The following is a 72089-nucleotide window of genomic DNA, read 5'->3' on the forward strand; positions in this document are numbered from 1 at the left end:
TCTGCAACTGGATCCTCAGTTTCCTGACCCACAGGCCAGTGAAGATTGGGGACAATATTTCATGGTCACTAACACTCAATGCTGCTGCATCAAATACCAGACTAATGCCATTTACAAGTTCGCTGAGGATGCCACCATAGGTTAAATCTCAGCTAGTGATGAAGCAGACTAGACAAGGGGAAGACCTGGAGAATAGTGCAGAGAGAACAATCTAGCTCTCAATGCTGGCAAAACAAAGGAACTCATTGCTGTTAATGTGTAGGGGGCATGAGTAACATCCTGCAGAACGTCAGAAGTGGAACAAGGAGAGAGTGACCATCAACAAGCATTCTTGGACTCGTAGATAAATACTCTTGCCAACTTTTTAATAGGTGTACCAGAGAGCATTCTGTCTGGATGTATCACTACCTGGTATGGCAACTGTCCATTCAATATTGGAGACGGTTACAGAGAGTGGTGAACTCGGCCCAGACAGACAATCACAAAAGGCCAGCCTCCCATCTACAGAATCCATCTACCAGGCCCACTGTCAAGGAAAGGCCGCCAACATTCTCAACGATCCATCCCACCCTGGCAATGCTTTTCTACAGCCTCTACCATCAGGGAGAAGGTACAGGGAGAATGAACACATGCACCAGCCAGTTTCACACCAGTTTCTACCCTACTATTAGAATAGTGAATGGACTCAGATTCTTAACATTCACCTGTACCTGTTTTTGTTATTGTTGCTTTTTACCTATTTACTAAATATGCAACTCTGATCTGCTAGCATTGCTCACAAGACAAAGCTTGTCACTGTGCCTTGGTACATGTGACAAATTCAATTCAAATTATGGGTGCAGAATAAATTCATTCCGAACTGCATAACCCTCTGCAGTCACTCCACTCATTCTCTATACCCAACTGGAAGCTACTACTTTGTTACTCTAGTTCTTAAGTCCCTCAGTTAGTCACCTTCCAGGTTAGGTGCACAAACTGGCCTCTGCCACAAATATTAGGCACTGGACTACTGACAGCTGTCAAGATCAAAATTCCTAAAATCTGCCTCCCTTACCTCAAAAGATTTTTTTTTAAGTTAAAAAACTCTAACCAAACTTTGTTCAACTAGTTTAATACAAGCAAAAAGTGGGGTACTGGAAAAGCACAGATCAGGCAGCAGAATCGATGTTTCACACAGAACCCCATCATCAGAAATGTAGGGGTGGTAGAAAAATTTGATTTTGCCCACATGCCTGAAGGGCTTATTTCCAAAACTTCAACTCTCCTGCTCCTCAGCTGCTGCCTGATCTGTGCTTTTCTAGTACCACACTGATCTCCAGTCCTCAGTTTCTCCTGGTTTAGTGGAGCTCTGCCAAACTGAAAATGGCATTAAACTCAAAATCAGCCACCATCTGAGAGCAAACCGGATGGCTCAAGTGGCCTGTACTTGTTCCTGGTTTGTAAATTGACTGATTCCTGTGAAGTACCTTGAGAAATAAGTGGTCCAAACAGATGCAAGCTGTTGTACACACAGTCATATGGCACAAAGAGCCTTTGATCTAACCAGTCCATGCTGAACATAATCCCCAAGTAAACTAGCCCTACCTGCCAGCTCCTAGCCCATATTCCTCTAAACCTTTCCTATTCATATACTTAACCAGCACGGTGGCTTAGTGATTAGCACTGCTGCCTCACAGCACCAGGGTCCCAGATTGGATTCCAACCTCTGGCAACTGTCTGTCTGTTGAGTTTGCACATTCTCAATGTCTGCTTGGATTTCCTCCCACAGTCCAAAGATGTGCAGGTTAGGTGAACTGGCTATGCTAAATTGCCCAGTGTCCAGGCATGCATACATAGGTGCATTAGTCAGAGGTAAATGCAGAGGGGGGGGGGGGGGGGGGGAGAAAATGAGGCTGGCTGGGTTGAGGGTGGGTGTGGACTGGAGTGCTAGAGATGTATAGCACAAAGATCATTCAGCCCTTGTCCATGCCATCTGGATATCTCAATCCACTCTAATCCTACCTGCCAGCACCCAGCTCATATCCCTCCAAACCCTTATTCATATACCCCTCCAGAGGCCTGTTAAAATGTTGTAATTGTACCAACCTCCACTTCCTCTGGCAGTTCATTCCACACATTCACCACTCTGCATGAAAAAGTTGCCCCTCAGGTCTTTAGATCTTTCCCCTCACTAGCCCTGTGCCCTCTAGTTCTGGACTCCCCATTCCAGAGAAAGACTTGTCTATTCACCCTCTCCATGCCTCATGATTTTGTAAATCTAAAGTCACCTGACATTCCAGGGAAAAACAGCCCTAATCAACTTCTCCCTAACTCAAATCTTCCAACCCTGGCAACATCCTTTTAAATGTTTTCTGAACCCTTTCAAGGGTCAGAACATCCTTCCTTTAGGAAAGAGACCAGAATTGCAGACCAATATTGCAAAAGTGGCCTAACCCATGTTCCATACAGTTGCAACATAACCTCCCAACTCTTGTATTCAATCCTCTGACAATAAAAGCATACCAAATGCCTTCACTATCCTATCTACCTGCGACTCCACTTTCAAGGAGCTATGAAACTGCACTCCAAGGTCTTTGTTCAGCAACACTCCCAGGACCATACCATTAAGTGTACAAGTCCTGCTGAGATTTGCTTTCCAAAATTGCAGCACCTCACATTTATCTAAATTAAGTGCCATCTGCCACTTCTCAGCCCATTGGCCCATTTGATCAAAATTCCAATTGTAATCGGAGGTAACCCTCTTTGCTGTCCACTACACCTCCAATTTTGGAGTCATCTGCAAACCTAATAACTATACCTCATATGCTCATCTGAAAAACCCTCCACCACCCTGTCTACCTTTGAGTAATTTCTGTACCCAAATGGCTAGTTCTCTGTATTCCAAGAGATCTAACCTTGCTCACCAGTCTCCCATGGGGAACCTTGTCAAACACCTTACTGATGTCCATATAGATCATGTCCACCATCCTGCCCTCAATCCTGAGTTTTTTTTTGAAGTAAAAACCAAGTTTGAGACATGATTTCCCATGTACAAAGCCATGTTGACTATCCATAATCAGGCCTTGCCTTTCCAAATATATGTACATCCTGTCCCTCAGGACTCCCTCCAACAACCTGCCCACCACTGATGTCAGGCTCACTGGTCTATAGTTCCCTGGTTTGTGCTTACCACCTTTAAATATGGCACCACATTAGCCAACCTCCAGTCTTCTGGCACCTCACTTGACTATTGATGATACAAATATCTCAGCAGGAAGCCCAGCAATCACTTCCTAGCCTCTCAGGAGTTCTAGGGTACCTGATCAGGTCCTGGGGGATTATCACTCGAGTTTCAGGCCGTCCAGCATTTCCTCCTCTAATGGAGATTTTTCAAGATGTCATCTACTTCTAGATTCCATCTCTTCCATGCCCTTTTTCACAGTAAATACTGGTGTAAAGTACTTTATTTCCTGCAGCTCCACACAAGGGTACCTTACTTCTTTGAGGGGCTATTTGCTCTCTAGTTACCCTTTTGTCCTTAACGTAGCCTGGTCTTTTGTCATTGTTTACTACAATTTTCTCACCCAATTTGGATCAGAATAAAGGATGAAACCAAGCAAGGAATGGCTTATAACCATTCAGCCTAAACTTTTAGTATGGAGTGTGCCAGGAATTGTGTAGTCAAACTCAATGCCCAGCTTATCAAAGAATATAAGTGCATAAAAACACTAGCATATCCATTGCTGACAACTGCAAAACTAAATGCATCTCCCAGAACAATTAAAACCACAAAAATCACGAAACAAAAGCCATTTGTTAGGTATTCTCTAGCTATCATTTATAGCTGGCCAACAGCCACCCCCACCACACTGCCAGTTATTAGTTAGACTAAATAGAATACAAGTGGATCTGTTAGAAGATTGGTCAAGTTAATTACTTCAGCTGAAGTCAGAAGCTACTCAGATATTGCAGTCTCATTACCCATCTTACTGGCTTATTAACAGTGCATTCTTACCAAGCTGTTGTCACTGATAATTACCTAAAAAGGCATTTGTAGTGAATGAGAAGCATAAAATATTTATAACTTTCTCCCAAACTTGTCTTGCATAGAAAGTGAACATTGCAGATGCTGGAGATCAGAGTCAGAGTGTAGTACTGGAAAAGCACACAGGCAGCAGCCAAGGGTCGGAGTCAATGTTTCAAGTGTAAGCCCTTCATCCTTCCCCATGAAGAGCTTATGCCCAAAACGTTGTCAACTCCTGCTCAAAATGCTTCCTGACTGCTTTTCCAACACCACACTTGACTAAGTCTGATGAAATTAATTTGTTAAAACCAAAAATCACATGACAGGTTTATTTGAAACCAGTACTTCCTCAGGCAGAGAGAGAGAATATATACTTTAATTTATGATAAAGGATCATATAAAAGATCAAGGGAGATAGAATTTGTAAGTTGTTTGAAGTACATTTCCTCTAGCTGCCTGAAGTGCAGAGACTCCAAAACCTTACTGCTCCAAATAAACTGGTTGGATGATAACCTGGTGTCATGTGATTTGTGACTTTGGCAACTCCAGTCCACTGACATTTCCACATCTTTATTAAAACCAACATTGCAAAAATGTATCTTAAAATTGGATTCCCAAAAAGATTTAGGTTAAAACCAAATTAAACTACCCCATTATCACTGCCCAGTGTCCACATACTCCAAATGCTTCTATAAGTGGCTTCAACTAATAGCAGGCTAACATTTCTGCACATCTAGTAACATGGAGACAATGAATTACTCAGCATAGTGGTGTCATGAGACATATGTAAACTTTATTTATCCCTCTGGTGACATGGCGAGGGCAGCAGGGGGGGGTTATGTGGGAAGTCCAATGCACATCCATTTCTTTTAGCTAACTCAATAGGTTAGTACAACTGTACAAAGTAATATTCACAATACCATTGCTGTTGAAGATTTTCCAGCACAATTTCCCTTTAAATACATGTCACCACTATAACCAACATTCTGGACTGAATCCAATTAGTTCCATTACAAGATGGCCTGCAACTAACTGCCTTTTCAATAAATTTGCCAGAGGTATGAAATATTTCAAGAGATTCAGAAACTTCAACCAAAGTGCTGACTGACATGGGTTTACATTCTATTAAACCTAATATTCATGATTAGCAACAAAAGCTCCTTACCATAAATTTTACATTAGGCACAATATTTTAAACAAGTGGCACACACCCTTTCTTTGCATGGAGGCCTGAACTGATGCAGAACAGAGTGCTCCACCCACAGAAGATAGAACGCTTTCACATGAAGTGACTAGTGAATTCAGTTCTGCACCAACTAGGAACGCAAAAAATCCTGCATTCACCTTCCAACTTCACCTTTAGCATTACATATTGGCAAAACATGCAGATACTGGCAAAGTAAACTTCCAAGTTTAATCTCCCTGGGATTATCTGAACACTGCCATCAGTACCATTACTCATCTCATTGAGGGCAAGCTTTACACAGGTTGGGGAGAGGAGTGTGGGGGCAAAAAAAACCATCCACATTGCACTAAGCTGCCAGCTTGAAAACAAAAGATGGCAACCAACCTATTGGAAATATTCATGACTAGATTCAATAAACTAGTTAATACTTGTCTTAATCTTTAAGTCAGTGCCTCAACAGTTTGTAGTTCCTAAATACGGTTTTTAAAAAAGCTACATTGAAGTTGAAATGTAAGAGTGTAATAAATAAAATAACAGAAGTCCTTTATAAAATCTTCATGCTGCAGAGGAAGTGTTTGGCTGTAATCCTGTGCTCTATGACGGTCGTACATTTTTCATGAAGATTCAGGGGTAGCAATGGTGAAGTTGACGTGATGTGGATTCTACATGTTGAAGCCATAAGCAGGCTGAGCATAGCCAGCTGGATAACCATAAGCATAGCCAGGCTGAGGAGGGACTGCAGTGGAACCTGCTGTCAACATTAACTGCTGACCTAGAAAATCACAAGGCAAAACAAAGTTAAACAGATAATACATTAGATCTGGTCACTGGTGAGCCCTTTTACAAATTTAAAATATTCAAGCTCAGCAAATCAATATCTATACAGACTTCAATATACAGGAATTTCTAAAATCAGTTTGAATACTGAGCTAACACAGCAATCCTCAAATCCTGTTCAGTATTGTTTCTCTTCAGCCCAGATCTATTGATCAAGGAGTTACAGGAAACCTGATCTTACATACCCACCTTTGCAAAACAAGGCAACTCACTGCCATTTCTCTTTTGGCCCAAAGCACAAACCTAAATTTAGGAACTAGAATCACTGCTCAGACCACAATTGTGGATCTACCAAAAGTGGTAAGGAGGTCTGGAAGGGGAAAAAGAATCAAAAGTAATACAGATTCATTTATGGACAAGGTTCACTATTCATAGAGTTAGGAGCTCAGATAGCTGAGCTTGGAAGTGAAGATGCAGGAATACAGATTGTGAATATAGATTAAACTTAGTTGAATGTGCTGCAGAGTGCAAATAGTGTTAAGTTGAAGGCAGATACTGTACCCTTAAAGCTGGCAAGCACCTGTCATATCACTGCTGGAAAATTGAAAGATTAACATTTTGGCTGTAACCTTGATACCAATTGTTTTCTCAGCAGCTTGAATTTAAATGGTTAAATTATGCCCCAAGATACTAAAACCAATTGAATTTGAAATTTTACTGTTTTGATAACATTGAACCAGTGAGATGATCAATGTTTAGGGTATAAAAAGCAGGCATTTTGGAGTTAGCCAAAAAGAGCACCATCTGCCATTTGAAAGACCACTAATCACCACTCACAAAAGTATCATATGAAACATCTTTGCAGCAAAAGACCAGAGACAACCCAGGGGAGGTCTACAAGCAGGAAGATAAACACTGGGGATGACAGCTGCTGTTTGGTTTTGAAAATACAGCTGGTATAAATTTAATAGGGGCTTATTGGATCAGTATACGGTTATGGAATGGGGTAGATAACAAATCTTCAAAGAGAAAGGAGGCTTAGTTATAAATAGTTGTTGATTAGCATTCCTTTTAGAGTTGAAAATTGCTTTTCTTTAAAAAGTGGCATTTGGGTAGTTGTCACTCATACTGGAATAGATTTTGGACAGGTGGGCTTTTGTGCCCTTGGTTTAATTAGCGGAAGTGTTTACTGCCATGTTGTAACACTAGTAACAAGCACAAAAAGAGTGTTTAAATCAGAATACAAATTGACTGAGTTAACAGCAGCAGCAGGTTTTGGACATCTCATGGAAACAATTTTGGTAACTGAAAAGCTGCCTTCTCGATCAGGAGAAACCTATCAGATCATGGCCTATTTATTGTTCAAAAGGTCAGTGCAAAACATGAAATTACTACCTTGCTGTGCACTGCCAGTTTATCTCCTAGATAAAGTTTTTTTGGCTTTGGACAAGACTTAAGTCTAGTTATGGTCCAATGTGAAGTAGAATAAAAGAACTATTTAAAAAAGCTAGAACAAGTATAAAAAGGAGTCAATCAACAAGACTGCAGTTACACATGGGAGAGAGTGAGGACTACAGATGCTAGAGATCAGAGTCAAGTATGTGGTGCTGGAAAAGCAGAGCAGGTCAGGCAGCATCCAGGGAGGACAAAATTCAACATTTTGGGCATAAGCCCTTCAGAATAATGTTCAAGGAAGGGCTGCTGCCCAAAATGGCACATCCCCTGCTCAGATGCTGTGCTTTTCTAACAACTGTAGTTGGATGTAGGCCAGGTCAGAGCTTTGGGTACATCAACTGGAAGAGAACAAATCTGGCTCACTTTACAAGTAACCCAGAATTATTGGGCAGATTCTAAATTCAGGGATATCGGAACTAGAATAGAATTGTTATGCATTACAGCTTAACTAATCAAACCTACCAAATACTAGAGGAGCTGGTTCAGCCACTTGGTCTTCATCTTTTCTCAAGCTATCTGAAGCATCAAGTTTATCAACCTAAGGGTAAGAAAAATTAAAAGCAAATCGATATCAAGTTCACCAAAAGACTACAAAATGCTATTTACTACAAACAAAGTTACTACCCTCCAAACATTTACAAAGAAATACCATTGTTCTGTACACAACCAGAATACTTACCTAGCTACTTTAGTATCTGCATCAAGAACCACAAAATTCTATTACTGGAGAACATTGCAGAGTTAAAATCTACACAACACATTTAACATTTGCACTGTACAAGTAAAAAATACCAAGTCATTAAATGCTCAAATAATGCATATTAACCTGAATGCAGAAATTCAAAGTGTTAATGCATATTCAGAAACAAGAGTGCAGAGGCTTTAAGTGAATTGCTGAACACAGACTTCCTTTAGGAGCACCTTGCGGCAGGATATTTTTACATAAAATAGCAGACCACATCAGCTCCAAAGAGGGCACTAAGTCTATAAGCATGAAATCTGAATATAGGCTCATTTCTACTCCAGTTCTGGGCTTACATTCAAAAGCTAGAGTTCCTTCTGACAGTGATGCTACAAATCAATCCTCTGCCTGGGAACATAGATGTTTGTTTAGGGCAGCTTTTGCTACCTGCTGGGGCCAGGCCAGAGGAGGGGAACGGTCTTCAAAATACTAGTTGTTATTTTAAGGAACACCCACAGCACAACTAGATAGTGAGCTCTAGGCTAGAATTGGCATAGAGTTTTAAAAATCAGGTTGATGTGCAACTTGAAGGGAGCTTACTGCTAGGCATTCTAAAAAAAAAGAGGGGTAGAGGTTAGGAAGGTGTTCTGAAAAAGGAGACTAGTGCACCTTGCAGATGATACTTGTTTATTCCCTTCACTACTACAATGTGAATGTTTGCCAATAAAGCAGGCTTCGCCCTAATGACACCAAAACATCAGAACAAAAATATTAAGAACTTCAGATGCTGTAAATCAAAAAGCCAAATTCTGCTGGAAAAACTCAGCAAATCTAGCAACATCTGTGAACAGAAATCAGAGTTGATGTTCCAGGTCTGGTTCTGGGGAAGGGTCACCAGACCCAAAAGGTTAACAGATTTCTCTTCAGATACTGCCAGACCTGCTGAGCTTTTCTAGCAGCTTCAGTTTGTGGTCAAAAATGGTACTCATTTTTCTTTGAAAAAGTCAGACCTGCTGAGTTTCCTCCATCAGCGTTTGATTTCTAGCATCCTCAGTGGTCTCATCTTTTGTTGCAGCTGCACTCATCTAGGCAAGTATTCCATCACAGTGATGGATGCCTTTTTGGATGTGGCCAGGCTTTGGAGAGTCTGGTAGAAGAGTTCCTTTCTGCAAAATTCTTGGCGACCTACTCTTTGTAGGTATATGACAGGTCCAGTTCAATTTCTGTCAGTAGTAACTAACTAGGATACGGATAGTTGGAAATTCAGTGATGGTAGTACCATTTGGGGACAGGTGAATACCAATGTAACATGCATTTACTTGCCACTTAACAGCCCAATTCTAGACATCCAGGTCATGCTGGATATGGATAGGTCAATCTGGAGAACTGAAGATGTTACATTACAGAACTGTAATGGGCAAATACTAATCAAGGGGGCAACTGAAGGACCGAAACAGGACCTGTTAAAAAGTCATATGGAACAGTTGGAGCTCAGTCTTCAGATTCAAAAAAGGACCATTCCAAAACAAACTCCTGCAGCAATGTCAGCTTCCACCAGCTCCCAGTAGCCCATATCCCACTATTAAAACCCAATCGTCTGACTGCATGAAAAAGCATGCATTATGGAAAATATGCAGAGGAGAGCACACATGGTTATCCAACAGAACAGTTCCACAAACAATCCTGATTAGGACAGGTTTCCACACAGAGCACATGTATCAGGTACAGTGTTAATGCAGCAAGTTACCTTGCATGCAGTAATGTACATTGCAGCTTGGCCTAGAAGCCTATTTAAATCAGCTGTCTATTGCATCAAATGCAAGTTAACCTTACCGATATTGCTTTGGATTTAACCAGTTGATCAGTTGGCTTGAAAAAAGTTCAGTGTTGGGATGGGGAAGAAATGGGGTAGAGAAAATAAGGCTGCATCACTAAAAGTTAAAAAAGGAAACAAACATTCCAAAAAGAGTCATTGGTCAAGGTTTTCCACCTCAAGAGCTGCGATGCACCAGTTCAGAGATATTAGTGAGCCATGCTGGATAGCAGGGGAACATTTTAAATTCAGCCTCAATAGGTTTTGTGGGGCAAGCTTAAAAAAGTATATCCAAGAAGGAGAAATGTTGGCAATTTTGAATTTGTTGCTCAGGCTGTAGGTTTGCTCACTGAGCTATTAGGTTTGTCCTCAGATGTTGTCACCATGCTAGGTAACAGTGAGTGCTTGTTTTTTGTCCCACTTGCTATGTGCCTTGGTCTGTTGTAGTGGGTGAAATCACTTCCAACTCTGAGGGGTTGGTAAATGGGGCCCCTAGGCATCATGGGAGCTCTAATGAATTTAAAGGACCGTACAAAACATACAGTCAGCAGAACAATGTCATACAAAATACCCTGCAAGGACTGCACCAACATTACTTTGGATGGACAGGCAGGAAACTAGCCACCAAAAGACATGACCAACCATCACTAGTACCCATACACAGTTGGAGAACATCCATCCATCCTGGGACAGGCTAAAAACAAAGGCACACTGGTATTCCTAGAAGCCTGGCATTCAAACCAGAACTCTAACATTAATTTGGACCCCATTTACCAGAAGTGATATCACCCACCATAACAGACCAAGACACAAGCAAGAGTGGGAAAGAACACCAGCACTTGAGGCTCATTGATGTGCTTATGGTGATAAAACAGAACAAAATCTACCAGGCTGAGAAAGGATGTCTTTAGGTAACACATTAAAGACAGGTTCAAATTACTGTAGACCAAAATTCATTATTCAAAGTTCAAAAAGTGATCTTGTAAGCAAGGTGGAAACACTGGCAGGGTTTTAATTAAGAGCTTGTTTCACAAGTCCACAAGGAGTTGCAAAGCACATCTTGGAATAGAAGTACTGAAAAAAGATTAAGGACATATTTAACATGTTTTACAAGAGTGACCTCAAAAGTAGCAAAATCAAAAAACCTTGCAGTTAGACAAGTGGTTAATTGAGGCTTTGAAACAACTAGTCGTAGGAGATAATTAGTTAAGGGTTAGTCAATTTCTATACTATAGAATTAGAAGGCACTCAATCATGGCCAGGTTAAGCATATCCCTCCGCATTAAGCGAGAACACTAAAGCCTCATTTGAGAAAGCCTAATAAGAGCAAGAGCAGATTGTCACCTTTTCCATTAGTTCATCAACCTGCAAGAAAATTCAGATGTCAAACTCCAAAGCAAAAAAGTAGGTCAAGCACAGGAAAAGAAAAATCATACAAACTTTTGCAGTTTTCATAGGGCAATTCCACAAGGTGTTTCAATTTCATAGATCAGAAATACCTTCACTAAGTCTCAACTGGCTTTGTTTCTTTCTAACTACTGCACACATTTATGACTGATATCGGTAAGTCACTGTTCCAAACATCAATTTAGAATGGATGGCATGAAACATTAGTGATCAGTGATGTCAAGTCCAAAGAATGGATGAATACTGACTCTAGAAAAAAAGTTATTGAAATATCTCCTGAAACACTTGCCAAATCTAAAGACTTTACCAGTGTTTGGTTAATATTTGAGAGTCATACAGCACAAACAAACCCTCAAGACAACTCATCCACACTGACTAGATATTTTAAACAGATTACATCCAATTTGCCAGCATTTGGCCATCCCTCAACCCTTCCTATTCATATACTCATCCAGATGCCTTTAAAAGGTTTAGTTGTGCCAGCCTCCTCATTCCATATATGCACACCTGTGTTAGCACACTGCCCCTCCGGTCCCTTTTAAATCTTTTCCCTTAGCTTAAACCAATGCTCTAGTTTTGGACTTTCCTCTCCTTTCCCTTCTTCCCCACCCAGGAAGAGGAGACCTGGCTATTTACTGTATCCATGCCCCTCACGGATCTTTAAGCTTCTACACAGTCACACTTCAATCTACACCTCCAGGGGAAATCCCCAGCCTAACCAGCCGCTTCCTATAGCTCAAACCCTCCAACCTGGCAACATCCTTAGACTTTTCTAAACCCTTTCAAGTTTAGAATCTCAAAGCAGGAAGACCAGAACGGGACACAGTATTCTAAGTGGTCTCACCAATGTCCTGTGATGTTGTGGTTGTACAGCTTCTATGCTCCATGCACTGACCAAAAGTCTCAAAATGTCTGCCTGGAACTCCACTCAAGGAACGATGCATCTACTGAAACCACTCATCTAAAAAATGGACCATTTGCCACTCCTCAGCCCAGGTGCACACCTGATAAGACTGGAAGGGACCCAACTTGCCTATTGGACTGGTTCTGTAGGTAAGCTTAGCCCAGAGAGCAGAACTGAGTTATACAGCATGGAAACAGACCCTTCAGTCCACACATCTGCAGACATCCAAAACCTGACCCTAGCCCCATTTGCCAACATTTGGGGCATTTCCCTGTAATCAGTTGGAAAATTGTCATACCAGAGGACAAATGGAAACTTCCTGCTCTTATTGGATTGAATAAAAACTTGTGTGGAATCTAAACCTTTGAATTGTTGCTCATCAGAATTGGAGGTGCCAATTTGGTAATGAACTGAGCTTCCAATTCAGAACTGCTAAATTGCCCTCAATCTGCAGTCATAAGGCAAGAGAAACTGCCATGATATTGCTTCATTCCTCCCTCTCTGAAGTCAAGTCTAACTTCATGTGAAATGTTTTGGACCAACCTTGGGCAGTCTTAGCTGCCCAAGTGTGAATTCCACCCCATGTCATTTCTCTTAAGACACTCAAAAGATCAAACTTAGTTACTTGTCCTAATATTGTGATTTCAACTAGAGGGGGACTTCAAACAGGTCACTAAGATGATCTGAAAGCAAGTTACTGCACCAGATCTGGAGAGTCAACAGGAGTAATACTTAAGCCAGCATTTGCACTCAAGACACCAAGTGAACAAGATTCAGGTTTAATGTCCACACATCAAGCACTGCTCTACTTTAACCCCATTTCCCAGCACTTGGTCCATACCCTTGCAGGCTATGGAGCTTCCAAAAAAAAAAACGTGGTTCCTGCCTGCAACTCAGACAGATAAGTTTGAGCTAGTCATCATCCTTAAAATATTTCCTCATCCCTTTGAAACTTAAATACCCCTACTAATTGATCCCTCCAAATGCAGGTAGTGAGGGGACACACCAAAAAAAAACACTATTGCTATTAACCCTCTACCTTCTGCTCCAAGCAACACTCTGGTCAAATGTAGCTTTACTTCATTGCCTAGGCTGAAGTCTTTTCATTGTGGTTTAATGCATTTTCTATTCAGCTCTTGTCATAACCTCCCAGCTTTTACACTCAAGCCTGGTCATCTGAAAATTTTCTACACGAATGCTGTGGAAGAAATGTTTTGACAAGACAAACAGCACATAAAATCAGGAGTGGTGCAAAGACTGCTCAAAAAGACAACTTTTAAAAGTTCACTTACTTTGCTGAGATATTCCCTCATAACTTGAATAAAATATGGCATTGCAAAGTCCATGATGTTGTGTCTCCATGACAGCTCAAGAACCACATCTGGCCGTAACAAATCATAGCATGTGAATAAGCAGGACGCAAAACACTCTTGCTTGCCCTCTTCCAGGAACCATTGCAGAAGTTTCTCAGAAAGCTCAGTGTCCTTGGATTCAGCTGTATATTGCATTGCATCCTACAAAACAGTCACTCAAAACTTACCACTGCACGAAACATTTAAAGTTTTAGTCAATGCAAGATTCAAAACATTGCTCCATACAATTCTACAGAAACTTACCTTGTACAAACAGTCTTTTTTGCAGAGTTCCACACTTTGTTTCCAGCGATTGTTACCTTTGTAGAGATAAGCAGCAATACGCCTAAACTCAATTAGCTCATGCTTTTCCAGGCGCTGAGCAAGGATAATGTTGTCAAAGTTATCATATGCGTCAATAGATGTACGCAAACCCTGTGACAAGAAAAACCCAAGGTAATCTTACTCAAACACTGGCCGATTGCCCTTCAGATGGAGGTCAAAGCTCAAAAAGTCCAAGTTAAACTGTTTACAGATGCTTTCATGGCAAAATCTCACTAGATTTTTGTTAGAGGGAAAATGGGTGTTCCTGGCTCGATGAGCATTAACACCAATCCCCAATTATCCTGGAGTGGTAGTTGAGGTACATTGACAGCAGTTCCTGTCAAGGAATGTTTTTGACAGATCATTTCCAAGTTCCTTCCAGAAGACTGCAACTTGGGGTTTTGATCAAGTAGATGCAGCAGCGCCCACTCAAAAGGAAGAGAGTAATTAGAACAGAGGGATTAAGTGTTGTTAAAGAAAGCTTTTCACCAAGACATCCAATATTCCAAAAAAGTTACAATGCTGGCTGTTTAAAGTAGGTTCAAGATTGTCAGTTATGAAAGTAAGCCAACCCTCAAACCATTAGAAAAATAAATCTTGTCAGTTAGTGGAATATTCATATTCCAAGATAATTAATACATAATTGACCATGTGAAACCAAATTAACTGCAGGCACAAATATGCCATGGAAGGGATAGTCAACAATCCCAAGACACTGAATAGGCAGCTTTGATTTCGTGTGGGATATTCCAAGTAGGATGGGAAGGAACGAGCCAGGGCAAGACTGCTGAGCAAGTGATTCAATAAGAACTTGGGAATTCACTGGAGTGGTCAGTTGCCCTTAAGCAGCTACTCAAGAGCTTGCCAAGAGTTTAAAATTATTAAATATTGCACGGTACCTGATAATCCTCCTCTTCAGTAAGCAGGTTGTTCAGAGCTTCATTCACAGCTTTATTATTGTGATTTTGAACAGAGCGTAAATATGGTTTTATTAGAGGCAATTGGTTCACCTGCAAGCAGAACACAAAATGGTCATGGCAGCATTAAACTTATCCACTGAAGTTACTCATGAAATGCATGATCAGTGTCAGTTACTGATTTTGTTGTGATTCAGTCATGGCTCACCTTACTGAAGAAAGTGACTGCCCTGGTATGGTCTAAACGTGGTGATAGCACCATTAACAGATCATTGATCAACAGTGGTTTGTAATCCAAGTAGAACTGCAGGGCCTTGTAATACAACTCTACATTAGCAACCTATTTAAAATAAAAATTGGAGAATTAACAACTTTCCAAGTCACCTGAACTTAGTCTTAAGAGGAAGATCAATTCCCAAGATTGGTTATTTCAAAACCTGAGTGAAACTGTTCCACATTAGGAAGTTTTAACCAGGCAGTCAACAGCCATTGATAAAACTAAGACTATTCAGAACAGCAATCTTTAGACCATTACATCACTGGGATGAAAGTATGTGTTATTAGCAATGTAATGCTATACCTTTGCGATTATATCTTTATACTGCCCTTCCTTCCAAGCATCTGTTGGGTGACTCATCATAGTTATGACTGCATTGTCATACTCTTCATATTTATCATAAAGGAAGACCAGCTCAGCCCAAAGGTGCGCCTGCTCTGCTGCACGAAGGACCTAGATAGCAAAGGGAAAAGTAGTATGAACAAAGTGTTACTCAAGTAAGATCGGTTAATCTACATAACCAAAAGGACTCCAGTTATTAAAAATGTTCAAAACAAGAGTATTACAATTCTACACCCAGGTTGACACTAAAGAGATGCAGGCCAACATGACTGCTTCTGATAGCTACCCGGTTTAGTTCCATTCACCAGCTTGGTTTTAACGTAGCTCTATAAAATTCAGTTTATATTTTTTAAAAAAGTAACTCCAATGCCCTGAAAACAGGGGAATCCAGATAAACATCTGCGTAAAAGGTTACCTCACTTCTACCTTTGCTTCTTTTGACACCTTAAAATCTATTATCTGGTGAAGAACCTCACCCATGGAAGATATTCAACATTTTCTTCCATCAACATATTAAAAAAAAAGTGTTGAAGTGACAGTTAATTGATGCACACAAAGCAGTGTATTTATAACTTAAAAGGCATCAGGAAAGCAGAGTGAAAATTTGTATTCCAATTCCATTTCACCAGGGTTGGTGTCTCAGCCAAGAACAAGGTTGCAAAATAAAAAACCTAAAAACAAAAAAAAAAACAAAAAAAACAGAATCTCAGCAGGTATGGCAGTATCTATGGGTTGGAACTAAACATCAGTCCATCGACCTTTCTTCAGATCCTAGACTCTACAGCATGCACCCACAGTAGTTAGTTTGGACGATGCATCAGTTTTTAGTGGAAGACGACAAATACCTTCGGAATATTGACCCTGGACCAGAAAAGTTCTAAGTGTTCTCTCATCTTTTGTGGTTTGAATTTGGAGTATAGTATTGCCAGCTCTGTGAACATTCCCATGTGAGCCCGTTCCAAGCCCAATGCTGCTTCCAAGAGAGAGATCAGTTCCTCAAAATACCCTCGATCCTAGTTAAAAACAAAGTAATGCATAACACACCGATTAAGTAATTAGAGACAAGTATAGTAGCCCTACCAAGGAATCAGGTTTTAACTGGAAAGAGACTTAATGGGTGAAGATTTCAATGGCTCATTTTTTAGTTATGACATATGGAAAACTAGTTTCCAAAGTGGTTCTGATAAAGATCAAAAGTAAATCTGACATTTGGTTAAACTAATAGGAAATAGCACTATTCTTTCATACCTGCTCCAGATTGTACAATATAAGTGAACAAACCAAACAGGAGCTTGGTCGCCAAATCTGGTGAATAAGTTTACTTTTATTGCAATCATTTGAGGAGAAAGTGAGGGCTGCAGATCAGAGCTGAAAATGTGTTGCTGGAAAAGCGCAGGTCAGGCAGCATCCAAGGAACAGGAGAATCGACGTTTCGGGCATAAGCCCTTCTTCAGGAACGTCGATTCTCCTGTTCCTTGGATGCTGCCTGACCTGCTGCGCTTTTCCAGCAACACATTTTCAGCAGTTGCAATCATTTGCTCAGTCAATAGCAGGATAAGTGCCTACTTCATCTGCTGTCACATTACAATGACCAGCCTGACAGACAGCAATGTGGCATTCATCCAGGTCCACCCACCATGCTCTCCCCACACCATGTAAAAGCCACTGGGGAAGAGTGTACTTTGCCCAGATGAGTTTAGAATTCCTGTTGTTAATTTTGATTGGTAGCAGCAGAGTGCAAGTCAATGATTTAACTTCTGGCTACTTCAAAATTGAATCTAAACGGAGGAAAATCTACTGTACTTCTGCCTTTGTAGATAATATCTACAGCACAAATTTAACTTCAGTTTTGATAACTTACAAACTGAGGCACTAACGTGTTCATTGATACCAGAATTTAAAAAAGTTTGTCAGGATTGGTGGGTCTGAGATTATAGGGAGTCTCTGAATAGGCTAGGGTTTCCCCCTGCACGACTGGAGGATAGGAGGTTGAGGGATGATCTAAAGTTTATAAAATCATGCAAAATGAATGGTGTATGGAAATGGACTGCCAGAGGAAGTAGTGGAGGCTGCTATAATTACAACATTCAAAAAAGGCATTTGGATGGGTACACGAATAGGAATGACTGAGGGATATGGGCCAAATGCTGGCCAATAATGATATCTGATTGGCATGTTGTTTGTGCTATACAACTATGAATTGCTGCAACTCCTAGTAAACCATCTCACAGCAGCTGAGGAATTATAGAGCTGTTGTAGAACAATTACCTGGTAGTAACTGATCAACTCCTCAAGTTCATCTGCATGGATGACAATGTGTAGGCCACATATCTGGGCTAGACGGAATTCTTGGCCATCAACACAGGCAAAACAAACCTAAAGATGGATGAATAGGAGAGCAATTTAAAGATTATTCAAAATCACATGATTAATTGAACAGTGCCCAGATTAGAGTTGCTGTGCAGAGTCTGGGTGAAACTTTAATAGCTTTAGTACAAGCTTCAAAAGTTCATCCTTATTGTTCATTTGCAATCTTTAGGTAGCTAGGGAAGCCATGTTTAAAAAACATGTTTTGAATACAAATGGCTCTAGCAAGGCCAGGATTTTTAGGTACCCATAAATTCATCTTCAAAACCAGCTCGAGTAATACAAACAACTGTTATTGGCTGCATTTCATACCTCTTTCCAAGTTCTGGTGCTGTTAGCTTTGCGAGCACTGTCCACAGCAGCTTGGTACTCGCCTAGATGTACCAGAGTGGAAGCCAAGCGAGCGAAGTTGGACACATTGTTGTAAAGTAATTTTGCTGCATCATACATGCCATCATCATAACAGCGATCACCAACCTATGTTGGAGGTAAATATATTAGCTTCATACATTAGCATACTGTTGGGCTGAATGGCCTATGCTGTACCCAGAGTTAGAACACTCAACGGTTCTTAGAGCTCCGATTCACAGCACAATATTACAATTCTGCACATTAAATTTAGTGTCAGTAGTCCAATTGCTCCATAAACTAAAAAAAAAAACTTTTCAGGTGCCCAGCAATGTCCCTTTCCAACAAAAGGAAATCACAGTGCATTTTCACCACCCTAGTGGTCAGCAAGTTAACTAGACTTTAATTCACTGAAGTTGAACATTTTCTGAAAATTAGTCTGGCCATTATCAGCCATTTCATATGGCTCAGACTGCACAAACTTATCTGGGTCCCACAGCACTTGGACCATGGGCCATTTGAAAAATTGGCTTTTTCCACATTTGCTCTCCATTTAATGGAACACATTACATATGGAATTCTAAATGCATGTGTAATCTGCTTTAATGAGTTGCAGCTTTTAAGGACTTGCATGCAAATTAAATGCTTTGCCTTGTAAAACTGAGCTATCTAAACTGCATCATAAAGTTGACAAAAAGACAACTGAAACCAAGATTGTTGAACAGACTTAATTCAATAGTGTAGTCATTTAAATGCAGAGTCTAAGTGCAGTCTTATAAAAGAATGTCTTCTGGTATTACTTGTTGAATGTGGGCATTGTTGGGTCCATTAACAAATTCCTCCAGTTCAGACAAACGGTTGGTCTTTGCCAGAGCAAATATCAACTCAGTCTCCACATATGACTCTTTGGCTTTCTTCCTAGCCATTTGCAGAAATTTCACCAGGTCTTCCCAGTTATCTGAAAGATCAGAAATGGGGATTAAATAATCACTGCTAAAGAAGAATTGACCACATCAACTAAGAAACATTTACAACACTTGGCATCAATACCTTTTTATATAAAAAAGGATAGTTTAGTATCTTGAACAAAAAACCCAGTACAGCAGCATCAGGTAATGCAGATTAAGAATCAACTTGATATAACATTTTGCTGGCACTCATTTTAGAAAGGGGAGGAGCACAAGTTCAGCTCTAAGTGAAAGAAACTCAAATTCAAAGAATATTTTATAGTTAGTACTTTCATATTCCATTCCTCAGTTGGTTCTTGATCCAGGTTAGGCAGTTGTCACAATAGCTATTTCCCATGGAGTAGGGATCTAGGCAGCAAGGAAATGGATTCTCAACCATTGAAAGGCTTGCTGTAGGTTTGGGATGGAATCAGATGCACCCATAGAGTACATCAATCAATCTTCAGGAAGGGGGAAAATGCCACTCCCTTAAATGGGACAAGATATTTCAGGTCTGGTCTAGAGATCCAGGGAGCTGTTGAGACTGTTAAATCCTGGATCACTCACCAATACAAATCTTCCAAATGCCCTTCAGCCCAAACCAGAAATCCCTCCTTATGTGCTGGAAGTCTAGTTTTAAATAGCAAGCTCAAAACCAGAACAAAAAAAAGTGACTGAAAGATGGTCTAACACCACAACATGTAAAACAAACCTGGAATTCCTTCCCTAACAGGAAGGTGGGTCTATCAACAGCACAGCCTGCAGTGCTTTAAGAGGCTCCAGCTCACCATCTTCAAGGGCAACTAAAGGACAGACAGGCAATAAACTCTGGCCAATGACACCCATGTCCCATGGGAAGACCAAAAACCCCACAGGACAAGTTTTCTGAATTGCACAATTAAAAAAGGACCATCCAAAGTAGAAACGATACCTGACAAAGATATCAGCTGCATGACAAGGCTTTAAGAATAGAGAGCTAACAAAAAAATGTGGCATTTTGTTTAAATCAGTGCAAATCAAAACAATTTACCTTTAATAGAAGGAACAACTTGCCTTTACAATTCCAGTTAATATAGTTACACTATTAAAGTGCTGCACAGAAGCAGACAGAAGTAGATACCTTCAAAATCAGCCTCTTGCCTAGATGGGTTATGACACCCAAGGCAGGTGAGACTAACTTCAGCCTTTGACTCAGACAGGGACACTACCACTGCACCACAGCCTTCCAACAAGTGTATATCTAGTTAAACTGAGGGAATAGTGGGACAGATTAGACAACACTCCTTTTGAAATGGGTAAGTGAATTTGAATTAGCATTGTCACATGTATGCATTAGAGTACAGTGAAAAGTTGATAAGATGACATTATGTGGCAACTTGGGTACAATCCTTTGTAGGAGAATAGATAAAGTTACATTACAGCTATACACATAGTATAACCATACATCAAAACAAGTTAAAATGCAGACTCTTTCCAAGGGCCCTCTGCAGACAACCAGTGCTGGGATCTCCAGTCAGATTGCTGGCTACTACCACACACCACCTTGGATAGGTGCCCCAGCTTTAAGCCACCAACTGGAAGTCAAAGGCCAAGTGGGGAAAAAAAGTGACAGACAGACTGGATGGAGCAGGAGTATCCTACTTTGCTATCTTATCAATGGAGTGGAAGTAAGATGTTTTGGAGAAGTAATTCTCCAACCTTGGAGTTGGATACCAAAAAAATGCATGACTGCCAACTTTGGAGACTTGACCAGAGTTAGTAGATCAATTCAAGAGCAAAGGGGTTAAAATTAAATTGTTTTCCGATGAAAGCTTGAGAGAGAAACTGGATTAAGAGATTTGACTTTAAAAATCCAACTGTCAACAGGAGCCACACATACAAACCAATAATAAAAAAAAGGACCTTGACTCAAGTTTCATGAAAGTTTAGATATATTGGTAGGTTAAGGAAGTGGGCAGGAAGTTAGCAGATGGAATGTGTTAGGAATATGTTAGGGCAACGTGAAGTTGTTCAGTTTGAAGAGAGAAGTGAAGTGTTTAAAATGGAGAAAGCCACAGAAAGGTCAGGGGGGTTTGGGAGTACTTGCACACACTAGCAGCAGGTGCAGGTGATCAGGAAGGCTAATACTGGCCCATACTTTCAAGGGGGCTGGAATAAAACAGGGAAGACGTACTGCAACTGCACAAGGTGCTGGTGGGATGACAGCATTTTTGATCTCCTTAAAAATTCTCATTAGAGAAATCAAAAGTTTGAGGATGTTTGCTGGCAATGAAATGATCTTAGAGTAAGGCTAAGGAGGTAGTGAGCTTTACACTGGATTTAGAATGGAGGTGGTGATCTTATTGAAACCTGTTGAAGTGACAAGATAAAGCCAGTGAATCTGCATTCTTGTTTCTGATCAACTACAGCAGCTGTGAGGATAGTGCCACTGGGCAAATGGGACTAGAGGATGGCAGGTTGTGTCAAATGCCGCTGACGGGATGAAACAATACACACTACCAAGGTCTCAGGATATGTTTAAAAATTTTACCTTAATACTGAGGTTGAGGAATTCATAAAAAAGTTAAATGTTGACATAGTCAGGAACTAACGATAAGCATGGGAGAATAAAAAAGGGACCAAGGTGAAGGAACAGGTCACAGACATAGGAGCCAGACATGGGAATCCAGGTCAGGTGATCAAGTTTATGGAAACAGGTCATCTGACAGGCTGAGGATTAAAAATGGGAAACGGGAGGGGGAAACAGAAGCAGATTAGTGATTGCAAAGTTGATTTGGGACAAAAATGCTTCCTGAATGTGCATTAACTTCATTCTGGTTGATTCATTGACCATTACTCACTGTTTTTGTTGGCTGCTTTCACAACCTCCATATAGGCAGAAGGATCATCAGCCTTGATGTAGGAATCGATGGCTTCTTTAACCAAATCCTTCTGTAATTGTGCTCTTGCCAGCTGACTCCATACTGCTGGCTCATTACAACGTTCTGCAAATTCATAAGCACGATCGAGATTGCCAATGTGGTCAATCAGAACCTAAAAAAGGTCAATGAAAAGCTTTATTAAAAAAGCAAAAAAAAACCAGAAGGTTTTCAAATCTGTTTGACCACCAACTACAAAATTCAGTTAAAGCCATCGTACTTAACTGGCTAGTCCAATGCTGGAGACAGAACACTTAGCAATACAAACTACTAATCCACTGCTCATTTTACATACTTGGGCACATCTACTTATTCAGATGCAAGTGTCTTAATCCTTCAGTAGAGAGGAAAATATTCTTGCCTGCACAGCAGAAGTGTTCACGTCAAACTTTCGAAAGATTGCAAATGCTTCTTCAAAAAGCTCATTACTGATGGCAATGTTCGCAATATCAGGAGCATCGTAGTTGTCGAGACGATTAATGTACTCCATAACACGGGTGCGATCTGCTTTAATAGCAGTAAGAATCAAGAGGTTCTGTAGATTCCTGTGAAAGAAATTTCATCAAAAGCACAAGCCTTAGGATTAATTCTATAAACCTCATGGTCAGTGCAGTTAAAGTGACAAATCCCTTTGAAATAACAGTAAGGTAGTTACTATAGTTGGATTTCTGTGCCTGAACATTTTTTTTTAAAAACAAAGAATCCTGACAGCTAACAGCAAGTTGACAATTAATTCTATTCCTATCACCATTCAGATGGCAAATTTTAATTTGGCATTGTAATCCTTTCATGAGCTGGTTCCCACTATAAAAATTAAAGGTATTGGGAAGGTAGTGAAAAGTCACTAGTTTTGTTAAATATAGCCAGGCATTTATTTCTAAAAACAGGTTATTCATAGATTTACAGTGAACAGAAATAGTCAAACATTTCTCACCTATGTTCACTAAAGACATTGTTATCCAAGACTATCTTCTCAAGCAATTCAATCAGCTCATTGGGGAGGTCAGCAGTCATAAAGGCTTTCACAGTGACAGATACTTCTTCTGGATCCTGGGTTTCAGACAGGGCTGTTTGGACAACCTGAAAAGCAATTACTTTCACTTTACAAAGTGGTTCATGAGGCTCAAGAACAAGCTGTTGTAAAGTGAAGAGTCAGCTAAGCTCAGAATGTATTAGCTGGTTAAGGGAGATATTCAGTAAGATGAAAAGAAGAAATGAAATAATTCATAAAAATCAACAGATGTTACATCTTTATTGTTGTTTGCCAAATTGCTAAAGAGCAAATATTTAAGTTACACAACTTCATTGCAGTCCTGTTATAATTAATTTCCAGAAGTTCCATGATAGTGAACTAGATTAGCCCAACTTTGAAGACCTTGATCTCCTCAAGTGTCATTCTGCTTAGAATGACACTACTGATCTGCAGCCAGTTTTAATAAGTTATGAGAAGTTGTCTTCTGGGATTGGAGAGAAATTTAATTTGAAAACTGACATCTTATCTGTATACTCACCTGAAAAAAAAGCACTATTATACCCCATGGACCCAAGTTATGCTATTTGGAACATTTGAGTTTTAGTTTCAAAAACTCCTTAAAATTTTCCACCTTTTAACCATTCCAGTTGAAGTTCATTTAGCAAGCTGTCTACTCTGCTTAGGAAGGGAGTAAAGCAATAGCTAGATCTCTACTTTTCCATTCACAACAAAAATAGTGGCACTGAGATGTTTCAACTCTGGGTTCAAGTCCTACTTGATCCAGAGGTGAGGCTTCACATGTCAGTTTAAAGTTATGCAGTGCGTGAGGATTTGAAATAGTACCAGTCTGACTGGAAGTACATTTAATCAGGCAGAATATTTCCCTTAAGCTTTCATAATTAGAGAATGTAGAGCATACCTGGTCAATCAGCTGGCGTCTAAAAGGATTATTTTCTTCAAGAACATTGGCCCAAAGCTGTGGATCTTTTCTACGTACAAGATAACGAGCCTCACTCTTGAATAGAGAGTTCTCATTGCAAACCTAAGCATGAGATTAAAATCATACAAGTCAGCTGTATGCATCACTCCTTAACTTTAAATTGCCAACAATTCAGAAAGCTCTTGCATTAAAAAAAGTTTGTATTGGCAGACAACTGGCTTATCAAATTGCTCCTTTAAAAAGTTCTATAAAACAGGGATTTTCTAATCATTAGATTAGAAAGAGGATAAATAGAATTGATCAAGTATATTTTACCCCTCAGCTGCCAGAGCTGACAGATAAGGATGAGAAGTTCAAATATCAATGTTTGTTCATTCCCTCTATTGAAAAACCAAGCATAAAAGGGCTGCATTAGCTGTTAGCATGGAGAAATCCACGTGTCTGAGCTTGATTAGATTACTTAGTGTGGAAACAGGCCCTTCGGCCCAACAAGTCCACACCGACTCGCCAAAGCGCAACCCACCCATGCCCCTACATTTACCCCTTTTAACGTAACACTACGGGCAATTTAGCATGGCCAATTCACCTGACCTGCACATCTTTGGACTGTGGGAGGAAACCGGAGCACCCGGAGGAAACCCACGCAGACACGGGGAGAATGTGCAAACTCCACACAGTCAGTCGCCTGAGTCGGGAATTGAACCCAGGTCTCTGACGCTGTGAGGCAGCAGTGCTAACCACTGTGCCACCGTGCCACCCAATTGCAAATCTAATTCCAGGTTGCAACCTCAAAGCCCAGAGTTTGGACAGCCAAACTCAGGCTAATTTTTAGTTCAGAGGAGTGAGAAGCGCTTTTTCAAAAGCAGTCAGATTTACAGTGCAAAAGAAATTTTAAAAAGCCCCACACAATGTCTGCACTAGTCAAGCACTCCTACCTCATCTTCCAGAACTTGGCCAGCATTTAAATGCTGCAGCACTTTGCTAACCAAATGCTTAAAACTGGAGATAGCTCATTACTAAATCACCTTTTCAGGCAAAGTTCCAGATACCCAATACCCAAAGTGAAAGATTCTTCCTCAAAATTCCCTCTAAACCTCCAGCCCCTTACCTTAACTAAGGTTGCCTGATTAACACCAAGGGTTAATATTTCTCCCATTTGCTTTGTCTATGCCCCTCAATTGTATTCACCTCAAAAAAAAGCCCCCATTCAGCACTCTGCTCAAAAATGAACACCATCCCATATTCTGATCCATCTCCTTTGCACCCACAAGATCACATCCTGAGCTGTGGCTGTAACCAAACTTCTTGCACAAAAAAGACCAATGAATTTATGAGTAATAGGCCAGCTTTTACCCAGACAGTACCCATCTTAAAATGTTGTGCCAAGACACTAACCTTGATGAGATCCAAATCACACTGGCCTCGCTCATAAGCCACACAAGCCAAATGCGGATCCCTCTTTTCACAGTACTTGCCAACCACTGAGCTATCATAGAAGGGGTTCTCACGCAGAAAACGCTCAGGATTGTTATTGCTATCGATATAAATTTTAGCTAAAGCATTGTGAGTAGCAGGCTCTTCACAGCCTTCATGAATTCTAGCCTCCAGCCAGGGAAGCAGCAATTTCAATCTGCAGACAAATAAAATACAAAAAAAAACAGCCTTAGAAGCAGCAGCAACTGGTAAATTCAAATCAAGGGCAAGTACGTCAAACTGGGGAATGACTTGGAGGTGCTGCTGTTGGACTGGGGCATCCAAAAGTTAAGCTCAGAGGTTACAGTTCAACAGATTTATATGGAAGCACTAGCTTCCAAAGTGCTGCTCCATCATGTGATGAACCACCTGAAGGAGCAGTGCTCAAAAAGCTAGTGCTTCAAAATAAACCTGTTGGATGAACTTTGTGTTGAGATTTAAAATTGGAGCATTCATCGCTTTAAAGGTGGCTATGTGACTTCCTGAAATATACTTGAAATCTTCACCACTCTAATCCAGAAGGATCTCTGGATTCCTGGTTTCAGAAGTTTATAAATAGGGGAGGAGGTAGCTAAAGCGAATCCAGTGGTCAGCTGCAGCTCTTTAGCTCAGATGGAGGTTCAACAACTCAAATCCAAACAATTTAGGCAGACACTCCCAGATCAGTATACACAGTCCAGAGGTCTGTCCAAAAACAGTTCAAAGTGTAGCTAAATACATTTAACAACAGGGAACATTGACCATTGCTATCACCTGGATCAGGGTAGATTGAGTGTTTAGTATTAAATTACAGAAGTCTGGCAATTCAAGGTGCTACAGTTTACATTTCAAAATAAGCCAGTTCTCACTGATCTGCTTAGTGTCTGATGTTCTTTCATTCTGCCTGATTTTAATATTCCCTTCCTGCTAATCTGTTGCAGTATAGTACAGACTAAACTTCAATATATGGAAGTCATCTACAGCTGTAGAGTGCTCCATAATGACAAATTCCCATTAAAATGGTACAGTTAAATGCTGCAAACAATTGACAATGCACAAGATAGGGTTCAAAACGTCTGCTGTAACAGATCTAGCAATTTAGCTGGACTCTTCAGTAATCAGAAGATGCTTCTGAATAATTCTGGGGCAGAAGACTGGGATGAAAAAATACCCTGATCCTGCAGGTGACAAAAAAAATAGTACCATAAAACTAGCAGCAGCAACTTCATTCACTTACCTCAAAACACAAGGAAAAGTCAGTTACTAACCGGTTTCTTTTCTCTACTTCGCTCACAAGCTCGTCAGTTGAGAACTGTCCACGGACTACAGTGATAAGATTTTTGATAACTTCTTCAGAGCAATCCACATCCAGTAGTCCACCTACCACTACTGGAAGCCTGCTGGGATTCACCTGCACACAATGAGACACCACATATTGGCAACAGTTCTGTTTATCCAACCAGCATAAGGAAAACTGAAGTGCATGAACTTGGTTCTTGCATGAAGTCACTTGCTTGAGAATTATTGGTTTGGCTACCTCTTTAGCCACTTTTTCCAGGCAACGCATTTCCATAGCTTTCCATGTACAGAAAAAAAAATTCACCCTCAAATGCCAAACTGCTTCTCAGGATTTTGTAGCAAAATATCACTAATATAGGACGATGTTTGGCCCATTGCATCAAGCCAGCTGTTCAGCCCTACATTTGTTCTTCCTGCTATTCTTGGATTTATCCTGTTACCCTTCAATACTCTGGAATCACAGCAACAAGCCAAATACAATTAAGGGCAAATGGTATAAATTACAAGAGGAGTGCCAAGTGTAATGACCTAGAATTGTGCACAACAGTGCAATCTCCTTACCCAAGGAGGTAGTTGCTGTACAAAAAACCCACCAGCTGACTCCTGGGATGAGTGATTGATGCAACTGAGTAGACCAGGCATAAATCCCAAGAGCCTAGATGAAAAGAATCTCATTCAGGAGTTAACAGCACACATGCCAGGAAAACAACTGTGGCTGGAGGAGGTTCTAGAATTAGGGTAAGCACTCAAATCTCAGACTAAAATGTCTTCATTCCAAGATTGCTAGTTTTGAATTGGCTATCCCAAAGTATGTGGGCTCAGCCAGAGTATATTCACTGCTGTGTGCCATATTTTTGGCAACAAGGGATCCAGGATATTTTAAAAAGTTGTATGAGTTGAGTTCGACAGTTATCTTATTCAATGGTGGAACAGGTATGAAGGGCTGAGCACCTATTGGATGATTATGAAACTTAATCTGTGAGCACTTTTGCAAAGCAGTGATCATAGTTATAAGAACAGCTTAATGATTATTTCACTGACCTTCTGGACATAGATTTCAATGTATTTCTGCAGGTTGTTGCGATACAGGTACAGAACAAGGTCATGGACAAAGTCAAATCGGTCACACACAATGATTAAGGGAAGTTGGTCTGTCAGTTTGGCTTCCTGAAAAACAAAACATCATTACTACCCAGCACAAGAAAGGCTTCAGGTTGCAGTGGCCCAACTTCCGGTCAACTAAAGAGTCTGTCACTTTCAAGCACCACAGACTATGCAAGGATGGCAGATTGTCTCCAAAAAAGTTAATGATGGATTTTAAAATGCTAGCTGACTGATTGTCACAATGAAAGCTTCTTTAAAGATTTTGCATTATAGCCCCTAATTTACCTCTACACCAAAATCTGGTTCCATTCGAGACCATTCCATTCTAAGCACCATGGCAGGAAAGTAGACTCTTCATCCAACTAATCCACATCAACTAAACTAATCCCACATGCCTGAAGTCTTGCCTATTCATGTAGTTATCCAAATGTCTTAACATTGTAGCTGTACTTGTACCACCACTTCCCGAGTTCATTCCACATGAACCACAAGGTTACCCCTCATGCCCTTTTTAAAATAAAAAAAAATCTCCCCTCACCTTAAATATGCCCCATAGTTTTGAACTCCCCACCCGGGGGAGGGGGAAGAAAGAAAGAAAGACCCTTGCTATTCACCTTATCTAGGCTTCATGATTGCCAACTTCTATAAAAAAGGTCACCCCTCAACCATCTACACTCGGAGGAAGTCCCAGTCTCTCAAAATTCCCAGCAACATCCTGAAATCTTTGAACCCTCTCCAGTTTGCATTACCACTTTGAAAATGGACAATAGCCTGTGCTACTAAAAATGGCAGATAATTCAACACCTGCAATATTACAGGAAATTTCAGTTACAAAATGGTTGAACTGCACAAATCAAAGTAGCAACAGAAAGTGGATTGTCTATCCACCTTCATCTGTGAAGCTGCATCCTATAAGCAGACTTCCATTAGTTGAATTAATCCTGTCTGCTCAAAGTTCAATGTTAATTCTGCAAGTACAGATGAACAGTGAAGCATTTAAAGCATTTTCAGCATATTAGATAGGCATTGATCATTTACCCATGACAAACAAATCTCATTACATAAGAGAATTGCACATTCAATAACTTAGCTATCAACTGCTCAGGTTTCATTAACTGGACTTTACAAGTAATTTATCTTGAATAAGGCTTACCTTTTCATTATAATTATAGGACAGCTGAAAGACAGGGGGAAAGCAAAGTACTTGGATAGTAAACTAAAACAAAATGCTCTGGCAAGGCCAAGTGTTTTAGATTGATGATCCATCAGAATTGCTAATTTCCACTACTGACAGCACTTTAAAAGACAGACTTGCAGTTATAACCACCTTTGACTGTTTGAGGTTATTAGGTTCCCAGGTGAAGTTTTGTAAAGGAATGGAACCATAACCCTCAACATACACAGGATTGAAGCTCAGGGTTGCTTTTCATGTGGAAGAGAAATCTTGAGTGTTGAGACCTTGAGAATTCTCAATCTTGGAGCAATGGATGCTCAATGGAATGTAATAATAATTCTTAAAGTTTGAATATTGGAAACTTTTCCCCTACCCATAAAACATCTTGAAGGGCAGAACAGGCTGGAGTGGCCATTGAAACATAATTGGGAACACAGCCACTTCTGTAATTATAGACAAGTAGTAGATGGGGTCGTTAGCAAACTTTGGCAAACAGAAATATCATTTTAAAGCCAGATTGTTTAGTATTCCCCAAATCTAAATAGATATAAGATCTGCACTGGAACAGGTTGCGTATGGTCACTGAAGAATATTACCCCCAGCAACACAGCAGCCCTTCAGTGCTTATTGGAAGGGCACTTTAAGGCTGCAAGCCAAAAACTATATTTTCCAGAGGCAAGAATGACCAAAAGTGGGCAGTGTGCTGCCAAGAATGCAATGAAGCTGGGCCAAAGGCACCACATTTTATAAAAAGTACCTTCAGGAAATTCTTCACACGTTCTGAATCATAGCAGTTGCTCTCACGGCATATACGCTCAACTTCTTTAATTTGTCCAGTTTTACATGCTGCCTGAATATACTTGAAGTGAACATCAGGCTCCTGACTGAAATTCACAATGGATCCAAGGAAATAAAATAACCCTAAATTTGAAGGAAAGAACAGGAGGTGCAGATCAAAACTCAATTTGCTCCAAGCAAATATTTCAGAAATAGAATGCTACAAATATAGATGAACTGACAATGCAATCAATGCCAGAAACTGCCAGTCATTAGCATGAAGATTGCTGCAAGACAAATTGTCAAAAGAAAAAATAATCTGCTATACAAGTTAGAACCATTAGCATTATTTTATAATGAGTTTAAAGATGTCTAAATAAAATGTCAAAAAGCCATTAATAGAATTACCCTCATCTCTACACATGCTTGATTTAATCTCAAGAGACAGTTGTTTAAGAGTCAGAAGGTCTATTTTCTACATTCCTAAAACACAGGTAGACTACCTAATTTCACATTGACTTACCTCGTGGAGAGAAAGTTACTCCTTGCATGATTCTGCATTAGAACCTCAATTGCCTCAAGCATGTTAGAAGCCTTCACTATTCCTATCTTTGAATGCAGTTTATCAGCTGCTTTTTAAGCTGAATGAGTCATTGTATAGTTTGTGATCATTAAAAACATGCTTAGCAGAAAAATGAAAGCCAGTAAGTTTTGAACATTGATATATTTGGACTTGTGCAGGCGATAAATCAGACCAAATCAAAACATCTCCTGGATAGAGTCTCCTGCAATTACACTCAGGGGACAATATTGGTTTTAAAAGTAGTGGATATATCTACAGAGACCAGCTTCGGTATTCACAAAACCAAAAAAATACAGAAAACGAAAAACAATTAGAATAAGGGCAGATAGTGCATTCATCCTTTTTTTTTTCTAAGAAAGGTTAGGAAAGGAAACAAGTAGAGATTAAAAAAATTCTTAAAAAGATAAAAGTTTCAGAATGTAATTGCATAGATGGGATCTGCAGTCTCAAGTTTACTAATGGTTTAAACAAACAGCATTAAATCTGCACTAGGCTTTGTCCTGTAAAGTTAAAGCAACAACATCACTATAATTTGAGAAAGGGGCAAGAGGTTTAGCTCAAGTCAGTGAGTTACTCACAATAAGACATGGATACAAAACAGCTTCCTTGGAATTCAGGTGGTGCAAGAGACTAGAGTCATAAAACAGCTTACCCTCATAACTCTTAAAGGATTCAAAAAGTTCCACCAATGACTGAGTGCCAAGCTGCTCATGGTACTTGGATGCTACTTGCACACAAAGCTGCAGATTCTGGCGGATGTTAGCTGACAACATGGCACGCAAGCACTCAAGGGAATCTTCTACAGAGAGTGCACCAAAGAAGTTCACCAGCCACTAGAGGTAGGGAGAAATGAAAAACATTTTAAGCCCTAGTTTCCAAAAGCATAGCAATCATGTTTAGCTCAGAACTTACAAGACATTGTGAACAGCTCATTATCTTTGCAGATTTGAAATGTTTACAATAAAATCCAGAGGAATAAAAGTCAGTAGTGAGTATTACGGTCTGGGGCAGCATCCTGAAGTGCCATGGAACACTAACCTGGAATTCTGCATAACAGCCAAAGTTAGCCTAAAAAAAAATTCTACACAATTCTGGAGAATAGATATAGCAGGCACAAGAGTTTATTGACATTTAAGTTCCCAGCCTTGAAAGTATAATTTGAAGGAGCTGTTCAAATTCTAGGAGATTGTGACTTTCCTGGCTTAGTCAATTCTCTCAAGTGTGTAGTCAGGTGAATATAATGCTATCCTGAAATCAAAAACTTAGCAACTGTAAGTCTCTAGAGCACCACAAGCTGCTCTTCAGGTGGCAGTGACCATACGAACACCTAATCTAAGTTGAAAACTGAAGTAATGCAGAGTTAGGATTACTTTTTCCTGCCAAAGAACTTTGCTTTTCAGACTATGTCCAAGGCCAAACTCCTTTTCTAGGATTCAACATGCTATTTGCATGTGGTCTTGCTGCCCCTGACGGAGGAAGGCTTTAGTAGTTCAGGTGTATATTTCGTTGCTTCAGGAAGCCACTACTCGTGAGACCACCAATTCAAGAAAAAAGTTTCCATCCTGATGTCTTACATTTATGCAAGACAGATTTTTTTTTTTTAAATAAACTAGTCTCAAGTTACTAAAGCCATTCATTCACATGTTTTTTTTAAAAAAAGGTTACTTTCAAACCAACATTGAAAATGCCTAAGATTAACAACTTAGGCTTATATTAAAGCTGCATTTCACACAAATTCCACTTAGACTTGAATTCAGTATGTTCTAAACTCATACCTCAGGGTTCAAAAGGTGAGTGTGTACAACAGCACGTTTGATATCATACAAATCTGTATAGTGCTCCAAAGCCCTTTGCAACAAGCCAGCTTTTTCACATAGCTGGGCAATATGGGCACGATCATAGTGAGTGAACATCTGGTTTCCTAGGATTGCATCAGCCACCTAAGAAAGTAAAGTCCCATTAGTAAGGATGTTAGGTATGCACATAACTCGAACTGCAGTGATCAGCTGCTACAATTGGCTACATTGGAATGTAGCAATCTGGAGGTCATATGCTGAGTCTCTAGAATATGAAGATAAAGCAGATCTACAGAAAGATACTGAATGGACAGGAAATTGCTCAAAATGCCTTTGATTTTTGACTGTTAGCCAACATGCAAGCTAATGTTCAACTAGCAAGGACATTAAACAGTTACAATGTTATAAACCATTGCGATGGAATTGCCTTAAAATATATCTAATGATTATTAGAATTATGTCTGGTTTGTAGAATGTTAAGTCACTTGAAATTTTGACCAGCTTAGGCAAGTCAGAGTCCCAGAACAAAAAAAAAGTCAGCAAGTCCATCTGACAGGGATTAAATAAAGTTAAAACCAACATTTAAAATGGGAAACCTAACCCCAGAGGAAATACTTCTCTTGCCTTAATCTATAAGATTATCTGTTCTGATTCCAATTGTTTGAGGCAATGATTGAACAAAAAAAAAAAATTCAGTTGTGTGGGTGAAAGTGTGTCTCATTAAAGTGATTTTTTTTTTGCTACTCCAAAAACCTCCAGATTGATGAAGGCAGAGTAGTAGATGTGATCTATATGGACTTCAGTAAGGCGTTTGACAAGGTTCCTCATTGTAGACTACTTAGCAATGTTTAGACCCACGTCGAATAGTGAGGACTAGCTATTTGAAATCAGAACCTGCTCAAAAACAGTACAAGACAGAAGGTGACCGGGGCTGCTTTTCAGACTGGAGACCCGCGACCAGTGTGCCACAGTGTGGAGTCCACTGCTTTTCATCATTTAAATATGTGGTTTGGATTTCACTGCAGGAGGTATGGTTAATAAGTTTGCAACATTGGAAGTATAGTGGACAGCCAAGATGGTAACCTCCGGGGAGTTAAAAAAAAAAAAGGGCACCTGGAAGGGCAACTTTTTCCATAGAGTGATGGATACATAGAATGAACTGTTGGGAGGCAGCTGGTACAATTACCCACTTAAAAATAGGCATCTGGATGAGTATAGGAATGGTTGAGGGGTATATAGGCCAAAGTGGGCATAGATTAGTTTAAGATGTCTGGTCAGCATGGACCAGTTGGACTAAAAAGGGTCTTTCCCATGCTGCATTACTAGGTAAATTCAAAGAGCCTTGCTCATTCCAAGGCCCATTATACTTGTCCCAAGAACTCCAGCCTAAATGTCCACACTGTATTGCAGTAATGTTACTTTGGCTTTATACAAGGTTGTAAGTGTAATGTTTACTTTTTGTGTAAAAATATAGTACTTAAGGCTATTCCAGACACTAGGAGAGTTTGAGGGCTAACTAAATTTGCCAGATTTAGTATTTCATTTGTGGGTTAGGACTGAAGAAATCAGAAGAGGGGTCAATATTTATATTAAAGGCACTTTTTACAATCCAATGAGTATTCAAATGTCATGAGACTTTTAGGCATTTAAAATATCTTCAGACAAAAAAATTCAAATGTTGCTACTTTACTTGACACAGTGAAGGCCAGAGATTAGTTCTTAAACCAAAGAACAACCCAAAACATCCTAGTATTCATGGCTAGTAAAGTACATTTCCCACCTGCGGTGCATGGATCAGATTCATTTCAAGAAGGCGTGTTTGTAAGTGACCCTCAGAAGGCCTGTTATTCTTCAACGCATCTAATAGGAAAGATGTACACTGCTGGATCAGGTTATTTTCCATAAATACATCCACAATCTGGAAGGAAGGGAAAATTAGCATCAACTGTCAGGAACTTGCACAGCTCTTTAAAAAAGGTTTGTTTTTGATTTTAATCTGTTATGGACAAACTGACTTCTGATCCATTCAGCTGATCCTAGGGAAGCGGTTAGCGCTGGGTAAGATTTTTGACTAGAACGATCAAGCAATTTCAATTGGAAAGGCATGGGTGGATAAAAATCTGGGGTTGTTCTGTGAAGCTCCACAGAGAACACATCTGACAATTAATGGCCAGATTAAGTTATGCACCTTTATGTAGTTTCAGGATTGAATATCTACATGCAATATTGAAACAACAAAAGTCATGAAAAACTGATACAAAATTTTAGAAATCACTGAAGGCCACAGGAGAAAATCCATGTTACTCCAGAAAGCAAAAAAAAAAATTTAAAAGTCATCTAGATTTTATCCCACTTTACAGGATAACTAGAGAATCCACATTTATGCCACAATGAGCATTCATTCACCATAATACAAAATGGGAGTGAAATCAGTTACTCACTTTATTTACCAGCTTACACTAGAACTCTACAGTTCCACTAAAGCACAATGCTTTATAGAATACTATTTTCAGGCATGGGGCTTGAAATTAGCCCTCTAAAATTATGCTGATATGGAGTTTACAAAAGCAACTGTCAAACTAGCACATGTGTCAGAACTACTGCTTGTTAAAAACAAAGGTCACAGCTGAGTGGAGTAGGTTTTTAAGCCACACTAGACCAGAAACAATAGTTCCAATTTTCCACATCAGCCACACTTCATTAATCCAATAGACAGATTCCTAAAAACTAATTTCAACCCATGATAGGAGATGGCTAACAATCCAAGTCTGGACTCATGAACACTTGGTTCAGTTAACAAGCCAGCTGAAGACCCACCAGCAGATCCTTCCTTAAACTTCAGCTGCAAATTAAAAAGCTTAGAAATGTTCAAACTGACCTGATTAATATTAGCTAGGGGTTCTTCATCCTGGACAAGCATCTGTGCAAACTGAAGTCCTTGGTCAGGGCTCACTCGCATAACATTTCTCAGCAGGAAGACCCAGTCTGGAGTGTAACCAACCTGTTAAACATTTGTATAAGAAGTTGGACTTGGGGTAAACATTTGGGAAGTCAAGAAAAAAAAAGCATAACACAATCTGGTGCATTTCAGACAAAGTTATTTAGTACATTGAATACATGTGGAAGTGCTGAAGATTTCTGTTCAAGTTTTACCCAAAACATTCAACAGGTATTTTAAAGTCAATAGAAGGATGTAGGACAAATTACCTTTTTCGCATACAGAACAATTTTCTGGAATTGTCCAGTTTCTGCAAAACACTGTATAACTTTATTTGGCACATTGGCACGGAGATAGACACTTAAAGCTAGTGTGGGATCAGCTGTCTTCACCAAGTCTCCCAGTTCCTCAGAACACTCCAACTACATTAAAAAGCAAACATTAAAAGAACAGGTCAACAATAAATGCAGATTCATGAAACATACTCCACCACAAGTGCTTGAAGTTACAAGTTTGTAACTTGTATTCTAGCTCCAAATAATCAGTGCCCATTCTCAGGAGGAATTAAAGAGCTGTTGTTACCTTATCTTCCTTCAGCCATTTTTCCAGCAGTTGCTTGCGGCCTTGTTGCAAGACAGGACGGCAGAGTTCCAGTGATTCATACTTGTTCAATTGTCCCTGATCAAGGAGTATCCCAAAATACTGCAGAAGAGGTGAAGCTTGCCCTGGCTGGGCCGGGACTGTCTGGAATTTTCTAATTGTGTCTGGAGTCCGTAGAATACCCTACATGAACACAGTAATTGAAAGGTGAAAAGCTTTAATAGTCACAGGTACCAATTTATGTCACAGCATATAGAATAAGCTGATCTACTCATTGCATGTTTCAGGATTGCATTGCTTACTGAGGATAATAGAGGTTCCTCTGTACTGACACTTTCCTAACAGTGCTAAGAACTCATTTCAACCCTCTTTTTTTTGAATGGTCTAAGCTTAAGGTGCCTATATCTTTATTATTTTCACCAGAACACCTTGATTAACCAGTTGACTTGGTAAAAACAGTGACTGCAGATGCTGGAAACCAGATTTTGGATTAGTGGTGCTGGAAGAGCAGTTCAGGCAGTATTCGAGGAGCAGCAAAACAAAAAAAAAAAGACGTTTCGGCCAAAAGCCCTTCATCAGGAATAAAGGCAGAGAGCCTGAAGCATGGAGAGATAAGCTAGAGGGTGGGGGTGGGGAGAAAGTAGCATGGAGTACAATAGGTGAGTGGGGATGAAGGTGATAGGTCAGGGAGGAGATTGGAGTAGATAGGTTGAAAAGAAGATAGGCAGGAAGGTCAAATCACAGAGACAGTGCTGAGCTGGAAGTTTGGAACTAGGGTGAGGTGGGGGGGGAAAGAGGGGAAATGAGGAAACTGGAAGTCCACATTGATGCCCTAGGGTTGAAGTGTTCCGAGGCAGAAGATGAGGCGTTCTTCCTCCAGGCGTCTGGTGGTGAGGGAGCGGCGGTGAAGAGGCCCAGGACCTCCATGTCCTCAGAGTGGGAGGGAGAGTTGAAAAGTTGGGCCAAGGGCGGTGTGGTTGATTGGTGCGGAGATGTTCCCTAAAGCGCTCTGCTAGGAGGCGCCCAGTCGCCCAAATGTAGAGGAGACTGCATCGGGAGCAACGGATGCAATAAATGATATTAGTGGATGTGCAGGTAAAGCTTTGGATGTGAAAGGCTCCTTTAGGGCCTTGGATGGAGGTGAGGGAGGTGGTGTGGGTGCAGGTTTTGCAGTTCCTGCAGTGGCAGGGGAAGGTTGTCAACTTCCACCTGTGGTATAATCTATTTGGCAATCTTGCCTTTTTGTTTTGAATATAAGATAAAGCTTTGGCAACATTTTCTCATTCCATTCGTGTTGGAGTGCTAAGATCACAAGTTATGCAATGTACCAAGTTTTCATAGAATCCCTACAATGTGGAAACAGGCCATTTGGCCCAACAGGTCCACACCAGCCCTCCAAATAGTAGCCTACCCAGACCCATCCCCCTATATTTACCCTGACTAATGCACTAGCCTACAAATTCTGAACACTATGGACAATTTAGCATGGCTAATTCACTTAACCTGCACATCTTTGGACAGTGGGAGGAAACCCATGCAAGCAAATGTCTGTCAGGAGTTTTCCAGCCTCTGGTGACTGCATTGAACCTGGGTCCCTGACAGAGGCAGCAGTGTTAATCACTGAACCGTTGTGCCACACTAATCAAGGTTTTGAATGCCTGTAAGTATATTCAACATTCTAGAGTGCACAAGATTTCACCAAATTGTCTAATAGTAGGTTATTGCACCCACTGACCCAGCAGTAGAGTTGGCCTTTTCACATCTGAATAGATTTAGTTAGAATGAAGTCCACTGCCTGCAGCAAGAGCACATTAGTGGTTATAGGAGGAAAAAAAGGTGAGGACTGCAAATACTGGAGATCAGAGCTGAAAATGTGTTGCTGGAAAAGTGCAGCAGGTCAGGCAGCATCCAAGGAGCAGGAGAATCGACGTTTCAGGCATAGGCCCTTCTTCAGGAACTATGCCCAAAGTGTCGATTCTCTTGCTCCTCGGATGCTGCCTGACCTGCTGTGCTTTTCCAGCAACACATTAGTGGTTATAGGTTTACAAACAAGACAGTACAGCTGTTAAAATGTTGCAGTTAGGAATAAGGAAGACCTGGACTAGATACATGTTTAGGATTTTCAAAACTTTAAGAACAAGAGGCTGTTAGGCTGGCAAGCATTGATGAGACAGTGCAGCACCATGCACAAGAGAACAAAGTTTGAACAGTACAAAAATGGAGACAAAAACAGGTCCTTATGATTATAGCACTCCAACACTAATGGAATGAGAATGTTGCCAAAGCTTTATTTTATATTCAAAACAAAAATGCAAGATTACACCACAGGAGGAAGTTGACAAGTCAACTGGTTAGTCAAGGCATTATGGTGAAAGTAATAAAGGATATTATCGGCACCTTAAGCTTAGACCATTCAAAAGAAGTAGAGGGTTGAAATGTGTTCATTACAATGTTAGGAAAGGGTCAGTAGAGGAACCTCAATTATCTGAGGGACACAGTTGGGGAATATTTCACTCTGTTAATGGAATGCCAGATAAGAGTGAGCCAAACATCAGGACCTCTTGTTTGGATAATCAGAATTAGTTAACTGAATGCCAGAAAGAGGTTGTTCTTGTGGCAGAATGAGAATGCACATACCTTTGGTGCTGATGCAGCAACTTTAGCAGCTTCAGCATAATTTCCTTGTGCGAATAAAGTGTTAAACTTTCGTGCAAAGAGCTCCTCAGCACCAGCAAGGTTGCTTCTCACAGCCATTCGGAGAGCAAGGTCTGGGTTTTGGAGCACATTAGTTGCATAGTTTACAATATTCTCTTCTTCCACACAAACAGATAATACCTGGAGGCAAACAAAAGTGGTCAATTAAGGAACATTCAATATACCAAGAGCTCTACACAAGCGAAAGTTGACAGTGAATGCAAGCAAATTGTAAGAGTTAACAATGTAATCTACTCCCAATTAAGTCACATCCAAGAAATTACAACAACTTGATTGTATACAGGACAATGAAATAGTTAAGGAGTCTACAATTTGTTAGTTACATCCTGAGGCTAAGAAAGGTATCTACACAAAAAAGCCCCATTGTTAAAAACATTCTTTGCTAAAAGTGAATTACATTCTCACTCATGCTGACCATACTAAGCAAAAAAGCCTACTTGGAAGTGGCTTTTGTAATGCCAGGCACCCTGATGAAGAAACTTTAATGTGCTCTAGAGTCATTGCTACATTACGGTTTGCAATTCAGGACCATAACAAGTACTTGCCCTCACTGCTGGTATAGGAAGCACTATACAAAACAAACTTCAGTTTGCTTACTACCACAGAAATTGCTAACAGCCTTGGATAACATACTTGGCCTTTTTTATTGACTCCAATGATGCCAGATGTAGGTTCATGGGGAGCAGTCACAAAAATGGTCTCAGCACTAATACGGTTCATGTAGATACAAGCACCAGATTCCAAGTCATACAAGTGGATGTAGCCATATTTGGTAATGAGATATATAACCCCATATTTTGTTCCAATCTGGAAAAGAAAAATATTGGAATGACAACAAATTTCCATTACATTTCAGTATTTCCATCTTGGATGCCAGCAGAGTACAAAGATGAGGAATGAAAGAAAAATCAACACTGGATCATGCACACAGGTTGGAGGCATAGAATCAGATTCCCTATAGTGTAGGGACAGGTCATTTGGCCCAGAGTCCACAGTAACCCTCTAAAGAGGATCTTACCCAGATCCACCCCACCCCTATAATCCCTGTACCCCCATGACCAACCCACCCAAGCTGCACATCTTTGGACTGTGGGACAAACTGGAACACTGAGGGAACACTGAGGAAACCCAGACACAGAGCACTGGGAGATGTTAAACTGGTAGTGAGATCCATCAAATCAAAATGGAGCTATAGCGCTAGACCCTGCAATACATTTGCCATTCAGCTGATTTGATACTTCAGTTTTATGTACTTGCTATAGCCAGTTAGCCCACTCAATTCAAAATTCTATAGTCTAAACTACTGAAACTATATATAGAGTAGTAAGTGGTTCTCCAAAATTCACACTTGCAGTTTAACTGCACCACCTAGGTGACTCAAGTCAGCTGAAAGCAAAGTATTTTTAAAATTTGGTAAAGAAACCAACTGAGTGTGCACTGTCTGGTTATAAACTCAACTGGAGACATCCAGCCTCAATGCAGAGACCAGAATGGGGCCACTGACTTCGAAAGATAATCCTGCCTTTAAGTTGTTAGTCTTGCAGTTTAAAGGAAAATATACACTTGCTAGTAAGAAGTGCCAGAACATATGGGAACAGGGTCAAGAGGACCTTCAAGCCGTCAATGTTGGCAGGAGACAAAAATATTCCTTCAAGTGACAATAGCCATTACCAAAACAGGCTCAGCTTGTAATTAGCAACTCATTGGTAAAGCATTCTTCATGAAGCCTCAAGATAGCTACAAATATTGCACCAAGTTGTGATCATGACAAACCTAGGCTATCAAAATATATTCTGTTGAAAAATATAGTTTTCAATAGAATGCTCATTACAAGACAATTACACTTTGCTAAGTAGCATGCAACAGCACTGTGGTTTATTGTAAAGTGTTTAGAATGAAGCTGGCACTTACTTGCATTGCTACTGGAAAGTCAGTTTGGGCCTCCGGAGGGAAAAACACATCCACTGCTCTCTTTGTAAAAGGCTGGTTTCCAGCAGCTGGCTGACCTACTTCTATTATATGTAACTGCAAGAGAGAGTTTACAAGTCAGTTTCAAAAAGCCAGCAATAGACAAGCCACAAAATACAGACAGTGAAGCTGTCAATTACCAAATTTTTAGGTGGATTATCTGGGATGCAATGTGATGCATGTCACTGCCTATGATGCAAAGTGCAATTTGCTAGTTATCAGATCACCGCTTTCTCTTTATAGTACCTTGAAGTGTTCAGTACTACTTGTGGATATGGGCTGTCAAATTTAACTTACATTTGCAGGATGGTGGGAAATAGATTAAAATACACCACAAAAAGGAGTCTCCATCTAGCAGTAGGAAGTGTTTAACCAAAACAATGTAATTTACCTTTCCTCCTGCTTGACTACGAACTGCAAAGCAAAAGAGCGTTGACTGTGTGGGATTCTCTTCCAATTTGAAGTCAGCAAAAGCTGCAGCATGTCCCTCAATCGGTTGGGACACCTTCCTGTCCACAGAGTACAGCTGCATCGCACCAACCACCCTGTTTTGCTAAATGAGGAAAAGCAAAGTTGTAGGAAATGCAGTCAGTTCAGCTGTGACCAGTGCTAGGTGATTCAGGTGGTCTGAAGTGGACAGCACTGTACTATACAGGGTTACAATCCACATTTGATTAGCAAACAATTTAATTCCTTAAAAAGGATTCCAATTGCAGACCCAAATAGCATTCAGCAAGAAAACCATGAGCACTTTAGTGTGGTGGCCCTGGTAGTATTTGCTGTGTTTCAGATTCCTAATTGAGCCGTATATTTTGCAGCAAGAACTAATTTATGCTTGGCTGAGCATGACAGCTTGTTTACTGGTTACAAGGGATTTACTGCAAAGATGAGCCAAGACCAAAAAAAACATTTTGCCAAAGAACTGCCAAATTGACAGACTTGAATCTCTGGTGGCTAAAATGTGAAATTCCTTTCCTAATTGGATTATGGGTCTATTTACAGATGACTGACTGCAGTGGATCATGGTGGCAATGCACCAAATTGACCAATAAGTGACAGACAGCCAGAGACACCAACATCCTACAAATGAAAACAAGTCTGCATGGAAGATAGGAAAGGCCATATTAGCTGTGCACTTCAAGCTGGAGGGACATGCACTGCTTTGGCAGGTTACCTGGGAATTGGACTCCATTTCAGTCACCTAGAGGAGGGTAAAGCCGATTTCTAAACATTCAACTCATTGAGGATTCACCATTATCCTCAACTATGATCTTGCTTGGAGACTCCTGAATTAAGTTGTTCAAGAATCCCTGAAGGTCACTAAATTGACATTATGAATCATTAGCCACACTGCAGTGACAGTTAAACTGGACATAGAAAGTTGTACTAATTCAATTAGAGGTTAGAGAATTGTCCAGCAGTCCAAATGTTGACCACAAAGGGGGCAGATCAAACCTTGTTTGGGAATAAGTTTACACCAAAATAGTTTTACAAGGCAAGTCAGCATTATCCTGACAACCTTCAAACATCCTAACCAACAATTTAAAAAATTCATGTGGCATCCATGTCTCTTCTCAAACACACTAAAGCAAGATCTTGCTTTCAATTGCTTTACAGCAAATGTAAAAGTAGCATTAAAAGCTTAAATGCCAAAAATATTAAGTCAGTGGCATAATTTCTATTAGTTTCAATGTGCTGGGTCCCTGATGGAAGACAGTAGCAGCTCATGGGACAATTATGCATACACACCTTTAGGTTAGCAGAGGACTGCTCTGAAAAATGCTCTAGCCAAAATGTAATCTTTAGGTCTCTGATTACTGCAAACACATTACAGCACAATAAGACCAAGGGTTGTATAACCTTCCAGTGATTTTTTATGGCACCTAACAGGAAGGCTGGCTGAACCAAAAAAAACTCGAGGTTTGACAGCATCTGTGGACAGAAATGAGAGTGTGTTGCTGGAAAAGCACAGGTCAGGGTCAAACTACATTTTGGGCTGGAGCCCTTCAGGAATGTGCTGATGAAAATGTAGGTTTTTTTCCTGCTCCTTGGATGCTGCCTGACCAGCTGTGCTTTTCCAGCAGGATTTGAGCTCCAGCATCTGCAGACTTAACTCTGCTTTCTCTCCACAGGAGAGAAGAGTCCAGTGACTTGTAAAGAAATAAGACTGCACAACACCAGTATTTAGCCCAAGTTTTCTTAAAAGAAAGACACTTGAAGTTATAAACATCTGAAAGCAAGTTACAATGCAGTTTGACAACTGAATGTCCTATTTTAGATACTGGAAAGCACAATTGTTAAGTTATAGATCAGCATTTCCATTTCATTTGCCATTGTTTTTTAAAAAAAAACTTTAGAACTGCTGTTCAACAAATAGATAAAATGTGGGTGGGTGGGGAAAACAGGAGTCAGAAGCAGTGTTCTGACACCAGACTGGATCAAGAGTTCTGTTTCTTGATTCTTTCAATTCCCATAATGGCAGGGATTTGTGGATACACTGATTCTCAGTCTCTGGTTCAGGATTCTACCTCAGCACCTCTAAAAAGGAGATTTTCCACTTTTCCCGAGAGGATTTTATAGCAAGAATGATTAAGGCAGGCAAGGAAGTGTGGCTAGAGGAATTCTTCTTATTTGCCTATACAAGGACAAGCTGAATGCCAGGAGCCAATAATGAAGTACTCGAGCCAAGAACAGGTCCAGACTGAAAACTAAAATAGCAGTCTGAGCAAAGTTGCCCTGAACAATGATGTTACTATTGCCTAGAATGCTCCCTCACTTAAATTCACAAACTTTCAGTAATGGGTTTTTAGAAACTAAAATATTGTTTAAAGCAGCATCCTTTCCAGAACACCTGGGAGGAAACCCACAGAGGGAGATGTGTCAATGCCACAGACAGCTGCCCAAGGCTGGAACTGAACCCAGGTCCCTGGTGCTGAGGAAGCAGTGCTGATAACAGAGCCACAATTACCACATTTCACAACAAGAGATAACATTTTAGTGATCCAAGTGAAGTGACGAGCATAATCCAGGACACAATTGCTCCTCAAAATGCAGGAGGTCACAAGACAAGCTGACAATCTAATGTCCCTCCAGAAAGGTGGGACTAGAATGCAGTATTCTCCAGTACTGTGCTGGATGCAACAGCCTAGATTTTGCACTTAAATCCCATTTTGACATGAATGCAATGTTCTCACCAGATGTCAAGTGCATTAGCTTAGCTACTACTTAAGGTGTCAGTGGAAATTCTTTAGACTAGCAGCGAGAGAGCGTGCAAAAAAAATTGTTAAGGCATATAGCTTGAGGAAAAAGATGATCTACCTGCGCAGAAATTCCAATTAGAAGCAACCACTTCTGCTGAAGGTCTGTCCTGTAGTTAATGATTTGACAGCCAGCCAAGCTGGCATGCCTATCAAACATCTTCTGTGGCTGAGAGTCACCTTCCATGCTCCAATGGAATACTGCAGTCTCAGTTACTAGGGCAACAGTGTTTAAAGAAATCCATTTCCAGAATGTGACTTCTTCAACCATATTATGAGCTTTCACTTTGCTCTTCATTTCAATGTTAAATATTTGTAGGGTTTTGCCAGCTAGTACAAACAAAAAAAGTTAACATTAGAACATCAAAGCAGCATTTGACTATATCAGCATGTAGAATTCTAGTAATGCACCATATAGAAATCAAATTTAACAAATACCAAATATCTGTAGTTGAGGTCCTTGAAGGTTTACAAGAATACATAAACATCTTTAGTGCAGTTATAAAAGCATCAATCCAAGCACTATTCCTTGGCCATAGTTAAGTCTTTGTTAGTAATTGGATTTTTCAAAATTGCATACATGTTGATAGTACACATTTCCACTAATCACAAGCAAGTTCACTCCAAAGCTATTCCTAAAATGTAAACTGAGTCTAATCATGACCTTTATCTTCACTAGTCAGTGAATACAACTGAAGATCAGCTACACAAACTGTCTACGATGAGGGAAGATTAAAGTGTTTACAAATAGATTTTGACCAATAATCTTGATTACTAAAAAATGGCAAGGGTGTCAGTTACAAAGCAACTAGATAGAGGAAAGAATTTTTGATGCACTACAAAAAAAAAAAAGGGCTGGGGACCTTTCAATCCGCCCACAAAACAGCATGAAAGTTTGGTCTAAAAATTGCAAAATACCAGCCAATCTCTAGTGTACACAACATGATTACCCCTGACGTGTTTAAGATTGTATAGCTGTTAGTCTAATCTAAGCATTGGTCACCCTAATTTGGCATTGAGGAAGTATTGCTGCAACAATGGCATTTTGCAATAAAATGGATTCACTTTGAACCAGGCCAATAGTGTTGCAATAAGATCACCATATGCAGATTTGCTGAAGCAACCCCTTGTTCTTGACCTTAGGAACTAGTTGCTTTGGAGCAACTATTAATACAACAGACTCCTAATATAACTGCAATAGGGTTAAGGTTAGGTCTCCTTGACTTGGGAATCAGTGGGCATGAGACATGAGCAATGAGTGGCCAAGGGAAGGGAGGCCACATCCCAAAAGTGTGCATATAGAACATTACAGTACAGGCCCGGCCCTTGATTTTGTGCTAACTTGTGAAATTAATCTGATGCCTATCTAGCCTACACTGTTCTATTATGTCCAATGCCCATTTAAATGGACTTTACATCAATGAGTCTACTGTTGCAGGCAGGCTGTTCCACACCCCTACTCTGAATAACGAAACTAAGCATTTTCTGCAACATGGAGTTTTTCCAGCCAGCTGCAATTTTGAATCATTCAGCTATCAGAATGCACATAGAATCACCAATTCAAACATTGCATGCTAACAAATCCTACACAACATCTGAATTACAGTACAGTAAATGCTCTCCATTCAGCCAAACTCCATTTCTGGATACCACCAAGTGAGCCACTCAACAGAAATGCAAGCTTATTTGCCAAGGCTCATCTTCACAACGGTAGACTAGAGCAGAAAGCACACAGCACAAAACATGCAGAGATTAGTGGATCATTCTCAGACAGCAAACCACAGTCTGCAATACATTTAATGTCAGACACATTTGCAGCACCTAGTTAATATTTCAAAAACTTCATTTATCACTAGTTATCCCACTGACTATTCAAGAAATCTAAAGTGATGTGTCATTTGTGCTGGCTTGGCTGGAGCAGCTTGCGAAGGAAAGTTGTAATGCTGCAGATGTTAACCATTTATACTGCAGGACAAGTTCTACAGCACCTACAAGAGCTCAGTATTTCTCTTACTTCAGTCACTGTCATGGTATTTGGCTGATTTTCAATTACATTGATCACCATGCAATTCAGACATATGAGCAAGTGACTAAATAGAATACAACAATTTATGAATGTTAAAGTGTTGTGGTCAAACACAACATTGCAATCTTTGCAGCAGAGTCACAATTCATGTTAGCATTTCTATAAACCAAAAAGTGCTAAGTTCAATTGGAATTGAAGTTCCTTGATTAGGAAAGGAAATAGAGCCTTATTTTCAAAAGTGAAATCAAATTCTTCATTAGGTACAGGAAACTGGACAACCTATTATTTTGACTTTTTGCTGATGTCTACAGTAACTCTGGCTTTTAGAAAAAAACTAAGACCATTAGCAACTGTATCCCTTTGCTCTGAAAATCTGACCAAGCCTTAGTGTCTATAAGATTTCAGATTACCAATTTGTTGACAGCGGTCTGTGAAGTGACTTCAAATCTTTTCTATCTAGCCCCTTTAATACGAGGATGAAATTGGATAAATTCTACTGTATTATGAAGTTTGCAAAATGTACTTATGGAAGCAATTCTGCAGATGTTTAACAGAATGGTGATTCTTTTATTACATGGAAAACTAAATTTGAGTATTTAGTGTAACTATTGCAACAATGTCATGTGTCTGGTACACAAATCAAATCAATCAATCACTTTGGTGCTATTAAAATCAGTGTTTACTTGAGGGGTTCAGATATTTTTGTCACTCAAATTTACCAAATCCATTACTCCAACATTAGGAGAGTCACCATACATTTTATTGGCACTGTAGCAAAATCAGAACTACTGTTCTTAGATTACTATGAATGGGGAAGTGTTACTGGCATAAACAGGAAAGTATTTTCACCAGCTGACTCCAACACCTGCATATTAAGCAGTCTATTTACATTTAAATGAGTAATGCTGTTGCTTCTTTAACAAGGTTATGTTTTCCTTGTCTTTGTCCCCCAGGAGATCAAAAAGACAGGTTCTGAAATGTCTGGGGTTGATTTATTTGAATCTTAAGGTTTAAAAAAAACACTTGTACAATGAAAGGGGTGTAGCCAGTTTTTCCAACTCAGCTTTGCTGAGTTTTGGGTTTGGTTTTAGCGAAGCTGTTGGACCAAACAAAGCAGGTTCATATGAATTCTCTGACTTCACTCCTGCAAGACCCTGTGATTTTTACCTTTGTTGCCAAGGGATGTTTATGGGGATTGTTGCAAGTATTTGGAACAGCATCATAAAGTTAAAATTGGTTGGATTTTCAGATAGATTATTCTGCATTCTGTTCTCTTGTGTTTCTTTCAGAAATCTTGTAAATAAGTTCTGCTTTGTTTAAAAACAAAGTGGCTGGGCCAGCTGCATCCCTCCTGGAATAGCCACTTTACCCCCACTTAAAATTAGTAAAGTGGAGTCTGGGCTACTTTCAAGAAAGTGTTTTGAGGGGGTCTGGCCTGGTCTATAACAAATGGGGGTTGATTTAGAAACTTTGACCACTTACATTTATGCATTGTATTATGAATTAACTCACCTTCAAAGGGAAATACAAGTCCAGCCGATTAAAGTCTGCTTACAATACAGTAGCTTTTGAGTATTACCTTTTATTTCTAAACTGACCACTTTGTTCAACCACAACTTTGACAAAGCTAGCAGTAATTTGAACATCCAAATGTTTAAACATTGAGATAATCAAATACTTTGTGTGAGCAGCATTCAGTAAAAGTTTAAAATCTAGGTGAAACTGGAAGATTGATCACATCTTAGAATTAACTAAGATCCTTAATTTTCAGGAATATGGTGCATGATCAACATCTCCATCTTGATGGTTGAATTAATGCCATCTCATTCACAGAGAAAAGCAATGCTAAGACTGGTCCATGTGCAGCATGGGGGCTCAGTGGTTAGCACTGCTGCCTCACAGCACCAGGGTCCCATATTTGATTCCAGCCTTGGGTGACTGCAAACTCCCCACACATTCAGTGTCTGCATGAGTTTCCCCAGTGCTCCGGTTTCCTTCTGCAGTCCAAAGATGTGCAGATCAGGTGGATGGGTCATGGGGAATTGCCCAGTGTTAGGTGCATTAATCAGAGGGAAATTAGGTCTGGGTGGGTTACTCTTCAGAGGATTGGTGGGACTTGTTGGGCCAAAGGGCCTGTTTCCACACTGTAGGGAATCTAATTGGCCCCCATACCCATAAAGATCAACTCCTTTCACCATTGACTTGGAGGAGTCAGTACATACCATAAACAAGAAACGCCTCACAAATTCAAATGTTTGCTGTGACTATCAAGAGGACAACAGCAGCAGATACATGGGAACACCACTACTTGTCAGCACCCTTGAGCTACTCATTATCCTGATTTGGAAATATTATCACTGAATCAAAACCCTAGAACTCCTTAATGGAATAATAGAAGTACCTACACACCAAGTGGACTGAAGCAATTCAAGGTAGTAGCTCAATACCTTTAGAAACAATTAAGTAGGTAATAAATGCTGGCTCAGCAAGTGACACCAACTTCCCATGACTGACTAATGTGCACTCCATATTTTGTGAAATTCCCAGCCAGTCTAATTAGACTTGCTATTTCAAGCTATTACAGGCAAAACTTGAGATTTGCATTCCCCCATTTAACTGGAAATTGATGTTATTCACAGCAACAAATGGATACATTAAATGAATGTTGTGGTTTGCTTTTAAATGAAAAGACCCATTTACTACTGAGACAAAGCTACCACAAAACACATAACTCACCATCTGAATCGAGACAAGAATGCAGGAAGGAAAATATTTGATCAGTAACTAAAAAAAGTGTGCAAGCAATAATTGTGCTTAATACCAAGAATACAAAAGTTACAAGATTAAAACTTCACTACTGTTAAACTCAAAGACTCACCTTTCAGTGCAATCACTTTGCTTGCTGGGTTCATGATGACACTGTCAGCAGATATTGGACGCCGAATCGGATTTGCTGGATCATTCAGATCAATCACCACTACTTGTGCCTGTTCTCCCACTTTCTCCCTGATGCAGATGAACTTGTCGGATTCCATGGTAAGAGTACTGAATCCAATATTGGCAGGATTCACACCTTGGTTTTGGAGCTTAAAAAAGACAAATTTTGCACATTGAGTATTTGGCATACTGCAAGTGGAAAAGTTACAATTTTAGTATCCCAAGGATCCAGTTTAAGAGTTCAAAGGAATGTAAAAATAAAAACATACCCCATCTATAGTAGTTAGTGAAGTCACTTGGCCCAAGCTACATTTAGCTGCTTATTTCCATTTACTGGGTAAAGTGACAAGTGTTTGGAACCAAAACAAGTAAACAAGTAATTCTTATTGGGCTAAGGAAAGAGTAGACAGTTTGCATTAGAAATGATTACTTCAGTTAGTTATCCTACATTGGTAGGAATGTTTATGCTCCATTTGAAGTGGTATCTTTTGAATAGAAAAACCTGCTAGCTCAAGTTGGGCAATTTGAACACAAACTTGATATTTGATGAACCAAATTACTGAAAAGGTCTTTCCAAAATGTTTGACATGTCATTTAAAATGATAAGTTCCCATCTCTATACTTCCTCCTCTAAAAGTCTGAGATCTAGACAAAAAAAAAGCAAATTTGCACTTTATTGGTTCTCAAGGAAAGGTTTTCTTTCACCACCATTCCCACAAATCAAAAATACAATTCCTTGAAGAGCCTATGCAAAACAAAAAAAAAGTCTTAGAATCACCACTGGTCACACTAACTGTAGTGCAATAATTTTAGTATAAACAAATTACTACTGGTGCAAAAACATTCAAGAATCTGGTTCTCAGATATTAGCAGATTCAGTGAACTTGTTTCAGCAATTCCAAGTTAGCAGATTGATGTCAACTAAGGAACCCAAATTGGATTTGCCTATGAAGTACAGGATTGGGGAATTTTGCCACTTTCAAACAGCAACTCTGGAAAAGTATATAGTTTTCATCTGAAGATTCAGATAGTGCTGCAGAATACTAGCATGTCTGAACTACAAAAACACTTCCTGAGCAAGTAGTATTTCTCCCTTGGGCAACTGGAAATGAAGCAATTCTAAATTCCTCATGGAGAAAAACAAAAAGCTTTAACATTGAAATATAAAAAAGGCTCTCCAAGCACAGGATGCTAGCAATTGTCTAGTAATTCCAGTTTAAAAATCAGTTTCAAAAAAGGCTTCTTTAAGTCTTTCCCAGCTGAGGAAGCTATTCAGATTGACTGACTTGCACAGAATGAGACCTTCAGTCCAACTCATCCATGCTGACCAGAAATCCCAACCCAATCTCATCCCTTCTGCCAGCACTTGGCCCATATCCCTCCAAACACTTCCTATTCATATACCCATCCAGACACCTTGTAAGTGTAGTTGTACCAGCCTCCACCACTACCTCTGGCAGCTCGTTTTATTCATGCACCACCAGGTGAAGGGGTTGCCTTTTCCCCTCACCCCAAACCTATGCCCTCTAGTTCTGAACTCCACACCCCAAGGGACCTTGTCTATTTACCCTATTCATTCCCCCTATGATTTTATAAACTTCTATATATAAAAAAGTCATCCCCCTCAGCATCAGGGAAAACAGCTCCAGCCTATTCAGCCCCTACTAGCTCAAATCCTCCAACCCTGGCAACATCCTTGTAAATCTTCTGAACTCAAGTTTCATAACATTCCTCCTACAGGAAGATCAGAATTGCACACTATTCCAGGAGTGGTCTTGCACAGCCACAACATGACTTCCCAACTCCTATACCTTCTGCTCTGTCCAATAAAAACGACAGCATACTAAAAAAACCTTCAGAAATATTGAAGCTGTGCCATAGCTTTGGCCAGTTATAATTTGAAGACAACAGTACTGCAGAATATTAACAGCAAGCTCATAAAACCACAGTTGTTCTGTTAGAGTATGGTACGTTCACTAGTGAAGAGAAATCAGTAATACCCTCCTAGTTGGTGCTTCCAAAAAAAAGTTAATTTGCCTCCAGGAATGATGACAGGCTTTTGCCCAAACCATTAGTGTTCCTGCTCCTCAGATGTGGACTGACCTGCTGTGCTTTTCTAGCACCACAATCTCTCAACTGACCTCCAGCATCTGCAGTCCTCACTTTTGCCTAGGTGACTTTAACCTCACTGAATCCTCTTCAAAAGATGCCTACTTGAAGTTCTCCTCTCCCCACAAAGATCTGAGAGTCTTTCACTGCAACCCCAGGTCATCGCCTCCACCCTAAAGTTCTTCAGACATCCTAAAAACAGGCTTGCTGCCACAGCCACATCTCCTTCCTCAGTGCCTGCCTATGAAACTAACTGATCCCACTCTACAAAGCACATCCATCTACAGGGATGAAGTCAAGAGTGTGATGGAGTACTCCCCACTTGGCTGGATGAGTGCAGCTCAACAATACTCAAGTGATGCCATCAGTGTAGAACAGCCTATTTGACTGGCACCACATCCACAAGAATCCACTCACCACCTCCACTCAGTAGTGGCAGTGTTGGTTATCTACAGGATGCACTACAGAAATTCAGTGATCCCTCGACAGCACTTTCCAAACCAACGACCACTTCGATCTAGAAGACAAAGGGCAGCAAAAAAAGTTTTTAAAAAGGGAACACCAACCTGCAAGCTCCCCCTCCAAAACTGCTCACCATCCTGATTTGGAAGTTTTGCTATTCCCAGTCACTGGGTCAAGATTCTGGAATTCTCTCCCCAAGGGTATTGCAAGTCAATCTACAGCATGTGGACTGCAGCAGTTGATCACCATAACCTTCCATGGCAATAAGTGCTGGCCAGCCACTGAATAAATTAAACAGATGACACTGACCAAATGATTCACTAAGATTTAGTCTCTCCAATGATAAGATCAAAATCTCAAGTGTCACTTTTCAAAATAAAAAAAACCTGGCTCCTTTGAAGCAGTGATCAATTTGCTTTAGTCTCAATAGCATACATGCTGGTCAGTGACATTCATATCTAATGAATAGTAAAAAAAGGGTGCAGTAATATCCAGAACAGAATGTGAAAATAGACAAGTCCCCTGGGCCAGATGGGATCTATCCTAGGATCCTCTGGGAAGCAAGGGAAGAGGTTGCCGAGCCTTTGGCACTGATCTTCAAATCATTGTCTACAGGAATAGTGCCTGAGGATTGGAGGATAGCAAACATAGCTCCCTTGTTCAAAAGGGTAGTAGAGACAACCCTGGTAATTACAGACCAGGGAGTCTCACTTCAGTTGTTGGTAAAGTGTTGGAAAAGGTTATAAAAAAAGAGATAGGATTTATAACCATCTAGAAAAAGAATAATCTGATCAGGGGCAGTCAGCACGGTTTTTGAAGGGTAGGTCGTGCCTAACAAATCTTATTGACGTTTTTGACAAAGTGACCAAACAGGTAGATGAGAGTAAACTGCTTGATGTGGTGTATATGGATTTCAGCAAGGCGTTCGATAAGGTTCCCCACAGTAGGCTATTATACAAAATGCAGAGGAATGGGATTGTGGGAGACATAGCAGTTTGGATCAGTAATTGGCTTGCTGAAAGAAAACAGAGGGTTGTAGTTGATGGAATATCTTGGTGTCCAGTTACTAGTGGTGTACCACAAGGGTCGGTGTTGGGTCCGTTGCTATTAGCCATTTATAACATGCCTGGATGAGGGCTTAGAAGGGTGGGTTAGTAAGTTTGCGGACACTAAGGTCAGGGGAGTTGTGGATAGTGACGAAGGATGTAGTAGGTTGCAGAGCTGGGCTAAGGTGGCAGATGGAGTTTGATGGAGTTTGAGGTGATGCACTTTGGACGGAGTAATCGGAATGCAAAGTACTGGGCTAATGTTAAGAATGTTGGGAGTGCAGATGAGCAGAGAGATCTTGGTGTCCATGTACACCGATTTCTAAAAAAAGTTGCCACCCAGATTGACAGGGTTGTTAAAAAGGCATACAGTGTTTTAGCTTTTATTAATAGAGGGATTGAGTTCTGAAACCAGGAGGTTATGCTGCAGCTGTACAAAGCTCTGGTACAGTCACACTTGGAGTATTGTGTACAGTTCTGGTCACCACATTAAGGATATGAAAGCTTTGGAAAGGGTGCAGAGGCGATTTATAGGATGTTGCCTGGTATGGAAGGAATGTCTTACGAGGAAAGGCTGAGGACCTTGAGGCTGTTCTCGTTAGAGAGAAGAAGGTTGAGAGGTGACTTAGAGACATACAAGATAATCAGAGGGTTAGATAGGGTGGACAGGGAGAGCCTTTTTCCAAGTATGGAAGTGGAAACACGAGGGGACAACTTTAAAGTGAGGGGAGATGGGTATAAGACAGATGTCAGAGGTAGTTTCTTTACTCAGTAGTAAGGATATGGAATGCTTTGCCTGTAACGGTAGTAGATTCGTCGCATTTAAGTGCATTTAAGACATATGGACATACATAGAATAGTGTAGTGGGATGGGCTTCAGATTAGTATGACTGGTCAGGCAACATCAAGGGCCTATACTGCACTGTAATGTTATGTAACAGTAAAATAGTCATCTAAGGGCACTTAGTCTTTAAAGTGAGAATGGAAGGTCACTGAATCCAGAACATTGACTGGTTTCCCCCTACCCCAGAATGCTGCCAGACCTTGGCAAATTTTACTAGTAAAATCAGTTTTGTTTCTGCAATTAAGCAGTTCCTTTCAAACTCTACTTGCTGTTATACAGTTTGCTTAGTTATGTGAATTTGACAGGGCACTACATGTTGCTTGCAGTGTCTGTCCTGCATTGAGGGAGTCAACTCACCCCCAAAAAAAAGGCTTAACTTGATTCAAAGTCTTTGTCACTAATTAGTTATGCATTGTAAGGAGGGCAAACCTATATACTTAAACTTAATGCTGGAGGAACGCTAGAAGACAAAAAGAAGTCACTGCACTTCAAGTGCTACAACTTCCACAAGATATGGAGAAGGGAAGCCCCTGCTTTTGCTCAACTCTAATTTGTTTCCCTAGCTACCAGCTCCCATAGTCTCCTTGGGCATCAAGATTAAACCAGTATATGGAACAAGCTTCTAATGTCATTCATACCAAATGCTACTTCAGCTTATCCATTTGAAATTCATGCCTTAGTCAAGTCCTGAAGAAGGGCTTATGCCCGAAACGTCGATTCTCCTGTTCCTTGGAGACCTGCCTGACCTGCTGCGCTTTTCCAGCAACACATTTTCAGCTCTGATCGCCAGCATCTGCAGCCCTCACTTTCTCCTCAAGTCTTGAAGTGACAATCTGATGCTTCACTGGCTGGCTTGATCTCCCAAACGTTGATGCACAAAACATAACTGCATCACTTAACTCCTGTTCACTTAACTCCTGCGCTTGCTGCCATCTGACCAAGAGATGTTTAACAATGCTCATCTTCAAACCCCACACTGTGCTTAACTATTTCTGGATTCTTGAAAAAACCTGAAAAATGCAGCTGGCAATTTAATTGCCTAGGCCCTGAGTTCTGGTATTCCCTTCCGACAACTCCATCTTGCTGTCACTTAAAAAAAGTCTAACCAGCCTCTGACACCAAACCCAATAGACCTTTTGAACATTTAGCCCAGTGAAGCAACAGGTGAGGATTGTAGAGGCCACTACATTTAAAGTGTAATTAAAGAGATGAACAAAGTCTTGCAGATTCACTTGTCTTTCTCTACCAAGACATTCTTATGCCTGTACTATAATCTTCTTTCTGGGGGCCAACATTGTTTGCATTCTTTACTGTCTGTTGCACCAGCATGCTTACTTTAGTGACTGGTGCAAGATACCCTGGCCACTGATTACTCTTCACTAAAGAATCTACTTTTTGCTACCAAACTGGATAACTTCATATCCACATTAGACCACATCTAGCATGCATTTACCCACATGGCTTGTTCAAATCACACTGCAACACAAGAATCCTGCTCACACCACCCTTCCACCCAGCTTTGGTCTTATCTACAAGATTTAATTCCTTGATCCAAAAAAGCATTCTGAGTGAATAGCTGGTACCTTAGTACCAATCCCTGCTGTATTCTACAGTCACTGTCATTCAGAAAAAGACCACATTCCTTTTATTTCCTGTCTAACCAACTCAATATATTCCCACCCAATGATAAATAAAATTATCAATCTCATATCCACGATGAACCATACTTATCAGCTGCAAGTTACAATTTAGGCACCCAATTCCCTTACAACTGTTAAGCAAGTCATGTTACTGCAACAGTATGAAAATTAGTTTGCAGACTTAAAGACTAATACCGTACTAAGCCAAATGTTCAAAAGTCCCAACTGATCAGAAAAAAAACTAAATATTGCCCTGACAATCAGTACAGAGTGTTTCTCTAAACCAAACAGCACCCAATTTCAACACTGCAGTTGATTTTAGTTAGTATTACGCTGTAAACTTCCTTAGCAACCTTGGATGGAAATGAAAAAACCTGGATCCCATTCTCAACAATTGAACTATGTCAGCAATCTAGCCAAGTTCAGACTCTTGCCACTATAACCTGTATATTATACATGTTAGTGTGGGAACTGCTGCAATATCAAGAACAGGCTGTGGTGAAGTGTATCCAATTGTACTACTCTTAAATCTGAGAAACAAAGAATGTTTTGCAGCTCCAATTTAAAGTGAGCAGCACAAACAGTTAAAATGACATTTCAATCTGCCTCCAGAAGTCAGTTGTCAAATTATTCAAACATCGAACCCATTTCACAAGTATGAACACTTTTGCCTGGTGGAAAAAAAAAGGCTGAGCTTCAACTACATGATTAGATCAGGAAAACAAGTCACAACTACAAGTTTGTTGGAAAAGGAATCTGCAAAAAATTCCAAGCTCCTGTATTCAGATAGATACCCATCTTAGAACCTATATTTCCAATTTCTTCAGTGAAACCTTGAATTTCAGTGTCCCAAACAGCTTTGCCCAGATGTGCTATGGCATTAACTTAAGGAGGCAAGTTTTCAGGTAGGTCATTAATGTTTCAATTTAATGATTCCTTTGATTCAAATAGTAAGATACATTATGAATTATGCAAAGAATACTTACTAGGAGCACCACACTACCAAGAGAATACAATCTGTTGACAGTGTTCAGAGTCTTTTGAAATACGATCAGCAATTAAGGCCACAAGTGCATTAGTATTCAGCTATCAGAATCTATTAGCATTGCTGGTTTTTGGGTAACAGGCATCCACAATTGTTATGATCTATTAAGCCCAAGTTTAAACTTTGTAGGTATCCATTAGTTAATATTTAGAAAACAACAGACTGTATTGTCAATACCAGTGACGCTTGCGTGCAAGCATAGCAAAACACTAATGCAATTGATGTTTAGACTATGTCGACCACGCAGGCTGTTGACTTGTGTCAAGATGTAGGTATAACCACCCCTAGCAAATAACAGCATTAGCTAGCAATCCTTTTTCCCGTTTGGTCGGGGGACATTTATAATGTCAGTCAAAAGTGCAAGGGTGCCAGAGACGAAGCCCAAGACGTTTAAGTGCATTTCAGGAACGTTTATTGAAATCAGCACAACTTCGGAGGAATTATCAAACGCTTCACTAAACCAGCGAAGGATTCTAACGATCATTCACGAGTTCGACCATCTTGTAAGCCATTGATCAATAACCATTGCGACAAGTGTGGTTCTGTTTACATAGGCGTGAAGAGATGTCAGGGGAGTGAGAATGATCACGCTTGGCAATCTCCAACTATCAATATTGTAAGAGCGCTCCGGGAGGGTGAAAACCTAAGTTAACATCGCCAGTATCAAGAGATAATAGTTAAAATTCCTGCTTTAAAAAAAAAGAATACGACAACATACTTCGAACTAGTCCGGGGGGGGGGGGGGGTGTCATGACAAGACAAAACCCTTGAACCCACACTTAAAATCCATGCGTGGAAATGGAGGACACTAATTCCTCGCACCAACGCGGCTCCAATAACAGTTTGCTGCAATTGAAGTGAATCCATCAGGAAGATGGAAGTCTTTAGCACTACACCATGCAATCAACTGGAAAATTCGGTCCGACTGCTGCCAAGCTAAAACTAACGGGAATAGCTGACTTCAAGTCATTAAAAAACAGCAAACTTGACATGAGGGGGATTAAAGAAGAAAATCTGGATCAAACATCTCATGTTTGCTGCACCTAATGGTGCCAGTTTCAACTGAAGAGTTTAAGAACGAATGATCAAAACAGTTGTTCCGACTGGCCCCGAGTAAGACGAGGCAGTGTACAGAGTGAGGCAGCCCCTTGCTGCAATGGACTGGCTGGTCTGGAACGTGACAGGGCTGGGAGTAATTCATCACCAAAATAAAGAGGCGGCGTTTTCAGTCAGTCATTGCAATTTTTATTTTGAGGGGGGGGGGGGGAAGAAAATAAAAGAATCTCCTGGTTTAAAACTCTCAGAACGGGGGAAATAACAGATATTCGGGATAATCAGCACCGTTTGCATGCACCACACCCCACCCCTTCTTCAGTCAATCCTCAGAGAGAGAGAGAGATTCGGGAAAAATAAAATCCTGTAGAGAATTGAACATTTAAGAAGAGCCGCCTTTTCATTCAAACTCATCCGAGTGATGGGTGGATGGGTGGAGAGGTTGCTCTCTATCCCACCTCCCCCTGTGCTGCAGCAGCAGCCCCTCACACGGTAACCACCGCACGGTCAGCAAGGCCCTGTGAGGAACCCTGTGGCCGAATAGCCGGGGGTGGGGGTGGGGGTGGGGGGGCTGAAGCTCCGGGTGCGTGGGGGGGGGTAGGTGCCCTAACCACCTCCGCCCCCCCCCCACCAACCCGAACCCCAGGCTTCAGCAAGACTAGGCCGCGGTTGCCTAACAACTGGGCCCCGGGGGTGGGGGTGGGGAGTGTCCTGTCGCCCCCAGCCTCACCTTTAAATTATTTATTTCTCACTCCTTACCTGCAGGTGCTCCTGGAAGCGGATGGGAAGTATCTGGGCCATGTTTATTCCTCTGCCGGTTTCCCTTCAGCAGTCAGTGCGGAAGACTTGGGAGGGGGAAGGGAGGTCTGTGAAGAGTAGACGGCCCCCGGTGAGAGAAGAGCCTCAAGCCGCCCCCTGTCTTTTTTTTTCTCCCCCCCTCCAGGATTCAGCGATCGGAACGATGTGCGCATGCGGCCCCCGGGCCCGCCCTAAAGTCCACCCCGGCCCGCACCGGGCGCCGCCCACCCCGTCCCTCATTCGTCGCTGGGATTGGCTGTCACACGGAGCATCCAATCGCAGCCTAGGTTCGCGCACGTGGCACACCCCTCCTCTCGAGACTGACGGCTCGCTTGTCTAAACCTCGCAAAGCTGTTGTCCCGCCCCTCCATTGGTCGGGTCTTTGCTATGACTGACAGCCCGCCTGTTCAATCGGCATCCCAATTGAGGCGGACGCTGGATCTCCCCGTGTTCGTATTGCCGACTTTGCAGTGATTGAAAGGTGAGCAATCCAATTGGTACAGCTTCTCTCTCAACGATCCCGCCTCTCGGCCGCCCGCGCGTCTCCGGAAGAATGACTGACGGGTCTAACGTCCAATCGTTGCAACATACCCGCAATTGACCACGCCCCATCCATCCCGTCGCCTCCCCAAGCCTTATTCCATAGGGTGTCCTAAAGTGACTGACGACTAATCTATCCAATAGAAATCCACATCATACAGACGTCTGCCTCCAGGCCACCCTCATGCATTCCAAGCAGTGACTGACGGCTCAGCGTGACCAATTGCCGCTTTGTTTCCGCGACCGCTCCGCCTTCACGCGCATCCTCCTAATGATGGACAACGCATTGGGCCCAATCTACGCGCGGTTCCTTAGTGCAATCCCCGCCCACTGCGCCGACAGAAACCAATCGGCGCCTAAGGAAGGCGGGACGAGGCGCCAGAAATGTCAATTACGTGGCCCCAGCCTGTGCGCGTCCTTCCCGCGGAGCAGCAACCTCCGCAGGGACTATAGAGTCCACCCCGCACACATCTCATTTGCTGCGCTTGGGGAAAGTTGATTTTAACTGTAATCTGACCGTGAATCTTAAGTATTCTCGCGGTCTGCGATTTTTTGGGCGTGTGCTTCTGCTGCATGTTGTTTGGCTGTTTAGCATATTCCCACAGCTTGTGTCCTTCCGCCTGCTGCAGACTGCTACATCATGTCACGTGATGGTGTTGGTGCCAGGGGTTCCCTGCATTTCTCTGCTGCCAACATGATGCAGCAGGATTTTAACTTAAATTTGCGACAGTACTGTTTAGCTCAATTAGAGCTGCATTGTTAAAGCTTCAAAGTTAGTTCTATATACAGCGATGAGAGCATTTTATACAATAATAATGCACAATAATGCAGAAAATTATAAATAGAAATGCAACCTAATATTAAACACATTGGTGGGTGGACGGAGTAGCAATTTAAAATATCTGCTGCCTGTTTTGATAAGAGCAAGAGTAGGCCACTCAGCCCCTCCAGCCTGTTCTGCCATAACCTGTCTGTGGCCTAACTCCATATATTGTACCTGCCTTGGCCCATAATCCATTAATATCTTTGCTGATCATGTATGTGCCTTTTCTGTCTTCTGGAAGTATGGTGACTAAGTTCAGGCACCCAAAGAAGCATTTTAGAAACATTGTGCAGGATTTGCAGGAGAGTGGCACTAATTTGTAATGCTCATTTGGAGAGCTGGTGAAGACACAATGGGCAGAACAGTCTCTCAGTAAATGTAACAATTCAGTTTATATTACAGAATGGGTACTGGAGTGAAAAATGTGGTCTTGCATTGTTATTGTAATCCAGTATACACAAGGGATTGGGTTTGAACTTAATTTAACAAGTGTTTCACTTTAAGTAATTCCTGCAGAATACAATATTATTATGACTTGTATAATGTGTAGAATTAAGAACAATGCATTATAGATTTAATACATAATGAAATTAATTGAAACCTTCTTGATATCAGAGAGATGTTGCTGAAGCTTTTCATCTTGTACTCATCAGGACAAATGCAACGTTGCCTAATTTCAACTACTACAAGAGAAAATAATGCTAATTGGTTGATGTTTTCAGCAGTTTTCCAGTTGTCTCAGAGTCATAGTTTCAGAGTCATAGATGTATGGCACAGAAACAGACCCTAACTCGTTCATACTGACCAGATATCCCAACCTAATCTAGTCCCATTTGCCAGCCCTTTGCCCATATCCCTCTAAACCCTTCCTATTCATATACCCATCCAGATGCCTTTTAAATGTTGCAATTGTACCAGCCTCCACCACTTCCTCTGGCAGCTCATTCCATACATGCATCACCCTCAGCATGTAAAAGGTGCTCCTTAAGTCCCTTTTATATCTTTCCCCTCTCACCCTAAACCTATCCCCTCTAGTTCTGGACTCCCTCATCCCAGGGAAAAGACTTTGTCTATTTATCCTATCCATGCCTTTCATGATTTTATAAACCTAAAGCTGTATAACCAATTAAACTGCATTGCTGATGTTACATGTGAAAGTATAGCTAGTTGCAGATAACATGCTGAAGGAGATGGATACTAAGATATTAAAGAAGACTGAGTAGATGGCTCCTGCTGAGAAAGGTGGGCAGCATGGTGGCACAGTGATTAGCACTGCTGCCTCACAGCGCCAGAGACCCGGTTTCAATTCCTGCCTCAGGCAACTGACTGTGTGGAGTTTGCACATTCTCCCCGTGTCTGCGTGGGTTTCCTCTGGGTGCTCCGGTTTCCTCCCACAGTCCAAGAATGTGCAGGTTAGGTGAATTGGCCATGCTAAATTGCCCATTGTGTTAGGTGAAGGGGTAAATGTAGGGGAATGGGTCTGGGTGGGTTGCTCTTCAGAGGGTCAGTGTAGACTAGTTGGGCCAAAGGGCCTGTTTCCACATTGTAAGTAATCTAATCTAAGTAAAAAGAAAGGGTTGTTCTGCTGTCATACAATGGATATGAGGGAAGATATATTAATTGTACATAAGGGTATCCATTGCATGGGTTTCAAGAAACCTGCACCTCATGTCATTACAGTGATTTGAGTGAAGGAAATGGGTATTCCTGATGTCCAGACTGATATTCGTTTGAACAAGACTGGGCAAAAAGCCCCAGGAATGTTCCACATCACGTTCACGTGCATTTATCCCCAAAGCACAACGAAGATGAGGATTTTCCTTACAAACTCAACACGCTGGTTGGAGTGATTGTATGAGGTCAGCTGTTTGGACCTCATAGAATATGAGTTCCCTGATCGGGGCTGTTAACCCGGTCTAATCTGGCTGACAGATATAAACAGGAGTGACAGAGGTTCTGCTCCCTCTGAGAGCTTGCTCTGACGGAGCTGGATCACTGTTGAGGACTCTGTGTGTGTAAATAAAGGGGGACTTGGTGGCGAGATATGGGCCTCTGGTGAGTTATTTCATTGGTAACCTGTCGCATCCTGCAAAGGTCTGCAAACTGTCAATGTTGAGGAAAATTGAACTGTAAATGCTTTGTTAAAGCTAAATTTAAAAATGACTGCATTTAAAAAAAAACAATTAAATCTGGTGAGTTCACAAAAGAGCTATATGTACGTCTGTGTGAGGAGGCCACAGAGAGTTGTGGACAATAGTCTTTGGGAGTAGGTGTCAGTCTTGGCTAGTGAGAATTAATTGAAAAAATGTAAGTCCCTTTAATTATGAACACCTCTGCATTGTCAGAGCGCGATGACTCAGTGGGGAATTTTCTTGCTTCCGATTCAGAAAGTTGTAGGTTTAAGCCCCAGTTTGGAACACTCTGGTTTGAGGAGAGTACTGGGGAAAGGCTGAGCCATTACAGTTCCTGTCATTTAGATGAGCTGAAACTGAGTTGTAAAGTGACTCAGATTCAGTTGAAAGCATGTGGAGAAACAACACAAAATCAGTATGAACTGTATAAAACAAAAGGGTACAGCTCTGATGTACTATGCAGAAGGGGCCTGGGGCTATATATATGTATAACTCATTGAAGGTGGTGGGTCAGATTAAGAGATTGTGGTGCTGGAAAAGCACAGCAGGTCAGGCAGCATCTGCGGAACAGGAAAATTGACGTTTCAGGCATGAGCCATTCCTGATGAAGGGCTTATGCCCAAAATGTCGATATTCCTGCTCCTCGGATGCTGCCTGACCTGTTGTGCTTTTCCAGCACCACACTCTTGACTCTAAGCTCCAGCATCTGCAGTTCTTACTTTCCTCCTGATTAAGAGATTGGTTAATGAAGTGTATGATATCCCAAGCTTATAGGTTGAGGTGTACAGTTCAAAAGCAAAGAAATTATGGTGAACTTTTGGAAACCTCTGGCCTTAGCTGGATTGTTGTGTTCACTTCTGGATGGCCCTTGTTGGGAAGAACACAATTACATTAGAGAACATGGTGGAAACATTTACGAGAATCCTTCCAAGGATGAGGGGAATAGATTGAAAAATTAAGGTTTCGAGTTCAATCTGTTCCTCAGAGTATCAAGGAAGAGTCATATTGGACTGTAAATAGTGATATTACAGTGGTAACATCAGTGACCTAGTCATTCAGAAACTCAAGCTAATAATCTGGGGACAAGGGTTTGGATCCCATTATGGCAAATGGTGAAATTTGAATCAGTTACAGTCTGGAACTTTAAAATAAGCTGGCCTCATGGTGACTACGTAACTGTTGGTGATTGTTGTAAAGACCCATCTGGTTCACAACTGTCCTTTGGAAAGGGAAAATCTGCTATCCTTACCTACATATGACTCTAGACCCACAGCAATGGGGTTGACTCCCTGGCAAACCAATCATTTCAAGTGGCATTCAGGGCTAAGCAATAAATTCCATTCCTGTCAGTGACACCTAAATGAATAAAACAAAACTCAAAGCATTAACTCTGCTTATTCTTTCACAAATGCTGCCAGACCTGCTGAGTTTCTCCAGCTCCCTCTGTTTTCCTGAATGCTGGAGATCTGGAATATACTGGAAAAATCTACCCTTCAGATCTCCAACATTCACAATACTAAGCTTCTGTTTAATGCATGTTTGCACCATTAATATTTTGTATATAATGTATAATCAATAGATTGTAATATGAATAGATAATGAGACAGTTATGGGAGGGGAGCTATTTTTGGAGGTAGAATATCTTTTGATAATCTTACTTGGATTTGTCACTTTCCAAGCGTTGGTGTCAGACGGATGTTATCAGACTGTTCTCCACTTGGCAGCTGATGTGTGACTGTGGTGTTGTTGACGTAATTCTATCTTTACTTTTTGGTTATGAATAGCAGTTGTACCCTCAGAAAATTTCCATAAGACCAATAAAAACATATGAGGCTGTGCAATATCCAAGGCGCAGGGTAGCACGTGTGGTCTGTTTATTGCAAGTGGTGATCCACAGCTTCGAATGAGGATATTACATCACTCTGTGTATTACTTATGTCTGGGAGCAGGGGCACCTCAATAAAATATTACAAGGAAAAGGGGAAGGAGAAGGTGTGACAGAGAGTACATATTTAACATGCACACTGCAATAGAACAATAACAATGTTTTGCATTCATATAGTACCTCTAATAGAATTCACTGGAGGATTATAAACCAAAGCCTGAGTGGGCTGGATAGATATTAGGATTCATGACCAAATGCATAGCTAAGAGATAGATCTTAAAGCGGGAGAGAGAAAGGTGAGGAAGTTTAGTGAAGAATTTCAGAGGCAAGGGCAGCAAGATCTGAAATTATGGTCTGTAGTGTACCAAAGGTCTGGAAACTGTGTGGGTTGGTCAGGGAGTATGCTTGATATGAAACATAAGTTGTGACTATCAGAAGTATTGCAATTATATTGAGGCAGCTCGGAGCGGAACATGCTGAATGGAGTAAGGTTGCATTCGGTTGCAGTTTCTGTAACTTTTAATGGTAAAATGTTTCATAATGTACTTTTACAAATATTATAGATAAAGTATATTTCTCAGAAAAAAAATCAATAAAATCAGGAATGTTCTAGTGGGTTGATTTAAAGAAGCGCAGAGGTTTTGAAGGGTTGTTGGGGCTTTGGAAGGGATTCCAAAAATAGGGAGAGGTGAGTTCAGGGCAGGATTTGAAACCAAGGATAGGAATTTGCCAATTGGTTAACCACGAACCAATGAAGAGAAGCAAGCGCAGGGGTCAGGTGAACAGGAGGTGTTGTGAGTGTTGGAGTGTTTATGGAGGTGAGGATATGGGAAACCAGGCAGGAGTACATCAGGATATTCAAGGTTAGAACTACATGCTCTAGTCCAGTAACATCTGTGGCCTAGCGCCCCATTATAGTTCTGGTTATCTCTATAGTGACTCTGCATTGATCTTTACTTATATTAATAGCATAAGAACTAGAATCAGGAGTATGTTGTTTGCAACTGCTTCCCCTGCTCTGAAACATCGATTCTCCTGCTCCTCGGATGCAGCCTGACCTGTTGTGCTTTTCCAGCACCACACTGTCGTTTCTGTATCTTCTGCCTGACAGAAGAGGTTGTAGGAGAGCTTTACCGATGAGCAAGGGGTCTTTGATGATGTTGGCAGCCTTTCCACAGCAACAAGAGGTTTAAGTGGAGTCCATGGATGGGAGGTTGGCTTCTGTGATGGTCTGGGCTGTGCATACCATCTTCTGTAATTTTTTACTGTCCTGGGCAGAGCAGTTGCTGTACCAGGCTACCATGCACTCGGACAGTACATTCTCAATAGCATCGGAGGCAGTCCAGAGAAAGTTCACTCGGTTGACGCCGGGTGTGGAGGGAATGTCTTATGAAGTAAGGCTGATGAGCTTGGGTCTGTATTCATTGGAATATGGAGAAGGAGAGGCAACCTTATTGAAACACCTAAGATTCTGAGAGTGTTTAACAGGATATTTGTGGAAAGATTGTTTCCCCTGTGGGAGAGACCGGGACCAGACATAATCTCAGAAAAGGGGTCGTCTATTTAAGACGGAGACGAGGAGGAATTTCTTCTCTCAGTGGATAGTCAATCTGTGGAATTTGTTAACACAGAGGGCTGCTGAGGCTGAGATAGACAAGCTTTTAATCAAAGATTATGGGGAAAAGTCAGAAAAATGGAGGATTTTCAGATCAGCCACGATCTCATTGATTAATGGTAGGCAGCAGACAGGATGGGCTGAATTGTTTACTCTGCTTTTAAATCTCATCAATGGTTGATAGATATTGGTGATAGAGTTTGGAGGCAGCAGGGAAATTGAGAGGGGTAATGGTGAGATGGAGCTGTGCATCCTCATATGGAGTCTGACGCTGTCTCTTCGGATGAAGTTGCTTTGGGAAAGCATGTAGCTGAGAAATCGGACAAGACCAAGACCGTGGCCAGGTAAGGAAATATAACTAGGTAGGTGCACTGACTGGGAAACAGTGTTGGTGGAGGATGATGTGGTCAAAGGCTGAAGCCTCTTAATATGTTACAGACAGTTTGCAATGTCTCACAAGGTGACAATATGATCATGAACAATGTATTTACATAGCGAAGCCAGATTTGCAAGTGTGCCAGTTACTTCATCAACAATCTCATAAAATCTGGCAGCTCTGTGGCTCAAAGAGGTTACCACGAGATTGGCCTCAGCTGCAGAATCATTTGGAACACTCCCAATTTCCAACTAGCTGAGAGCCAAGAAGGAAGTGGTGTAACTGTAATGACTTAATGGCCTTCTGAGGTCAGATCTACGATGGACTATATTGTTAGATCAGACTGTACGACTGCGCTTATTTCTTAGAAGTTCAGGCTTAGTGAATTTGTTCATGTTCTGTGACAGTTTGGCCTGGGGAGTCATACATAGAGTCAAAGAGTCATACAGCACCGAATCAGACCCTTCGGTCCAACTTGTCCATGCTGACCAGACATCCCAATCTGGCCTAGTCCCATTTGCCAGCATTTGGTCCATACCCCTCTAAACCTGTCCTATTTATGTACCTATCCAGGTGCCTTTTAAATGGCCTCTGCCACTTCCTCTGGCAGCTCATTCCATACACGCACCACCCTCTGCATTAAAAAGTTACCCCTCAGGTCCTTTTTAAATCTTTCCCCATCCTCGCCTTAAACCTATCCCTTCTAGTTTTGGACTCACTTACCTTGGGAAAAAGACCGTGTCTATTTATCCTGTCCATGCCCCTCGTGACTTTATAAACCTCTATGAGGTCATCCCTCAGCTTCTGATGCTCCAGGGAAAACAGCCCCAGCCTGTTCAGCCTCTCCCTATAGCTCAAATCCTCCAACCCTGGCAACATCCTTATAAATCTTTTCTGCGCCCTCTCATGTTTAACAACATCCTTCCTATAGAAGGGCAACCAGAATTGTATGCAGTGTGTCAAAAATTGTTTCATCAATGTCGTGTCCAACTGCGACACCATGTGCCAACTCAATGCACTGACCTATGAAGGCAAGCATGCCAAACACCACCTTGACTATCCTATGTACCTGCAGCTCCACTTTCAAGGAACTATGGACATGCACCCATTGGTTTCTTTGTCCAGTGACATTCAACAGGGCGCTACCATTAAGTGTATAAGTCCTGCCCTGGTTTGCCTTATCAAAACGCAACATCTCGCATTTATTTAAATTGCACTCCTGGACCCACTGGCTCATAAGATCAAAAGATACAGGCGCAGAAATTAGGTCATTCAGTCCATTGAGTCTGCTCTGCTGTTCAATCATGGCTGATAAGTTTCTCAACCCCATTCTCCTGTTTTCTCCCCATAACCCTGTTCAAGATCCCTTTGTACTCTGAGATAATCTTCATCACTGTCCATACACAGTCCCTGGTGTTGTATGCAAACTTACTAGCCATGCCTCCTATATTCACTCTCAAATCGTTTATATAAATGACAAATTGTAGTGGACCCAGCACTGATCCTTGTGGCACACTGCTGGTCACAGGCCTCCAGTCTGAAAAACAATTCTCTACCACCACCCTCTGCCTCCTGCCTTCAATCCAATTTCGAATGCAATTGGCTATCTCCCCCTAGATCCCATGTGACCTAACCTGACCAACCAGTCTACCAGGTGGAATCTTGTCGAACACTTTGCTGAAGTCCATATAAACAACATCTATTGCCCTGCCTTCATCAATTTACATTGTCACCTTTTCAAAAAACTCAAACAATTTAGTGAGACATGATTCCTAGATCAGCAAAATAAATGGAAATGCCTCCCTGGCTGCTCTAATTTCTATGTCCATCATTCTGATCCGACCACCCAATTCACATTTTTTTGCAAGTGTGGATTTTTGAAAACCTATAAATGTATTATCTCTTTTTCTCTTGCTCTCCAAAACTAGATTTGCTTTCCATGGCCCAGTGTGACCTTACTCAGGTAAGTCTTGCAGGCCAATAGTTCAAGTGGATATGAGAGAATTAGAATGGGTTGAGAGAGCAGGCAAAGCATGGGGGGGGGGGGTGTTGGATTAAGTAGGGCAGCTGCTACTCTTGGTGTGGGATGTGGGATTGGTGTGGTTTGGTGTGGGATTGGTATGGTTTGGCGTGGGATTGGTGTGCTTTGGTGTCTATTGATTGGAATAGACATGGTGGGCCGAAGGGTCTATTTCTGTGCTGTATGATGCTAACATTTAACAGCTGCTACTCTTGGTGTGGGATTGATGTGGAATTGGTGTGGTTTGATTTGAGATTGGTGTAGCTTGGTATGAGATTGGTGTGGGATTGGTGTGGTATGGTGTGAAATTGGTGTGAAATTGGTGTCGGATTGGTCTGGGATTGGTGTGGTATGGTGTGGGATTGGTGTAGTATGGTGTGGAATTGGTCTGGTATGGTGTAGGATTGATGTGGTTTGGTGTGGGATTGGTGTGGTTTAGCGCCTATTGGTTGGAATAGACATGGTGGGCCGAAGGGTCTATTTCTGTGCTGTATGATGCTAACATGTCACAGCTGCTCCTCTTGGTGTGGGATTGATGTGGAATTGGTGTGGTTTGATTTGAGATTGGTGTGGGATTGATGTGGGATTGGTCTGGGATTGATGTGGGATTGGTCTTGTATGGTGTAGGATTGATGTGGTTTGATATGGGATTGGTGTGGTTTGGTGTGGGATTGGTGTGGATTGTGTCTGTTAGATGGAATAGACATAGTGGGCTGAAGGGCCTACTTCTGTGCTGTATGACGCTAAATGTCACAGCTGTTACTCTTTGGCCTAGGCCCAGTTGGTTCAAGCAGGGAGGGATCAGCCAGACTTTGTGGCTCAGAGAGACCGTTTGTAACCTTGGTATCATTTCTCACCCTCAGATGAGATTCTAACCACATACTGACATGTTCACAGGGTTCATCTTGTTCCTGCTTCAGTTCATCAGCTGCTGAAGCCCTCAACCGTTGCCCTTCTGATCCAGAGCCTGGACTTTTCTAACACATCCCCAGCTGGTCTCCTGCATTTTAACTTCCTCATTTTAACTCAAGCTCACCTATTCACCCCATGAGTCCAATACTTGCTGACCATTTTGCAACACATTAGTGTCATTGTGTCATACAACACAGAAATAGGCTCTTTGGCCCACTGTGTCTATTCCAACCAACAAACACCAAACCATACCAATCCCATGTACCAAAGCTTGGCCCACAACTTACAATGCCCCTGGAAGTTTAAGTACTCATTCAGATGCTTCTTCAATGTTGCGAGAGTACCTGACTCCACCACCCTCTCAGGCAGAGTTTTCCATATTTCTACAATCCTCTGGGTGGCACAGTGGCTCAATGGTTAGCACTGTCACCTTACAATGTCATGGACCCAGGTTTGATTCTAGCCTCGGGTGACTGTTTGTGTGAAGTTTGCACGTTCTTCCCGTGTCTGTGTGGTTTCCTCCTACAGTCAAGGATGTGCAGGTTGGGTGGATTGGCCATGCTAAATTACCCAATAGTGTACCAGGCTTAGGTGCGTTAGCCACAGGAAATGTAGGGTAACAGGATAAGTGGGGGATGGCTCTGGCTGAGAAGCTCTTTGGAGGGGTGATGTGGACTAGATGGGCCAAATGGCCTGCTTCTGCATTGTAGGGTTTTATGAAATATGGCACATTGATTTTAACATTCCCATCTTTATTTTTAAGCATCTCCACCCTTCCCTACTTCTGCCTTTTCTTCCAGCCACAGAAATCCTCTGGGATATCAGCACTCCTCTAATTCTGACTTCTTGGCAGAATGGCCACCTTTAACTACATTACACTAAGTGAAGCCAATGGTAATATTACTGGGCGAGTAATCCAGTGACCCAGCTAATTGTCTGAGCACGCGGGTTTGAATCCCACCAGGAACATCGGTTTAAATTTGAATTCAAAGCCTGGAATCAAAATGGCGATCATGTGCTGATTGTTGTAAAAACAGATCTGGTTCACTGGCATCCTTTGGGAAGGAGACTTCCCAACCCTATCTGGTCTGACCAGGCTCCAGACTCATGGCAATGTACTTTTAGCTTAACAGTTCTCTAGAAGAACTGTTAAGCTTAGAGACAAATGCTGTGCCAAATCCCATAAAGGAATAAAAAGAAAATGGTGTCCTTGCCTTCGGTTGCTAAGGCCCCAATCTTTGGAATTCTGTACCCAAGTCTCTCAGCCCCTCTTCCTGTTTCTCTTACTTTAAATCCATTTTCTTGACCAAGATTTTGGTCATTACCAAATAACTCCTTATGGGTTTCAGTGTCAAATCTTGCTTTCTAATGCTGTTGTAAGGCTTCATGGAATACAAATTACAAAAAGAAAATCTGGATTTTAGGGTCTCATAATGACAGTGAAACCATAGTTGATTGTTGGAAAAACCCATCTGGTTCACAAATACTTTCATAGAATCCCTACAGTGTGGAAATAGGCCATTTGGTCCAACAAGTCCACATTGACCCTGTGAACAGTAACCCACACAGACCCATTTCCCCTGACTAATGCACCAAACCTACACATCCCGGAAAACTATGCACAATTTACCTTGGCCAATTCGCCCAACCTGCACATCTTTGGGTTTTGGAAGGAAACCCACGCAGACACATGGAGACTGTGCAAACTCCACACAGACAGTCACCCAAGGCTGTGATTGAACCTGGGTCCCTAGCGCTGTAAGGCCACAGTGCTGCACTAATGCTGTTAGGGAAAGAAATCATCCTTACCTGGTCTGGTCTACATGTGACACAAGACCCACAGCAATGTGGTTGACTCTTAACTGGTGATTAGGGATGGGTAATAAATGCTACCAAGACTGAAATATATGGAAAGATACAGGAGTCGAAGTATGTCCCATTCTTGTCAAGAACCTATCTATCTCTGTCATAAAAAAACTCAATGACTTGGCCTCCACAGCCTTCTGCAGCAATGGGTTCCACAGATTCCCCACCCTCTGACTGAAGAAATTCCTCATGTCAGGTCTAAAGGGTTATCCTTTCACTCTGAGGCTGTGCCCTTAGGTCCTAGTCTGTCCTACTAGTGGAAACATCTTCTCCACCTCCACTGTATCTAGGCCACTCAGTATTCTGTAAGTTTCAATCAGATCCCCCCTAAATCTTCTAAACTCCATCGAAAACAGACCCAGACTCCTCATGTGACAAGCTTGTCATTTGCGGGATCAGTCTTGTAAACTTCCCCTGGACCTCCGACAAGGCGGCTTGGAACACATTAAAGACGCTGGATAAATATAAATTGTTGTTGGTGATTATCCGTTGGAACATGTGGCTGCAACACAAGGTGTGGATAGACGCAGTTTCATGTCCTCTTGACATAGATATCTATGTTTGCCCTGAAATATGGACACTTAGCGAGATCAATAACAAGTTATTAAATTCATAGATGCCTTTAAGATTATGAAGGGGTTTGTTGGCTAGATGCACAGAAGATATTTGCATTTGAATAGGAGTCCAAAACAAGGGGCAATTGAAAAAAGACATCACAAACAAATCCAATTGGGAATTCCAGAGGAAAGTGTTTCTGGTGAGTCTGTGGAACCCCCTATAACAGGTAGTAGGTGAGGTGACAATTATAAACACATGTAAATGAAAACCAAATTAGTACAGATGGGAAAGAAAGGACTAGAAGACTATTGTGCTGGGGTAAGATGACGTAATGTAAGAAGAGCATAATGTTAGCACAGATTAGTTGGGCTGAATGGCATACAATGTAATAGTATACAAAAGAGGGCTAATTCTATCCGAGCATGAGTCAGCAACCTCAGGCGACCTAGTCAGCAAAATGAAGTGTCCTAATTGAAAGCAGCTGCATGAACATCATGGGTGAAGAGTAGGTCAACATGTGAGGCCTGGGAAATAACATTTATTATTCACCCACCAACCATTCACAGGCAATTGGGAATAGCGCCACTGGGAGTTTGGTGGTTTGTTACAGTTTAGTCATGCTTTCTGAGTTGTAGCAACATGCACTATTACATGCATGTTGCAGTCTGGAGCTGCAGATAGAGAGGCTTCAATATTCTTTTCATCACGAGACTGATCAAAAATTTCTCCTGTTCCTGCCATAGAAATATTTAGAGGCCAATACTCAGTCTGTTTGGCCACATTATGTGCACATTGTTTATGGTCATCTACCCCTGGGGTGGAGCTCGAACCCAGCACTTCAGGCTCAGAGGGAGGGACACCACCATTGTTTCATGAGACATCCCCAGTCCGGTTTGCAACATTGTAACTCACTGAGTCAGAAGATTTAGGCGTTAAACCCCAAATGTGAGGACTCAACACCAGACGCCAGGCTGACTGTCATCCGAGGGATTCCGGATTGTCCGAGGGGGTCTGCTTTCTAACCAGATGTCAAATCGAGGCACCTTCTGCATCAGAATGGGCCTAAAGCAGCTCCTTTCGCCACAATCGCGAAGGTGAGGCCGGAAGTGACCTCTGACATCCTGGCCAATATTCATCCCTTAGCCGACATCGCTAACATAGACACTCAGGCCATCGTCACGTTGCTGTGAGTGTCAACGCTTTTTCCGTACAGACACCATGAGAGCCAGCTTAGATTATGGGGTTGATCCTCTTGAAGAATCGTCAGACTGAGAGAGGAGCTTCCTCAGAAACTAGGAGTAAGTGAGGACTGCAGATGCTGGAGATCAGAGTCGAGAGTGTGGCACTGGAAAAGCACAGCTGATCAGGCAGCATCCGAGGAGCAGGAGAATCGATGTTTCGGGCATAAGTCCTTCTTGAGGAATGTGGAGCCCCTTTCCCCATCCACATTCCTGATGAAGAGCTTATGCCCAAAGCATCGACTCTCCTGCTCCTCGGATGCGGCCTGACCTGCTGTGCTTTTCCAGCGCCGCACTCTCGACTCTGAGAGAAGACCGTGTCTCCCCACTGAGCTAAGGTTGACTCCCAGTGCAGTTGCCACTAGCAGCTCAAAGCAGTGACCGACTGATATGCATCCAGTATCCACTGAGATCTGTAATTAGTGCCAGACTGAACTCTCATCCTGGTGTAGGAAGTGGGTGGAAGTTCCAATGAGTGGGTGATTAGTCATCGTTGCTTTTGTGCTGTTATATCACTGGCAGTCTTTGATTAAATTATTGCCTTGCAGTGCACCACATCCCAAGCAGGC

At 41.3% G+C, this 72089-nt stretch overlaps 1 protein-coding gene across 6 annotated transcripts; it reads right to left on the minus strand.

The window, feature by feature from the left end:
• Window positions 1-4771: 4771 nt before the first annotated feature.
• Window positions 4772-57711, minus strand: LOC122562519 (clathrin heavy chain 1-like). 6 transcript variants are annotated; one of them, XM_043715381.1, is made up of 35 exons: window positions 57517-57711; window positions 48500-48707; window positions 48358-48360; window positions 43657-43925; window positions 40730-40891; window positions 40282-40395; window positions 39004-39177; window positions 38293-38490; window positions 35638-35838; window positions 35325-35477; window positions 34996-35118; window positions 33898-34035; window positions 32097-32261; window positions 30974-31154; window positions 29719-29882; window positions 27725-27850; window positions 26653-26795; window positions 25328-25562; window positions 23912-24034; window positions 22954-23099; window positions 22381-22564; window positions 21942-22134; window positions 18955-19112; window positions 18119-18283; window positions 17708-17815; window positions 16285-16452; window positions 15401-15550; window positions 15029-15160; window positions 14803-14913; window positions 13844-14014; window positions 13520-13741; window positions 11261-11281; window positions 9937-9972; window positions 7884-7959; window positions 4772-5961 (listed from the first exon to the last, which is right to left on the minus strand). In XM_043715381.1, exons 1-35 carry the CDS (start codon window positions 57556-57558, stop codon window positions 5852-5854), a joined length of 5073 nt encoding a protein of 1690 aa, XP_043571316.1. In that variant the 5' UTR covers window positions 57559-57711; the 3' UTR covers window positions 4772-5851. The 6 variants fall into 6 exon arrangements, with proteins under 6 accessions (XP_043571316.1, XP_043571317.1, XP_043571318.1 ...); XM_043715382.1 differs by lacking the exon at window positions 48358-48360; XM_043715383.1 differs by lacking the exon at window positions 9937-9972.
• Window positions 57712-72089: the final 14378 nt, after the last annotated feature.

This window comes from Chiloscyllium plagiosum, chromosome 25, assembly GCF_004010195.1.
Source record: "Chiloscyllium plagiosum isolate BGI_BamShark_2017 chromosome 25, ASM401019v2, whole genome shotgun sequence".
Classification (NCBI taxonomy): domain Eukaryota; kingdom Metazoa; phylum Chordata; class Chondrichthyes; order Orectolobiformes; family Hemiscylliidae; genus Chiloscyllium; species Chiloscyllium plagiosum.

Excerpts from the sequence above, each read along its gene's own strand:
- LOC122562519 (XM_043715381.1), bottom strand. The coding sequence starts at position 57,558 with ATGGCCCAGATACTTCCCATCCGCTTCCAGGAGCACCTGCAG. Across the intron at positions 38,491-39,003 it reads GAGTCAATAAAAAAGGCCAA|GTATTATCTGTTTGTGTGGA; the intron begins GTATGTTATCCA and ends GTTTGCCTCCAG. Across the intron at positions 18,284-18,954 it reads ACAATGCCCACATTCAACAA|GTTGGTGATCGCTGTTATGA; the intron begins GTAATACCAGAA and ends CCTCCAACATAG.